The 72,089-nt window shown below is 48.3% G+C and overlaps 1 protein-coding gene across 1 annotated transcript; it reads right to left on the reverse strand.

The window, feature by feature from the left end:
* Positions 1-41,315: 41,315 nt before the first annotated feature.
* LOC144134903 (uncharacterized) lies at positions 41,316-43,127 on the reverse strand. Its single transcript, XM_077667713.1, has one exon. It carries the CDS (start codon positions 43,125-43,127, stop codon positions 41,316-41,318), a length of 1,812 nt encoding a protein of 603 aa, XP_077523839.1.
* Between the last annotated feature and the right edge of the window lie 28,962 nt (positions 43,128-72,089).

Genomic DNA, 72,089 nt, shown 5'->3' on the forward strand with positions numbered 1-72,089 from the left:
GGAAGACGACACAAGGCAGAGGCGCCCTTCAACCTCACGGAATGATAACAACGTGGCTCGGATCAGAGAAATTGTACAGCAAGACCGCACCATTACAGTCCGCATGCTTCCGATGCTGTCGACATTAGTAAGACAACATGACAACATATTTCGTGTGAGAACTTGGGGAAACGAAAGCTGAATGCCAGACTTGTGCAGCACTCCCTCACAGAGTACCAGAAGGACACGCGGGCATCAGTGAGCGCTGATTTGCTCTCCGAGGCAGAGAAGGGTGCTGCATTCGTCGACAGCATCATTGCTGAAGGCAAAATATGGTGTTTTCAGTACGATGCTGATAGTTTATTTTCGATGCCAGAGGTGTCATAAACCATGAGTTCGTCCCACAAGGGCAGACGTTGAATCACGAAAGCAGCATTGCTGTACCTCCCCATCCACAGTACTCGCCTGACCTCTCCCCATCCGATTTTTTCTCCTGGTTTCTCGTGTGAAGACAGCCCTAAAAGGTCGCTGGATGGGGAGCGTGGAGGCCATTCAAGACGCCACTACAAGTGAGCGGACAGTCTTCCCAAAAGAAGCGTTTTCCAACTGTTTCCAAGACCTCAAGAAGCGTGGAAGCTTTGGATAGACAGCAAGAGAAACTATTTCAAATGAGTAGTGCACAAATTATTTCAATGTTAACCTCATTTTTTTTCAATGGACTCAGTCTCGGAAGTTTACGGACAAAGGTTTTAAATCGCCCGGTCCAGTATACTCGAGCCGCCGAAGCGAAGAGAGATACCTTGTGGTTTTTCTCTCAAAGAACCGTGTCCGACGTTAATGTATGGTCGAACAGGCCAACATATCAAGGTAGACGCACTCTGCATATCTCGACAACAGACAAGCTGCATTCAATTGCGCTCTCATTCAGTTCTGTGTCTGTTGTCATGGTCCTTCCGTTGATTCTCATGCCTGAACCTTATCGTCATAGCAATGACACCTAGTGAGCAGTTTCCCCAAGTTTTGGCCGGCGTTTGCATTTGCTACGAAATTAAACATTTAACGGCCCGAAAAAAAACAGTCCTTTATTGCACTCAATACAGTCATTAATAAAACAAAATGTTTTCTGGTCCCACAGCTGAGGAGCTTTGACTTACTCAAGATGGAGCAAAGTAAATTGCATTACCCGGGCGCAACAGTTTTCATGCTCAACTAAACCGGTCGCTGCCAAGTCGTGTGGCAGTGCAACGTATCGCGCACCCTTTGTGGACTGACAACAAGAATCGTGTAATATCAAGCTACGGCATCATATGCGTCATTCAACAGGCGACTGTTACTTAAATGCATTCAATCAGTGGAAAATTCCGGATCGTGCTGCCACCAAGCGCGTCCGCAGAATTTTTTGGAGGGAGAGAGAAGGATAGACGCCCGTTGCTTATAGTAACCAGGAGAGAAGAGAAACGGTAGGCATCCCCCAAAAAGGCCCTATTTGCGGTACAAAGTTTACAGATGAAATAAAGTTCAGAAGCGGCAAAATAATGCGGTGCTTATAGAAGACACTTTGGGTATTATTGTTGAACAATACAATGAACTTTACAAAAAAATGTGGAAAATTACTATAGATTCGTAAGCAAGGGTGGGTAGTCTTGTTGAGTGCGGGTTCATGACTCACGCGAGTTGATGACAAGCGCACAACACAATATAATCGTCATCAGCAGCAGCCTGGCTACGCGCACTGCAGGACAAAGTTCTTTCCTATATCTATGAAATTAACTCTGCCTTGTGCCAACTGTAACGCAATCCTAGCCCTGAAAACTTCTTAGTCTCGTTCGGCCGCCTAAGTCTCTGCCGCCAGCAGTTATTTTTACTTCGCATTAGAAGCGCGGCCCAAGCCCATTTTTATGCGAAGCATAATAGGGACACTACTTAGCTCAACCATAGTCCAGCCTGGCGCGGCCGCGACCACCAAAGCTAACTCTCGCTCCTCCCGCTAGGGGCGCTGCAGCCGAGCACGTGGTCTGACGTCACGATAGCTGAGGAGAGGCGGGGCTCAACTCGCGCGGTCGCCGCGTGGCCGCGACCACCAAGGCTAACTCCCGCTCCTCCCGCTAGGGGCGCTGCAGCCGAGCACGTTGTCTGACGTCACGCCAGCTGAGGAGAGACGGGGCTCAACTCGCGCGGTCGCCGCGCGGCAGCGACCACCAAGGCTAACTCCCGCTCCTCCCGATAGGGGCGCTGCAGCCGAACACGTGGTCTGACGTCACGCCAGCTGTGGAGAAACGGGGCTCAACTCGCGCGGTCGCCGCGCGGCCGCGACCACCAAGGCTAACTCCCGCTCATCCCGCTAGGGGTCGATTGTCGTCGCGGCATTGTATAAAAGAGCCCCGCTCCTCACGCCGAGGCAGTCATACAGCATTACCAAGCCTAAACCAAGTGTATCCAAGCGTTACCAAGTGTCACCAGGCTATACCCTTTCAAAAATCTATTATGCTTCGCATCCTAGGCTTAACCTTAGCTAAGCCAGGCCATTTTTTTCTCTTGAGTTCAACTAATGTGTTATTGACCCACGTTTCTTCCCTGACCCCCTCTGCCCTCTTCTTATCCCTAAGGGTTACACGTATTATTTTCTCTTCCATAGATCGCTGCGTTAGACACAATTTCAGCTGAACCCCCTTTTGTTAGCCTGAGTTGTTTTGCTCCGTAGGTGAGTACCGGTGAGATACAGCTGTTATGTACTTTAATTCTTGAGGGATACTGGTAAACTGCCACTCATGATCTGAGAGAACCTGACAATTGTTCCTCATCTCATTCTTCTAATTATTTCAGAAACATGTAACTGCAAACTGTAAGACTTCCTTGAATAGCATCTGCAGACGCCTTCCATTTTTCTGGGCAAACTGCGTGATGACAAGGGTGATAGTCATCCCTCTGTTTCACTGCATGCTCTCGGTGCGCACTCCTCATACAAAGGCCGTTCAGCCTGTCATTTCTCATTGTGAAGTGTAGCGAAGTTTTAAAGGGGCTCTGAAAGGGGCTCTAATAGAGTTGCAGTATGGCTGGGATGTTAAAGCATGCCTCTTCACGAATACTGTCCGGCAAGAAATTTTCTAACGCGCTTTGTAGAAACTCAGTTATCAATAGTCAAAGTTTGAATTTCAGCGTCTTCGCGTCTTTCCCTCTCTTCTGGTTCCTTTTTGCACGCTTGGAGGTCGGCGCTCCTCAGCCGGCCCCACCTCCTGGAGCGGAGCCTCCTCATTCGCCGGAGCTACGCACATTATTGTGCGCGGCCACGGTAGCTACCTTACGCGTGAAAGATTCCAACCAGGAGGAGTGTGCGAGTATGAAAAAGTCACGGAAGGGCTCGGCAACTTTTGCGCATGATTGTGGGACCTCTGCTCCGCATAGAAGTGTATTATTTGTCTCAGGTGTTCATGACAATACAATGCAAGCATTGAGCGAGTTGTTGTGCTTCCCTCGAAAGGTGTTTCAGAGCCCTTTTAAGGCGAATGCCTTTAATGGCGGATGTTCGCGTCCGTCCGTCCGTTACGCTCTTCGAATCGATAAGAAAAAAATCTTCGTGCACGGTGCGATTTGAACCACCATTTTTCCGGTCCGCAGCTGAGCGAGCCAACCACTACGCTACTTCCTGCCAACGCATATGTAGTTCTCCTTGTATAGGACGCTGGGGAGTGTTTGCAGAAAAGCGTCGAATCAGGCGGATGCCTCCCAAACGCCCTCCAGTGTCTCCAGCATTTATGATTCACAAACTACTGTGTACTTAATTAACATCTTAAGTTCACATCAGCCACACAAGAAGCAACACCGCGCTAAAGGCTTTCGCCTCACCGCACTTAAGGTCAACAAAGTACCCCCTTGAATTTTTCACGGTTCTTATTGCGCCGAAGGTGCGTTCAGTGGCGCAGATGATAACTGGTAAGACCAGACGTACTCAATGGCTATTGCGTTTGCCGGGAATAACGTCGTGGCCGGAAGGAGAAGTTTCGAGCAGTCCCCTGTTTTGTTCCGCCATATCTCGAACGAGGAGATGTCCTCTTCCTGAATGTTTTAGATGCAGTAAAAGCTTTGGGGTTCTTCAGCGAGGACAATAAACTCAACACGGCTCAAATACTTCATTCTTCTAGGATGCAGCCTGAGAAGTCTGTTGCTCTTTGGGTTGCTTTCACAAAAGCGGCCGGCCAAAGAAGCATTGAGATAGTCTAAGTTGGGAACGTATATTGTTACACGTTTTTATTTCTCCGGCGACTGAATCCCGTAGTTGCTGGGGTTGCCTGATGAGAGACTTGCCTAGTTACATATATAAACCGTTTTATGTGATTGGCAGCGTCACTACCTTGAGGACCGCAGTTAACATTCGCAGAATAAAGCGATGTAGAAACGGCAAAGGGCGCCTTTCGCTTTCGATGAGCACGCAAGCCAAAGGGAGAAGACTGCAGGCCACTGGTTGCGAATACTCCTCTTGTCAGGTGTTACAGCTTAGTTAATATGCAGGATCCGGGGCACATGGGTTAGACAAAAGGCGTAACTACAATCAGTACGAGATGTCCGCGTTCTCTGCTTTGTCTAGAAACTGTCCCAAGTTACAAACTTCAAACAGGCGAGTGGGACTGCAATTTAATCATGAGCAAGGAGAAGGCTTACTACGCCGTGGCTTACTACGTCGCGGGAGCTCACTGCTGCTGAAGTCACATCCGAATAGTCGGAGACGTCAGCTACTATCCTGGTGCTGAAAGTCACATAACTCTGGTCAAATGCGGTCATATGTCGCACTCGTATATTCGGCCCGGCAGCTGTATAACACTCCGTCAAACACCCCCTGACGCTTGAAGAAGCGTCGAATGTCCATAAATCGGGACCTCGCGAAGCAAAGCTGGCTAGGGAATGCTTGGTGTTTGTTAGCGAAGGGACGAGGTGGTCGCATCAGTGACAATGGTCACAGTGTAAAAAATACAAAATTCATTCAATTTGGGTCAATTAGCTTAGAACCTTTTGTCCTTCCTCTTTATAGCTTCCTCCGACCATTTCTCCCTTTCTGTGATCTCTCTAGTGGCCGTGTTACCAATTTAAGGTTTGCCTCTTTGCTTAAAGTATTCGTTACTTGTTTCATTCTTCTTGTTGGCATATTCCTCCGCCATAGTGCACGTATTGCTCCAGGCTGTACACACGCGCCACAGCTGTGTTGATGACAGTGCGGTTGTCAGGGTTTTTATAATGTTTACATTTTTAGGAAGTGCTTGACATTCATTCTAATACACAGAAAACGAAGGGGGGGGGGGTAAAATGTTATGTAATTGTCTCTTCCAGTGATAAAAAAGGCGTATGTAATGAGTTTTCCCAATTAGATAGGTAAGAATATTTAAAATTAGAACTCCGTTTCTTTTAAGGCGGATGAAAACAACGTGATTTGCTATTTTAGTTCCAGCAAATGACCTTCTTATTTGGATACCGCTGGGTCCCTTTGGATTTCACAGCAGTGCAAGCTTGTCCCTCAAGCAGTGGGGCTTGAGGGACAGTGCAGTGGAAACTATGAAATGAGAGAGAGGAATGAGGGGGTCTACAAGGAGATGGGGCGCCACTGCAAGGTGTTAAACTATCCATACTAACCATAGCGGTAAAGAATTTCGGTGAAACTTATTCGGCACTTTATAACAAAAGTGATTTTTTTCACAAAAGAAAATGCAGAAACGTCTTTGAATTCAGAAGAGAACGTCGAATATTTGCAAGAATCGTTTGTTGCCTTCAACGGTCAGCACATCCACTCTTACACTGATGTAACATGAGTAAGAAGCTTAGCCATAAGGTTCAATGTGTACAGTGCGCTCGCAGTCTTGAGTTCCTCGGACGGAAAAGCTTGACTTCAGTGCATTGATCAATCTCTGTAGCTTTTTCTAGTGCACTGAAAATAAAATGAGTTGGCGCAAAGCTTTGCACTGTGTTCTGGTCTTTGCAGAGTCCCGCCGGCACGCAGCTTTATTTCCTTATTTGGGATGCAAGACGCAACCCGATTTATCTCTAACGATCCGAGCCAGGTAGAAGCAATTCTACGTTGTTGCAGACCTTTTTGGTAACGCCATATCTCGAAGATTCATAGTCAGCTTTTGAATGCGGACAACAGAGGCAGGAATATTGTTCGAAGAGCGAAGATCACGCTTTTTGCTATCGACACTGCCGAGTCATTCAGTTCTTAATGGGCGGGAGTCTGCGAAATAATCAGTGGCTTTGTCACAAATTTTAAGGAGCCTAAATTAAGTTTTAAAGGAAAGAGGTGTGAAAAAGGCAACGTGGATTACCGAAAAATAAAGACGAAGAAGCATTCGGTGAAGTGGAGAGAGATGACTGGTGGAGAAGAGAAGAAGAAGACGACGACAAGGCTTACGAGTACTAATGCGAAGGCTATGAAAGGGCGAGTGAGAGCGAGGCACGGGGGGGAACAGAAGACAAGCGGAGGCTCCGGTGGGTCAGGGGCACATCGGCTGGAAGGGAGCGACCCCGGCTACTGCTCCAGTGAGCTCGCGTTCTACGACTTCGCATCGTGGACTTCCTGCCGTGCCTGAGCCTGTTCCGTAGAGTCAACGGAGGACGCTACCACCTGCGACGGCCAGGGGTGTCTCCAGCGCTGTTGCCACCCATCCGCCAACAACACCGCCATCACCTCCACGGGCGCTTGGACGGGGAGCTTGTACTACGCAGCCAGCGACGCCGTCAGCGACACCAGCCCAAGCGAGAAACTGACTGCACCCGTCTCATCTGTCGCGGGCCTTTCCTCCTTTCGATGTTCTTCAACGTTGAGCATCCTGCACTCGGGATCGGGGTCTTCGACACTTCTTGCACCCGTAATGTTCCCGAAGATGAGATCGTAGGTGGGTTGGTCCACGGTTTTTGCCACTACCTTCCCAGTATAATATGGCCTGGACGCTAGAATCCGGGTTTCAGGAAGGTACATCAGTCTGCAATCTTCAAGAGTGACGACCGACGCTTCCCCTCTAAGATCCTCGTCCTTCACCAGGCTTCTGCGAACCAAAAATGTGTTGGCTCCGCTGTCTCTAAGCACCAATATAGGACGGTCCCCTATTTGCCCAACCACCACCGGCATTGCTGCTTTCGATTGGGGTGTTCCACTCACCCCCTCATTTTCCAGTGGTGTTAGATCTCCTTTCAGCTGTGGAACATTGGGTGGCGTGACAAGCATTACCCTAGAGTCGACAACGCATGCAGCTCGGTCCTGCGTTCCGTATCGGCACTTACCCAGAGTATGACCCCTCTTCTTACAACCTTGACAAACAACCTTTGTTTTTTGGGCAGCGCTACTAGTCCGACAGTCACCTGCGCGTTGTCGCACCTTGCCGCACAGAAAACACCTTACTGGCGCCTTAGATGCCCCGCCATATGTTCTCGGTTTTGCCGCATCTGTTTCTAGGATCTTTTGGGTTTCCCCCTTTGCCTTACTCAAATTTCTTAGCCCTCGAGCCTCGAGGAATTGTCCTGCAGTGGCGGCGAACTCTTCCAATGAACACAACTTTCATTCCTTCAGGAATAGCGCCAGCTTTGAGTTGCAACATGCTAAAAATTGTTCTGTGACCGGCTTGTCACGCACCCCTTCAAAACTCTTTTCTGTGTTTGACATATCAAGACACCTATCAAAATAGTTGTCAGCCTGCATGAAACTGCTGAGCGGTTTCCGAATCCTCAGGCTTCGCGGTGCCAAATCTTTCACGAAAACCCTCTGCCGCAAGTCGCAATCTTTGGAGGAGTGCCTTTTTGACTTTCTCGTTTTCAATGGAATCAGAAGCAGGCATCCCTCCAAACACATTCAGCGCCTCTCCGACTAAACACATGCTCACTGCCGTGGCCCATTCACTGCGATCCCAGCATTGCCCCAAACTTACCCGCTCGAGTCGTTGCAGATATGAATCCAGATCGTCTCTTTTGTCATCGAAAGGAGCCATCTGCTTTCTTGGGCAAACTCTGGCCGGTCTAGGAGTTCCTGTACCCGCTAAGGAACGCTGATCATTGTCAGTGATCTCCTCATATCCTCCCGCGACATGCGCCTGTTTCCACAATATAAACTCCTTCTCCAGTTCTACACTTCTTTACTCCTGTTCTTCTGCCTCGCGAGCTCTTTTCTCTTCTCACTCCTCCTCCTCGTGAGATCGTTTCTCTTCTCGCTGTTCTGCCTCGCGAGCTCTTTTCGCCTCGCGTTCTTCTGCTTCACGAGCGTCTGCGCGTGCTTGCGCCCTTTCCTCTCTCTGCCTCTTTGCCGCTTCTTTCTCCTCGTGAGAGAGACGCATCGCCTCTTCCTTGCTTAAGCCTAGCTTGAGCGCCAGCTCTAGCGTTTTTGCGAAGTCCATATTTTGTGCCGTCGAGAGATCGGAATGATCCGAGACTAAGCAAAAAAAAACTAAATGAATCTTGGCACAGGACTCGCCACTTATCTATGTCACGGTCCTCACCGGAGAACACTCGGACCCAAAGAATGGACTAGGCGACAGGTGTACGCACACAGACACACATTTAATACACCCTACTTGACACACACACCAGAACACAAAACTAACAAAACTAATACAAGACACAAACGCTATAAATAAACACGACCCGGGCACACTGCTACCAGCGTCTACTGCTAGCATTCTACTATTAGCGGTCGGCGTTCGTGCTCACGGTTGGCTCGGTGCGGCTGCGGCGTTGTATGGATCCAGTAGTTGGCATCGAGGCGGCGTTCGGCGTGCTTGGACTGGCGTCGCTGACGGCGTTCGACGCGCTTGGGCTGGATTCGCTTTCGGCGTCGCTGACTGCGTAGTACAAGCTCCCCGTCCAAGCGCCCGCGGAGGTGATGCCGGCGTTGTTGGCGTCGGGGGCACCACCCGGATGGCTGACAACAGCGCTGGAGACGGCCGTGGCCGTAGCAGGTGGTAGCTTCCTCCGTTGATTCCACGGAACGGGCTGAGGCACGGCAGGAAGTCCACGATGCGAAGCCGTAGAACGCGAGCTCACCAGAGCAGTAGCTCAGCTATACGCCAGGATATGCGTAGCGAGAGCTACATGCGAACACATAGCCCTTGAGCTTTATTCTATGGCTGACGGGCTTCGTCACGTCAAGCAACGATTTCGAGGTCGTCCGAAGCAGCTTCTCGTAGCCCACGAAGATGCTGCGCGCACTACACGCGAACACCATCAGCTTCTTCACGCATGGAGCACTCACTAACTGTGCGCATACCCTTAGGGCTTTTATAACAGTCGGGTAATTACTCATTGCCATCCACCCGAGCGGAGCCAAAAGGCTACAAAGGAAAGCTGCGTAGCTCTCTAAGGCTTTTTTTACGTCAAGCTCAATGGCGAGACTCAAATGTAACACTGGCGCAACGGTGCAGCTGGTTGCCATGGTAACGGCGCATGCGTGGTTGTGAGGTGTGACGCCACGCCTCATTATCGCGCATGCGCCGTTAGGATGACAACCAGCGGCGCCATTGCGCCAGTGTTGCATTCGCGCCCGGGTAGATGGATGGATGGATCACAACTTTTATTTAAACCGGAAATGAAGACCAATAACTACTCCAGGCCTGCGTGCCGGGAACGGGGGCCAGAGCTTCCGCGACTAAACGATAACAGAGAGATTTTGTCTCCTCACGGCCTCAGCCGCCGGGCAGATAGCTTGTTTCTGCCAAGCGGTATCTTCGCTCTGCAGCAGGGCTCCCCAGCTTTCTCTGCCATGAATATTTTTTCGACTCCGGGAAGTCGGTGCATTCCCATATTATATGGTTGTGCGTGCCCCCTCTCATCGCACGTTTAACAAACATCGTATCCTAGTTCCCCTGGTAGGACGTGAAAGGCCCATACTGGGTTAACAAAATTTCCGGCTTGCAGACGCCTTATTGCGGTCGCTTCTTTATTACTTAGTTTAATATCCGGTGGTGGCACCAGTTTTCTGTTTATTCGATAGTTCTCAACGAATTCGGAACAGATTAGCGCACGCTCGTCCAGGTTCCGAGAGTACGGCGGTTCCGGAAGTAGAGAGCTCGGGCTAACTCGTGTGCCACTTCGTTGCCGAGAACAGGCGCGTGCGCTGGGCTCCATATTAAGCTGACTTTGTGGGTCAGCTTTCTGCCGATCAGGATCCTCAGCGCTTCCGGCGAGATTCTGTCTTCCATGAAATTCCAGATCGCAGTTTTACTATCGCTGACTACGAATTTTGCTTTCGTTCCAACTCAAGCGAGCGCTATGGCAACTTCATCGGTCTTCTGTATATTGCGGCTGCGAATAGTGGGTAGTATAATAGAGATAGACGGGCTAGTTAGTGATTATTCGTAGAATGCATCTTGAACCGCGCAAAAAAGACAAGGGACGAGGAAGAAACCAACAGGACAGAGCACGGAAGTTCAACTGGTTTATTATAACAGTTCCTCACAGTTATACAATCATCGTAATTCCATTGTGACATGACAAATGATCATCACGTAACACTGGTGCGCAGGCGTGTACGGGACGTCATGCAATCTAGAAACGAATACTCTTTATTAGACAGGTAACCGAGGTTTTGCTGGCACATGAGCCGGATTCCTTCTTGATGCAGTAGGCCTCCTACACTTCTCTGCTTACATTAGACCCGAACTTGTTCCCGTACACGCCTGCGCAAAAGTGGTACGTGATGATCGTTTATCATGTTAGAATGTGATTACGATGATTGTATAAAAGTAACACGCTGTTGTAATAAACCATATGAGCTTCCGCGCTCTGTCCTGTTGGTTTCTTCCTCGTCCCTTGTTTTTTTTGCGCGGTTTCAAGATGCGTTCTACGAATAGTGGCTGCCGACACGGGGATGCCTAATCCGTTGACTACTGAGACAACCGCCGCTCCTGACTTCCCACTAGCGGCGTAAACGTAGGCGACCTCTTCGGACTTCAGGAATTTGAACCGTTTTGTAAGCGCCTCGGCACTCTTATTCCTCCTTTTGGTGTTATACTCCGGATGCATGTTCCTCACGAGAAAGCGGGTGCACACTAGCTGGAAAGAATACAAAGAAGCAATGGCACCTGGATGTAGCGCTTGACGCATGTCTCCTCACTTTACCGCGCATGGGCTGTCAATCTGAATGTGGTTAACCACACTGAGATCAACCGGTGACGACATCACTGGGATTTCAACTGCACTTGCGATATCTGTTGCTCAAACCACCGTCGTCGCTTCGCCGCACTGGCTAAGTGGTTATGGCGCTCGTCTACTGAGACAATGTACCCGGGTTCGAGAGAGAGAGAAAAACTTTATCGAGGTCTCTTAAGAGATTGGTGGTTCGGTCTTCGTCTTCATCTCTGTCGACGCTTGACCTCATTCAGCAAGGTTGGGCACCTGCACCAGGGCTCCACTGAGCTTAGCTCCTTCGCTTGCGTGCTGCTGCACTAGTGCCCGTCGGGCAGTGAACTCGCAGCTGGTGAGCCGGCTCTCCCATTGCTCCGCACTCGGGGTTTTGTGTTGGTGGAATGCGTAGTTGCGTTTGCACTCCCAGGTGATATAGTATAGCGTGGGGGTTGCCCCGCACCACGGGCATGTGTGCTGAATTATGTAGGATACATTTTCTGTAGGATGTGTAAGTTAAAGCATGTTCCAGTTTGCAGCCTCCGCTAACTAGCTGCTGAAGGAAAACATTTTTGATAGTCCCGATATCTACCATCGATACTGAAGCACCAGAGCTGGGGCAGCAGAAAGGTGCTTCAGTATTGATGGCAGATGCCGGGGCTAGCAAAAATCTTTTGTTTCCTTATATTATTATTTTAATAAAAAATCACTTACTACTACTACCTTTGCAATACTGCGTCCGTCGAAATAATAAAAAAGAAAATTGGTTTTTAGGAAAGGCAATGACGAAGTAACGGTCTCCCATATCTTGGTGGATGCCAGAACCGCGCAGGGAGCAAAGGGATAAAAGAGGGAGTAAAATAAGGAAGTAGTATTAGTAGTAGTGGTTTTATTAAAAATAATAGTAAAAAGGAAGGAAAAGATTTTTGCTAGCCCCGGCATCTGCCATCGTTACTGAAGCACCTGAGCTGGGGCAGCGGAAATAAACGACAGCAGGCAGAATGGAGAAATGAAATGAAAGAGGTTAGGGGACAGGAATAGAGGATAGGGGGAGAAGTAATATGTACAAACTATTTACACAATAAGAAATGTGTCCAGGTTGTGCGCGTGATTAGTTCATTATAGAAGAATTAAATCACACACGCGCACAGCACTGTTGGTTACAACTGGAGTGGGGCGTCCAGTTATTAATCGTTCAAGGTAGAACTCGCGGAGCGTTCGGTCACTGCGTGTAACTACCTGACGGAGAACAGACGGGACGTCAGGCCCGTGTGTTCGAGGAATGCACAGAGGCTCACCAAAGTTCGCTCACGAGTGCGCGCACTGGCCTGATGCTACAATAGCGTCTTGATGGAGTCTAGTAGTATGCCCTGCGCCCTATAGGCCGCGAGCATATCGCGACGAGCATCGGCGAACGCGGAACAGCGAAGGAGCAGGTGTTCTAGTGTTTCGACTGCACCGCATTCGTCACACAACCACTCGTCGCGATTCCGTGACGCACCCGTCGTTCCCCGGGCCGCACGCAGCCAATGCGCGAGCGGAGGATCATTGCACGTTGTGACCGTGTAAGATAAGGAAGGAAGAAAGATGCGAAATGAAAATTGTTTTTTTTTTTGTGTGGAAAGGACATGACGCAGTATCTGTCTCACATCTCGGCTGACACCTGAGCTGCAGCGTAAGGCAAGGAATAAAGGAGGAAGTGAGAGAAGGAAGGAAGAACGAGGTGCCTAGTGGAAGGCTAGTGGATGTCCCCAGTCGTTCATGCGGTATCGAGGCAGGCCCATGCTGCCCGCCACTATGCCTATAATAAGACTGCAGCACGCAACGACAATTTGCATACGCGGATCACTCCGTACTACAACCCCGCTCATACACAAAGTCCTTACCAAGACCCAACAGACATTACTACCTTCGATATTCGCTCGATTGTGCGTGCTGTAAAGGAATTCCCTCATCTTTTCTAGATAATGTAGACTGACTCTCAAGCCGCCCTCTGTGCTCTTCAAAAGCGAACCAGACCCTGAATATTGACTCTAAGGTAAATATGGTGTTATGGGGTATCAAACATCGCATAAATTATCATTAAGGTGGACCCTTCAGAATTCAAGGAATTAGCTGTATGATCAGCTCGCCCCCAATGTGTAACGGCGCCCTTCTGACGGGGAAGCCATATCGCAATCCTACCTATAATTCAGGCTGGAGGTTGCCGTTATTCCTGCTTCAATAACCTTCTGCCTATTTCCCTGGCTGATACTCTTCGTAAAATTGCGACCAGCACGCTCATTACACCACCAAAGCTGAGTTTGTACCGTTCATGCTCTGATTCATCATGCCCACACTGATCTGAATTCTATGCGTATCTGGCACACTGCATCTAACTGCCCTGCCGATACTCAATTTTTATGTTTGAAGTGTTAACCCTGAAGATTATCTAAACGTGGTTGCTGATGAAGTTCCGACGTACATTAAATCTTCTGCTACTTGTTTGAAATGTGCCTTCAAATAACCTGAAACCTCTTGTTTATAATTCTTTGCTGAACGTTGTTTTTTATATAAAGGGGCCAACTGTGTCGCACGTGGATTTTAAGGCCGAGTAGACTGACAGTATAATATCTGTCACTCGAAGCAGACCTCGTTACGAGGGAATTGCGTCTTCCCGCCTCAGGTCGTCACTGGCTATCTCTTTTCGCATTAGGTGGAAACCCCAGTTACTGCTCAAGTTATCGACTTACTCTGCGCAACAAACAAGGTAAATCGCGAATTTAAAGCAGAATTATAATATAATTTCTCCGTATCTCAAGTAACGCTTCATCAGACGTAGAAAAAGGCTGATTCCTTGGCTACCACTATACTGCCTTATAAGCACAATATTTTGCTTATGTGATACATTTTAATACTTATAGTTTGTTTCCGGGCTTTTAGGCAATTTTGTATAATTCGCCCATTAACCAAACAAAAAAATTGGTGCCTTGTCAGCAGGCAGTCTCCCCCGAAGGAAAGCACGGCGGAGGAAAGAGGGTGAAGTCGCAGCACCTCAGCGCTTCCTCGCATAGCAATCTATAGGTCACAGGATCACGGAAGAGGGTAGAAGGATGAAGGAACTCTAGGGTGACCGTTGAGAAACACGGTAGAGGGAGGCGTCGCAAGCGGCTTCCGTTCAGCAGGAAATATCCGACGTCATTGGCGGCTCTGCGAGCGAAAAATTCCCGGAAAAACTTCTATCGGACACCTAGGTGACATGACATTATGACGTCATCACAACCTTCTCACCGGCATTCGAACGAACCGACCACCTTGGGGGCAACCAATCCGAAGTACCCGAGTGCGAACCCGACCGCGGCGGCCGCGTTTCAACGCAGACGAAACGCGAAGGCGCCCTTGCGCTGCGTGATGTCAATGCGCGATAATGGTCCCCATGTGGTCGAAATTATTCCGGAGCCCTCCACTACGGCACCCATTTTGTCCTTTCTTCTCTCGGTCCTCCTTTATCTCTTCCTTTACGGCGTGGTTCAGGTGTCCGCCGAGGTGTGAGACAAATACTGCGCCAGTTCCTTTCGCCAAAAAGCAATTTTCCTTTCTTCATTACCTTGGCAGGCGGTAGTTAATGAATGTTAGCTCGGCAAGAGCAACCGGGACCCGAAAAACCCCACCAGTAGGATTCCTTGCCATTATAGTGCAGTGGCGCAGTTCTTAAACACTGGACCGCTTAACCACTGTGCCCTGGTGCAGTGGCGCCCACCATTAGGCCAAAAAGTATGACGATTGTCAGACATTTATAAATGCAAAACCGAGTGTCGCAAATTCTGTATATTTAGGCACCAACCTATTCACTCCATCGCGCCTTACCCTCAAGACGCAGCTTGAGTCTCCCTATGAGATGAGGCCATTTTAAAGAATATACAACACGTCGTTGGAATGAAAACATGCAGATATATCAGCCTAAGTAGTTTATACTAGCACGATATTCCTAAAAAAAATAAATTAATGAATGTACTTTCCCGCTGTTGCGGCCTGGTGGGTAAGGCGCTCGTCCACTAAGCTGGAGTACCCTTATTCGAACCTTACCGCGGCGGCCGCGTTTAGGTTTAGGTAAAACGGAGAAAACGAAGTGTGCTGTGCGATGTCTGTGCACGTTAAAGATCCCCAGATTTTCGAGACGCACTACGGCACCTCTTTCTTTGTTCTTTCACACACTTTCCCCATCGAAAAATCTCATATGGATGCATATGTGTCTGATATGAATTTTATATGTCTAGGATGTGGTCATACGAGATGAAAGGTGTCTAGTATGTGGTCATACGAGTTGATATGTGTCCAATATGTGTTTCGTATGGGCTGATATGTGTCTTTCGTATCCCTCGTATAGGCTTATCTGTGTCCGTATCCCTCGTATGGGCTGATATGTGTCCTTCGTATGCCTCGCATGGGCTGATATATGTCCTTCGTATCCCTCGTATGGGTGATATGTGTCCTTCGTATGCCTCGCATGTGCATATGTGTCCCTCGTATGCCTCTATGTGCTGATACGTGTCTATCTTATCAGTTGTTTGAGCCGAAATATGGATCTCGTATCTCCCGAATGGGCCGATGTGTCTTCGTATCACTCATTTGAGCCAATATGCAGCTCTCGTATCACTCATATGGGTGAACTGCGTCTCTCAGTCAGCTGATATTGTCACCGACTCGAAGACGACAAAGTTGGCAGTGGAGCGGCACGGAGCGCTCGCGCTAGGCCCACCGCCATTAAATCGCTGCCCCGACGGCTCTGCTCTGCTGGGAACGATCGGCTAAGTTTCGGGTGGCTGATTGTGGCATTTTCTCTCTGCGTCTTTGCGCGGTAAGGCAGTAAGCCCGGTCTATGTCCACCCAGTCTCCCGGCCAGGGGAGTTCCCTCTGGTCGGCTTCTCTGTCAACTGATCTCCTACCGTTGGAAGCTTTTTTGCGCAGTGGTGTCGGCAGTATCCCTGTCGTGCTGGTGCCTAAGGATGGTGGTGCTATCAGGATGAACAACCCTGGTGCTGTTCGGGCTGCTCTCCAGTCGACGACTTCTCATTATGAGTCCATCTCAGAGGTTCGCCAGTTTGGACGCGGTGGGATTCTGTGCAGATCGCCAGACCTTGCCTGTGTAAGAGATTTACTAAACTCCTCATCCTTTGCCTCCCTTCGGGTAAGTTCTTTCATCCCTTCTCATCTGGCATGCACGAAAGGTATTGTACGAGGTGTAGACTCTTCCCTATCTCCGGCAGAGACTCTTGAGCTTCTGTCGGCTGCAGGTGTTGTTGCTGTGCACCGCTGTAGTCGGGATGTAAACAACGTGCGGATGCCCACTGAATCAGTGATTGCTACCTTTGCCGGCACTTCCTGCCCCTCTGAAATCAAGGCATGGCCTCTAATTTTTCGGGTCGACCCATTATCATCAAGGCCTCTGCAGTGTAACAACTGCTGGCGTTATGGACATAGCGCTGGCGGTTGCAAATCCAACTTGAGGTGTTGCATCTGTGGGGATGGTCATACAACAAGCACCTGCACTGAGAAGAATGAGAAATGTTGCCTTTGCGGTGGTGCGCACTCTGCAAACTACTCAAATTGTCCCTCTCGAGCTCAGGAAATTCAAATTCTGGAAATAATTGACAGGAAGCGCTGTTCGCGCCGTGACGCTATTTCAGAGGTCAAAGAACGTGCACGCGGTTATGCCGGTGTGACCGCTCGGCAAGGTGTCATGCTAGACTCAACGCTGTCCCAGGCAATTGCGGCTGCTGTGGAGGCTTCGATGTCTAAAATGGTAGAAAAGATTGTCGCAAGTGTGTCGGAGTGCTTTACAAATGTTTTAGCGGCTCAGATTACACATGCCGTGCAGGCTAGTTTGGCACCTCTTTCGACAACAATTCCCTCTTCTCTTATCCGGTCTCAAATTCCAGTAGCATCACAACCCCAGGAACAAACTTCTGTCACTTCCGCTGTACCTACCTCGGGTACTTCGAGGGATGTTGATATAATGTATGATTCCGAGATGGTGGAGCCTGATGCGCGGCTTCTTAAGCGCAGTGGGTCCCCCATGTCTCATTCGTTGTCTTCTCAGGGCACCCAGCCAAAATCAAAGAAGAAGCAGCTTGGCACTAAACCCAAGGATACCATTTTGGAGCAGGCAGTTGCTGCTGCTAGACTTCCGCAACCATAGCGTCTTTGCGAGTTCTGCAGTGGAACTGTCGCTCTATTCTTTCCGCTTCCACAGATTTACACTGTATTTCTACTCAGCTTAATCCGGATGTCATTATTCTGCAAGAAACGTGGCTTTCAGCCGACAAACATTTTCATATCAAAAATTACCGGTCATTTCGCCTAGACCGCCAGTCAAGAGGCGGGGGTTTACTAACTTTAGTCTCTTCAACATTTTGCCACAGGGCTGTGGTATCTTTTCAACAAATGTCTCCTGACTGTGAGATTTTGGCAATAGACTTTGTCCTTCCTGGGTGCTCTCTATTTTCAATAGCAAATTGTTATTTCCCCAATGGAGTTCAGGATGTTAGACCTCTGGATTTTTTACTAGTAAACTGTAAAAACCCAGTTCTCGTGGCTGGGGACTTCAATTCTCACCATGTGTCTTGGGGTTTTAGGACTAATTCGTGCGGCAAGCGCCTTTGGGACTGGGTTTCTGATCACAACCTGATGTGCTTAAATTCAGGATCGGCCAGTTATCTTCGCTCACACACTCAATCTGTTTTAGATCTCACGTTCATTAGTCCTGGAATCGGCGTAACGAATTGGTCGACAGTTGATAGCGGCACTTCAAGTGATCATATACCTATTCATTTTGATATCATATGTCGTGTTACTCTGGCGTCTTCTCAGTTGCGGTCACATGTAAATTATGACAGATTTCAGACGGCGTTGCGCTCTGCCCTTGCTCCAGTGTCTAACATCGCCGAGGTCCACCAGTCAGCAAGCATATGTCTGGCTATTGAGGAAAGCCGTAAAAAGTCGGAGTTCCTGGTGAGGCCAATAAAAGGGAATTCTTCTAACTGGTGGAATGCGGACTGTACAAGAGATTACAGGCGGAGGAAGGCAGCATGGAAAAAGCTTCTTCATAACCAATGTCCGAATAACTGGAGTGATTATAAATTTATTGCAGCCACCTTTAAACGCACAGTTTCTCGCGCAAAGGAAAAATATGACTCAGAACACTTCGATTATCTTTCAAAGGCGGGAAACCGACGTGCACTATTCGGTTTTCTACGGTCTAGGAAACAGCTCATGTCCTCTCATAATGTTCAGTCATTAGTTATGTCACCTGTAGAAGCTATCCAGGCGGTTGAATTAATAGCCACAGGCCTGCAAAAGCGGTTCTCGTCTTTACTACCTATGCGACCATTGTTGTTTGCACCAGTCGTACCAAATGATAATGCCTCACAAGTAAATCTATCAGAGCTTTCACAAGTTGTCCAGAGATTGCCAGCTGCTGCTCCTGGCCCTGATGGTGTTACCACAAAGATGCTCAAGATTCTATTTGAAGAGTCTCCCAACTCCTTATTGCACCTAATAAACTACTCTCTCAAACACGCTTGGATACCTTCTGAGTGGAAGCTGTCCAAGGTGATTCCTTTACTTAAAAATCAGGGTGGAGGCTATGAATTGGATAATATTAGGCCAATTTCTTTAACATCAAACGTGGTAAAGTTGATAGAAAGGTTGTTACTAATTCGGGTGTCAGCCATTGTGGACCGCAAAAGTATACTCAGCCCGTGCCAACTCGGTTTCCGGCCACGGTGTTCGATATGGAATGTACATGCTGATCTTGAGAGCAGAATTCTCCTTGCTCGTCGTCAACGCCTGGTCGCGGCTTTGGTTACGTTAGATGTCGCCAAAGCTTACGACAATGTAGAACACTCCATCCTGATACATAGGCTACAGTCTCTTCAATTTCCAGATTATATAGTGGCATGGATATCTGCATTTCTTCATAACAGGGAATTCTTTTGCATCCATAATGGTGTTCATTCAGAGAGGTATAGACAAACGCGAGGTGTACCGCAAGGAGCTGTTCTTTCTCCTGTGCTCTTTAATATTCTGTTAAGCTCAATTCCTCTCCACCGACATGAACGCACTTACGTCTATGCGGACGACATTGCGTTTTTTGCTGCTGCGCCGGATATACATTCTCTGTATGGTCTGTTGCAGTCATATTTGAATACACTTGCGCACTGGTTGAGCGGATTACACCTGAAGTTAAATGTTGGCAAGTGCGCTACTCTTGTTTTCCCTCTATTCACTCCTGTAGTGGTCTCTCTCACTTGCCAGTTAAAAATAATACCGCAGGTTCAATCCCTAAAATACCTAGGGGTCATTTATGACAACAAACTCACCTGGCGACCTCACATTGACCATGTCGCGGCGAAAGGGGCTCGTGCCGTGGGCATGTTACGGAGATTATGTCATCACCGGTACGGCATGCGCAGAGATGCGCTATTAATGATCTACATAATGTATGTCAGGCCAATTTTAGAATTTGGATCAGTGTTGTTTTCAGGCTCGGCTACATATAAACTTCGCCCTCTCGTCCTTTTAGAGAGGGAAGCACTTCGCATGTGCCTCGGCCTTCCAAAATGTGTGGCTATCAATGTGCTGTACCTTGAAGCCCGCATTCCGTCTCTCTTATCACGCCTTCAATTTTTAACTGTGCAAACTTACCTCAGGATCTATGAATCCCATTTCCACCGTTCCCAAAGCATTTTCTGTTCTCAGCCGACCTCCTTTTTTGGTGCCCCCTGGTCTCGTTTCAATTCCCCTCAGGTAGTGTTTGTGCAAAGATTACTTCAGCCTTTAGATGTAAACATTTATGATATCCTCCCTGCGCTTCGGAATGGGCCCACTATCCACATTGTTTTCGACGACATATTCCCAAAAAATGCAAAACTTTTGCCACCGAGTATTCTAAATGGCTTTCTAGAAGATCATCTGAGGACCCTACCAACCGATATAGCAATAGCCACTGATGCATCGCAATGCAATGAAAAAGCAGGTGTGGGAATATTTTGCTCCCATTTATACTGGTCCTTTTCTCTGCGCCTTCCAGATTTCACCCCTATTTTTCAAGCAGAGTTTCTAGCAGTTGTACTTGCTCTACGCAAGCTAGACCCCTCTATTACAGCAGTTGCAGTAATTACTGATTCTTTATCTTTGTGTTCGTCACTCGCTGCACAGGTTGACGGTCCCATTTTATCAACTTTCTTATCCCTACTTCCTCCGCATTTGAGCCTTGTTCATTTAATATGGGTTCCCGGCCACAGCAGTGTGACAGTAAATGAGATTGCTGATAATCTCGCAAAGGCTTCCCTCAGCGGCCCCGTGTTGCCAATCATCCCGGCTACAGCCTACATTACAGCATCTAGATTTCGGCGACGTGCGTATTTAAGCACGCAGAACACATCACTTTTAACATCGGCGGATTATGAGCACCTTAAATATTATTGGAACAGGAAAATTTGTTGCTCTCGGCAGCTTGAAGTATCACTGACGAGGCTACGCTGCCGCATCCCCCCCTAAATTTCTATTTACACAAGTCGGGTTTGGCGCTCTCTCCCCTTTGTGCATTTTGCCGTGAGCCAGAATCCATTGAACATTTTTGGCTGTATTGTCGCCGATTCAACTCACTGAGAAAAAGGTTGCTGGAGGAGCCCTTGCAGCATCTTGGCCTTAGTTTGAGCATCCCGCTCTTGCTATCATTTGGCGCCACCACATTTGGGTTCAGCCACAGATCTGTTTGCACCGCTGTTCAAAATTTCCTGATAGAATCTAACCGACTGCCTTGCTAAGTGTTTCAACCTTTTCTTTTCTATCAATTATTACATTTTGACTAAATCATTATTATTTAATCACTCTCTTTATTATTATTCTTAAAATTTTAAAATCAAAACACTCATCCCTTTTCTGTTCTTGACGAAAAATTCACCGGTGTTATGCTCCCACGTGCTTTTCCTTTTTGTTAACTGAGTTCAGTTGAATAGCCACCCGATTCTTGGCCGATCCCCCAGTGTGGGTATGTGCCATTTTTTGATAGGCTAACAACAACAACAAATCGTTCCATCTCCATCTGTTATGTAGTACTGTCTTCACCTGCTTGCCGTCACGTAACATTTGGCGTGAGGTGCGGAGTTCATCCCCATCCTGGTCCTGGAGCTTCGGCGTCCTGCGTGTGCCGTGGTCGTCGGTTGTGTGTTCCTGCCCGCACCGCCCGGTTGTGCCCCAGCCCGCCAGATCAGAACCGACCATGTCGTTCACCCCAGCCCCGTCCCCTGCCCCGACCAGAAGACACGACAGCTTGACGACGCCGCCGCTACTCGAACCTATGACCCCACCGACCCTAGAAGCCACCAACATATTCGAACACAGCCCCTGCCCATGCCGTTCGGTGTGTTCATGGGCCTCGGCCGTCGGCTCACGTGATCTAGCTAGCTACGGCCGGAAGCTTCCTGGACCAGCGCTCATCTGATCATCATCTGTTCATCTCTTTCATCGTGACGGCAAACCCTGCATCTTCTTCTCTTCTGTGTTCATCCGTCCTGTCGCGCTCATCGTCACGCCTTGCGTTTCGTCTTCACTGCCGGTCTTTCAGTTCGCGCGATCGGTACGATCGATCGGCAGCCCCGGGTAGTGTCACGGTCTCGAAGACGACAAAGTAGGCAGTGGCGGGCACGGAGCTCTCGCGCTAGGCCCACCGCCAATAAATCATTCCATCGCCATCTGTTATGTAGTACTCTTCACCAGCTCGCCGTCACGTAGCAATATGTGTGTCTTTTATAAGGCTCTTATGAAATTAAATGGATAACATTTTATCTTGGCTTTCACGCGGTGCACTTGAGCTCATAATTAAAGAACACAGGTGATCAAATTAGATCCCTCTAACATGGTGGGATGTCAAATCCCAAGTATAGTACCATTTTACGCTGTATCAGCTTAGCACATGAATGGACAAGCATATGGCCTTCCAATGCTGTCCTGTTTCACAGCTACATCTTAACTGAAACGCACAGATTCGAAAAAATTTTTAGAACACCTTCAGGAAAAGTAAAATTAAGCTAATGACACCATCTAAAACATAATAGATAATGAGGCCACAAAACATTGGTTCATGGGTAAATGACTCCAGTAGCTTCCAATAATAAGGAAGTGACTATACAGATGCAAAAATTCCCATACATATATCCCAAGCTTAGAGGCGTGTTGAATAATTTGCCTCCTTGTGTATAACATGCTAATTACTGAAAGTGAAAGATATTATTATAAACAAAGCTTCAGATGTCTCTTTTCAGAGCTGTAATTCATTTTTTGATATCGTTCCCCACTTACACTGATGCCCTTGAGTCATCGATGCACTATTGTTGTTTACATGCCCTCAGAGAAGAATGAGGCTGATGGCCCCAACTGGACACTAAAGATCTTCAAATATTTCTTCAGCTACGGAATAGCCAGTAGCTACAAGGCACTAGGTCAGAACTATCGGTGGGTGATGCAGAACATCCCGAAACTGCAGCTTATTCAGCACGGCGGTATTTCCACCTAACTTGTTGTCATGCCAAGCATTGTCACGTTAAATGATGAATTTTTAGGACAAACTTCAAGAAAAAGTGCACGGTCCTTCAGCATACTCAAGTTCAAGAATGCCCGCAATAACCGTCTGCTTAATGTGACAATCATCACAAATAAATTCATCCACATGTGCCACGAGCTCAGATGCGAGATGCAGACAGTGGGCATCCACTGCACTCCTCGTCTTTCACACTCAACACAGCTGGATCTTGCATGTACGTACAGTTTGTGCCCACCTTCTGACTGGAAACATAACATACCCATTACCATAAATTGGACTCATTCAATGGTGGATAATGATAGGGAGAACACCTTCTGCCATCCAAAATTTGGTTTCGAGAAACTGTTATAACCGTACACTGATGTATACTAACATTTTCTTTGTGACTACTTCAATACCAGTGGTGCCATGTGCAAAATGAAAATATCATGAAAAGTGGGAGCATCAAACTTTCTTTTCGTTGTAACGTCTTTCTCTTTCATGAGGTAATAAATGTGTTACAGACCAGGAGGTAAAAAATATACTGATCACCCCTCGTATAAACAGAATCCACTAATACCATCTGTTTAATGAAACAACCCTACATAATACACAAAAACACTACATATATACTATATCATGGAACAAGAGAAAGAGTTTTGTACACAGACCACACGAACAACACAGCAGCAAGTGACATACAACATTAGTTACATTTCTCCATATTTACAATACTCAAATACAACTGAAGAATGAAGAGGCAGGTGCCTCTCAAAGGACGAGGCATTGTAATGAGCATGGAGGAGGAGGACGCAACCAGCAGTGCATGCGAGTTTTGATGATGACGAGATGTGAGCCCGTTAACAGGCCAATGTGATCCATTAAACGTCTGCGTATACAAGCCGAGCACATTGAGCACTGCCATAATGAGATTAGCAAAAATGTGAATGGCAATGTCTCTAATGAGCTATTGTAGACGCCATGGTGGAGGGCTCCAGATTAACTTCAACTGCATATGCGCTGACAAAGCACAGCAAAGAGGCGCGTTTTCCACTTCACCTATATCAACATGTGGCTGCTCTCGCCTGGATTTGACTCAGCTTCCTCGGGCATAAACCACAATGGAGTGAATAAATGTCCATCCAAACAAGTGTGACGTGACAACTAAAGAACTGAATATGGACAGGTAATGACAAAAAAGTGGGCCATATATGCCCTTTTCACTGTGTGAAGATGTCACCCATCTGAAAACAAACATAAAAATAAAAAGACATCAAGTGTCACCCGCTTGAAAAATAAGCAGCCTAAACATTAGTACACTTTCATTCACAGAAATGGAGCTACCTCTCACAAGGAAATGGGTGTGGTAGGCATGCAGCAACCCAATTATATAGTGTGCGCCATCCTGATTGTCTCAGGTTGTCGGACATTCCATGCAAACAACTTGCGAAGTGAATTATAGAGAAGCTTTTGCCACTTCATTCTTGAGACGTATTCAACTATAGTTTACACAACACACAAAAGAAAATACCGCTTATCAAAGGGACACTCGGAAATGTCCACACAATTTCTGTTCTTAGTTTCAAACCATTCTGTTATTCTTTTTAACCATTCTATTACTACGGCCGAATGCCCGTGTGTTTTTTTCTTGCAGGAATGAAGGGTTTATTTGAGATATGTCAATAAAAGAATTCCAAAAAGTTTCTATAGTTCGACGAAAGCTATATATTCGGAAAAAAACAATCCGGTATACACTGCAAACTGCCTTCAAAGATCTTTCCTGACCGAATGCTTTGTCGGATCGAACATCTCTCAGAACACATCGGATGTTTTAAACTTGTTTACCAATAGACATCGGCTTTGTGACCAATACCAGATATACAATATGCAAGATATACCCACTACAGGGGGCCGATCACGCATCTATAGGGCCGCCTACCCGTGTGTGCTTTTTTTCTTGCAGAAATGAAGGGTTTTTTTTAGCTATGTCAATAAAAGAATTCCAAAAAGTTCCTATAGTTCGACGAAAGCTATATATTCGGAAAAAAACAGTCCGATATACACTGCAAACTGCCTTCAAAGATCTTTCCTGACCGAATGCTTCATTGGATCGAACATCTCTCAGAACACCTCGGATGTTTTAAACTTGTTTACCTATAGACATCGGCTTTGCGACCAATATCAGGTATACAATATGAGAGATATACCTGCTCCAGCGGGCCGATCACGTATCTATAGGGCCGCCTACCCGAGTTCAGGTGGGCTATACTCAAGAACCACGGAACAGGGGGGTGGCAATGGGGAAGGGCGCCTCCCCCCATTTTTCAGGGGGGAAGTTCCCCCCGCCCCCAATCTCCATTTGCTTCTACTTGGATCAGATTTCTGAAAACTGAAACACATATTAGTTCTAGGACTCTTTTAATTCAAAGCACAGTGGGGCTACATGAGCTGCTTGGCTTAGTAGCCAGTTGTAAAGCATTTCGTATATGAATAACCTAAACCGGTCATGTCCCCACATACTTCGATCGACTATATATCGACCTGACCGTGTACATGATCATGATTAGCAGAATTTAAACAAACTATGCACAGGCTTTTTTAAAGAAATTGATCACTCCTCGTGCGTTCAGCTTCCCACCTATGAGCTCTTCATTTCTATTAATTTTATATTGCCATAAATTTTTGCACCATTTTTTCGTTCGCACTCACAACCTCCGGCACGTGGCTTTATCATTTTGATTTGGAATGCGAGGTGCGACCAGACTTATGCCGTTGATCATGGCCACGTGCAAATGATTCCACATTTTTCCAGATTCTTGCTGCTTTTGGTCCTTTATCTTGAAGGTTCCTTGCCAGCTTTAAATTCAGCATGACCAAGAACTGCATGGAATTCAGGTCGATGACCGCCGAGCACGCAAAATTAAGCCTATTGCAGCCGCCGAGTAATTCAGTTCTTAGTGGGCGTGAGTCGTTGTTGTTGTTAGCCTATCAAAAGATGGCACATACCCACACTGGGGGATCGGCCAAGAATCGGGTGGATATTCACCTGAACGCAGTTAACAAAAAGGAAAAGCACGTGGGACCGCAACACCGGTGAATTTTTCATCATGAACAGAAAAGGGATGAGTGTTTTGAGTCAGCCCCTAAAACAGTTAAATTTGGAATCCTTTTCGTTGTCTTCCTGACAGCTTGAGTGTCGTCACCGCAACGGGATAATTTGCATCAAGCTTTGAGCATTGAAAAAAAAATATATAAAAATTTATGTAAATGAGCAATAAATAAATAAATAAATAAAATAAGCTCGAAGTCTGCCCTCCCACTAAAAAAAAAAGAGTTCAGGAGTCCCTGGCTATATACTAATTGTCTCGAGCATAGCCCAAACCTTCACCCGCTGCAATTGCGACCCGCACGCGACAGCAGTGTGCCAGAGAACACTACGAAACTATAATTAAATAGCTCCTCGATCACCTCGATCGAAGCACCTCGATCGAGGGCGCGGTTGTGCTACTCAGTTCCGTGTTCTAGCGCACACTAGCAGTTTATTTTTTAGAGCCTCTTCCTTCTCTTACCTTGCACACTTCTGATTTCTTAACATAAAATCTTTCAGTGCATAAATTTACCTATTCAGCAATCTATATTTCCCCCTCTGCTGGTCCTAAGTCGCTGATTTCAGGACAGTGGCAATATAGTACTTTTAATATCTACCACGCACCGTGCGAGAAAATAATTTTTTGCAGCAATTACAGACTTTTCAAGCACTTGCTGCATTTAGGGGAGTTCTAAAACTGTTTTTTTTTATCGTAGATAACACAGATTTGCTGTTTACAGCGCAGAGAACAGGGAAGGGCCCAGTGTTATTTATGATCAAGAGCCGCGCAACAGGAGCTTTTATATTTCGAAACCGAAACTGAAAATGTTCTAGCGTCGTCTGACGGCTAGGCCAAGACTTTATAGGTGCTTCCTGTTTGTTGTAAGCCACAAAACGTTCTGCTTAAAGCACTAAGTAAAAAGCGCAAAGGACAGTCAGGCACCGCGCGCCACAATAGCTTCCAGCTTTGAAACCGAAACCGAAGGCGATTTGTCACGTAGTGACTACTTTGTTTAATGCAGTGGCGATCAAAAATCGCAGAGCACTTCAAACATTTAGGTTACAGCGGTACCATAAAGCTCATACATGATAGAGCCCTTAGAGTTACACTAAGCCACCCTATTCACACTCCATGGGCAGTCACAGGTGCAAGACCGATTTGAGGGGCTAGTTGGTTCTGCTTATGTTGGACCAACGCTCTGTGGCACAGCTTGACACGGAACTCATAACTATTTCCCCTTCAAAGTAGTATTTGTAACTTTTCAACTATAAGTATTTCATGGTGTGTAGAGCCCCACGTCGTCTGCTACTACATGCGGTCAATCAGCAGTCAACTGGATGGCCGGATGCGCTGCACGAGGAGGCTGCGACATGGAGCGGTATAGAGATCACGGTCGGAGACGCAAGTTCTGCCGCAGGAAACAAACAGACGAAATTGAACGAATAAAACATATTTATTATTCTGGCTTGTAAAGAAGAGGTCATCATCATCATCATCGTATGCAGCGCCCTGTGCGGTGCGCGTCGCCAAGCCAATCCAAATCTGCGGTCGTTTGCGTCCAACGTTTGCGTCGTCACTCGTGTCGGTGTGTGTGGTTGTTACAGTTATTAGATTGTGTGTTTTGCAGCAACATGTGACACTTCCACTATGGGTTCGTCAGCTGCGGCGAGCTATGCGTACGTGAAATACTTCGACCGACGGCGCCAAAGCTATCGTACACGTCTCTATGTCGTCCTTGTTTCCTTTGCGCTACACCTATCCATGATGCCTCACCGACTGGCGGTAGCGACCTGGCGAAAAAAAGGACGTCTACTGGCTAGGCGAAAAGATGAGAAAGCATTCTATTCCGCCCAAGTAATGGAGCTTGGAGGTGAGTTTTGCAGTTACTTCGCTACGTGGTCAGATTTCAGAAGTGCCAAACGTGTGATGCGTGTACAGTCAAGCCTAACGCTTTTAGCAAAGCTTGGTGGCGTTTTACATAAAGTCGATGCACATGCTTTTTTACTGTTGCGAGCACTTGCAGGACGCTTACGACAGCACTTCCTCTGTGATTGCGATCCGAGCACGCAGCAGCCCAGCGCATGCTTCCCAAAGAAGGGAAAAACTGCGTGGTCGCGTTGTAGCAGGTCTCGACGTAAGCGTCACTCTGAGCGAAATAATATTTCGTGATTTTTTCATGAATTCAAGTAATTGCATGAGGCAGGGAGAAATCGGCTGTGTTCAGATCTACTAATTTTTCGCATCATATGATTTTTGGAAAGCAATGAACGCGACACACTAACTGATCCGTTTCTGTAGCTTGCCCTGTGTTTGCTGTCGCTTTCATTATTTTATCTCTCATTTCTTGTGTTCCAGTAACAAAGGCGGAGCTTGTCCAGAGGATGTCGAAGAGAAAAATCACTGAAATGGACCTTGAAAAGTCTGAGCCAGCAACAACAGTTGCACAGATACATGTATGCACTGAGCGAAGTTTTACTGCGGATGCCTCTGCTACTGCCACTCGCAAGCTTACCAGTTGCAATATGTACATTACATAGCAGCTTACTTCAGAGCCAGACAGGCGTCTCTGTCTGTGTGTGTCTAAAATATTTGTGGTTGCGGGAAGCAGCCAGGCTCCCTTCAGCAACAGAGAGCTTTGTAGCGGATCTTATAAATTGTAGCATAGAGATATTGCTTAAATGCTACCATTGTAAAAGATTGCGTAGGATACTAGAGAACCGCATGTGGAATGGAAGCATCGTTCTGTTTTTTGTTCTCTCACATATTGTGTGCTTCATGTCAGGGCAAAGTTTCATTTTTTGTATTGCCTCCTCGCATTGTTGTTTAAAATATTTATTGTTTGGGGGAGCAGCCAGGCTGCCTTCAGCAACAAAGAGCTTTGCAGCGAGCCAACCGATACGGCGTTGCGGGACAGCGCACTTGTCTCATTGGAGCACGTTGTCTTAGCTTGGGATTTCAACTCGGTGGCCCGTTTTCTCAGTGCCATGATACTGGTTAAATATATGTATTGCTGGAAATTTATAAGCCCTGCTATTCTTCGGTTATGCGGCTTACCAAAGCGAATCGGGCCACATGAGACACGGATAGGACCTCTGATAATTATTATCAACGAGGGGTGATAATTATTATTCACGTGTCTATCGAAAACTCCGTGCCGCGCTGTGGGCTACAACTGCGGTGGGCTTTCTCCGGTCGGGGCGGCTCTTGTCAAGACACGATTAATTACTGGAAGGCTCCGTTCCCCTCTTCCTGTCATCTGTCAATCGCTGGTCGCTTCTTGCAGGGAACCAGTCAAAGGGGGAAGGTCATTTGCATCGAGCCGAACGTGGGAAGAAGAGGCTCCTTCCCAGCTAGTCATCCTTTCTTTTTGTGCAGTCGTCGGCCTCCTGATGACGCTGTCGAAATTGCCGCGGCTGTTGCTGCGCCACCGTGGTCATCCCTGTCGATGGGATCTGCACCTTAATCCTCTTCGGCTGGTGTGCATTCTGTTCATAACAGGCCCAACGCGGGCGCCACCGAAAGCTCCCCATTTGACTTTCAAACAAAAGGGGTGCTGTCTACTCTTGTAAACGGAAGGGCAGCCACACAGAACAAGCAAGGATGGAGGACTAAAGCTACTATACCAAGTTGAAGGGAGAAAAACCTCTGAGAGGGAATGGAGGGATAGGAGCATGGAAAAGCAGCTAGTTTGCCATATATGTAACTCCAATATAATGTCTTTTATTAAAGAATTGTTTGTGGTTGTGCGTTCCGGGGACGGTGCCTCACAACAACCTAGGCAGAGGATATTTCAGCCAGAGGGTAGTCGGGGCCCTTTAAGTGGTGGCTGCCGGCTGGCGTGCATGTGTGCTCTGCCAAATTTGTTGTGCAAAATTTTTATTCTCTATGGAGGTCATTTTCATTTGACAACAGAAGATGAAGCACAACCTTGCGTGTGCAGATTCGGTCGTTCCCATAACGCTTGGGTCTCGGGTCTTCTTCCACAAGTGCTTAAAATACTTGAGAAATACGGTATGCATACTTCACCTTGCATTTGACAAAAAAAAGTTTCCCAGTGTGGATCATCATGCCTGCACACACAGTGCGGGGCCGACATGCAAGGCCAGATTGCAATACCTTTCTTTCGAGTGCTAGCTTTGCAGTAAAAGCGATAGCATACAGACACGACGTGTAGCTAAATTTGTACAGTACACGCACTTGAGAAAAATGTTCAACCAGCTGATATGCACGCCTGTCAAAATTATACGTGCATTACTTGCTGGCAGCAATATTAACAGCTGGAGGGCGGCAGACTACACTTGAGCGGAACATATCCTGATTGTTTTCTGCTTACAGCCCACAGTAGTTAGTTCACAGACAGAAATTGCAACTACCACATGAGAGTCAGTATAGGCAGGGTCGATCATTGGCGCCCAAGTAATTAGTGCGTAGTCAACAAATATGCAATAATCTGACACTACAGCATGTTGTTTGAGCAGTGCATGTGCAGTTTTTTCCTCCTCCTCCTCATCATTATCAGCCTCACTACACCCACAGGGCAAAAGCCTCTCTCATGTCTTTCCAATTAACGCTGTCCAATTAACCCTCCTGTGTGGTGTCAAATGGAAGTCTTTAGAGTGCGACTGCCCGTCACATATGCTTTTGTGGATATCTCCAAGCTTACATGCAGACTTCACGACAGCACACAACGCACTGAAGGACATATACTTGCGTTGTTGCCGCCGATGTATGCATCTGAGTGCAAGAGTCCGCAGCTGCCCTGAATAACTAACGTCCTTTCTTTCGCTCCCAAGGATCAGATTTCTACCGTACGCATGCGAGCAATGAGACGCAACAGCACGCAAAGCAGCAGAGGGCACTTGCCTTCCGTGATCCATGGACGGCCATGGCGCCATGATTGCCAGCAGGCTGGTTCTGGCGGCGACCAGTTCATGTTAGCATGATGCACCTTCCTGTCAGGAGTGAATTTTCTAGCAGCGAACAGGCTCTCCGAGCGCGGCAAGTTGAAAAAGCCCAATGATAATTTAAAGATGTATAGACACCTAATTTTGGTGGCATGTTTTCTTCTCTACAATGATTCAGAAGACACTACTATGAATGAATAATCATGTAGTGTTTGCCTGGGACCTATAAATAATTTATAATCGAATATTTCTGTCATGCTGTCTCGGTTTCAACAGCCGAGTGAAGACTGTGACATCAGAGAGGTTATATGTAACGTGAAGCATGGAAAAAATGCGATATATTTGCTGTCTGATCGTTTTAATTCACTACAGTGTTGAAGCCAGCCTTTCTCAATAGTCGAAATAAGAAATGTAGCAACACCGATTATATTGCAGTTTTTTATGCCTCGCATGACCTATAAGCTCACTTTGACGTCATAGTCCCCATTCAGCTCTTGAAACTGAAACAGCGCGAGAAAGAAATTCGATAATAAATCATTTAGTAGTCTTGAGAGAATATTTATCATCATCAGCCTGATTACACCCACTACAGGGTGAAGGCCTCTCCCATGTCTTCAATTAACCATGTCTTGCCAGCTGCGCCCACATTATGCCTGCAAACTTCTTAATTTCATACGCCCACCTAACTTTCTGCCGCACCCTGCTATGCTTTCCTTCTGTGGGAATCACTTAAGGGCCAACAGCTATCTTACCTTCGCATTACATTCCCCGCTCAAGGCAACTTCTTCCTCTTGATTTTGGCTAGGATCTCATTAACCCGCGTGTGTTCCCTCAACCACTCTTCCTGCTTCCGGTCTCTTAAAAGAGTATAGACACCTAATTTTCGTGGCATGTTTTCTTTTCTTCAATGATACAGAAGACGCTACTATGCATGAATCACCATGTGATGTTTGCCTACGACCGCTAAATAATTTATAATTGTTTTTTCCTGTCTTGCTGTTTCAGTTTTGGAACAGCCGAACGATGGCTCTGACGTCAAAGAGCGCTTTTCCTTCACGTGAGCCATAGAAAATTGTCCATAGAATCGCTGCTTCATTGTTCTAATTTACTGCAGTGTTGAAATAAGCCTTCCTCAATTGCTGGAATGACAACAAATGTGCAAGCAGTGATTATATTGCTATTTTTCATGTCTCGTGACGTGTAAGCACACATTGACGTCACTGTCCTTGTTTAAGTGTTGAAGCCGAAGCTGGACGAAAAAGAAATGCTATTATAAATTATTAAGCGGTCTTAAGCGATTACTAGCTGCTACTCCATGTATAATAATGCCTTATGCATCATTACAAACAAGAAAACACGCACCCTAACGGTAGGTGTTATACTGCTTTAACGTTACGCGTATCATTTTTCTTTCCGTGGCTCACTGCGTTGTCCGCAACTTAAGCTGAACCCTTTTTGTTAGCCTCCACGTTTCTGCCCCATTGGTGGGTACTCGTAAGATACAGCTGTTGTACACGTTTCTCTTGAGGGATATTGGTAAACTGCCATTCATGACCTGAGAGACCCTGCCATATGCGCTTCATCGCAATCTCATCCTTCTAGTTATTCCCTCATGATCCGAACCAGTTGTTACTATTGATACCTGCCTTAAATAGACGTATTTCTTTACCACTTCATTTACCTCGCTACCAATTGTGAACTGCTGTTCTCTTGCTAGACTGTTGAGAATAGGAGAATACCACAAGGTGATCCATGTAATATTGCCTGATGCCTCATTAGAAAGCAAAAACACTGACCCAAAAGATGGGTGTTTATACTCCTTTAAAGTTAGTTGGTGCATTACAGAATGTGACTCACCAGTGTTACCAGTCAAACCATTTAACATCATATTTTGATCTGTTGATTGAAATCAAGTTTTTTTCGTGTTCTTGTTAATGGCATTTCATTATTTCTTTGCTCCTTATTTGGAAAAATTTTTTCTCGGGACTCGGACCAGGTTCAAGAAGTGTAATGTGATAGTAAACTGAATATGTTTGAAAATCCCCTGAAGTTGCCCGTTAATTTACCTTTTACATTAGTCTTTTGTAGCAAATGTGAACACTTTTCATACTTTGCAGTTTTCCACTAGCCTGGATCCAGCTGCACCACAGAACCCGGATATCTCGCTGAGGTTAGCAGCCAGGTATGAAGGTGTCGCATATTTAGAATGTAAGACAAGTGGGCTTTGATGCCCCATCGGCCAGTGCTGATTAAGGAGCAAAACGCAGACGGAAGAAGAGGATGACAAAGTTCAGTTTGGTGCTCAGGAACGCTTGGCTACCGGGGTGCGTCGTGCAAACAAAGATCGTGGCCGTCCACACTTCTTGTTTGATTTGCATCTTTACACTTGTGGAGGGGCTGGGTGCGCCGTGCTAACAAGAAGTGTCGACGGCCACAATCTTTGCTTTGCTAGTACAGCGCACCTCGATAGCCAAGCGTTCCTGTGCGCCAAACTGAACTTTGTCAGCCTCGTCTTCCGCCTGTGCTTTGCTCCTTCTTCAGCACGGGGCGCTGGGGCATTAAAGCCCAATTGTCGATCTTACAAGAATGATTTTGTAAGCTTGAAATGCTTTTAGCTCTCATCCTTGATAAATGCAGGCAAACAACCTAGAAGCTGGAAACATGGGGATGAGCATCACTGCACACCTCTCGGAAATGGGAAATTTTCTGTCCGAATGGTATGAAGCAGAAACAAAATTGCCTGCAGAGCAGCCCTAGGCACAATTTTAACCTGTGGCAGCTCAGAACAGCTTTTCTTAGCGATGGCTTTGTGGACGAAATGCAATTTTTGTTTGTGTTCTGGTTGTTGACGTTTCATTATTTTGCAGAATTATTTCTTGCAACTGAGACAAGGTTCAAGAAGTGTAATGTGATAGTAAACTCAAAGTGCTTTAAAATCCCCTGGAGATGCCAATTAAAGGAACACTGAGGAGAAATTGATGTTGGCTTGTATCGATAGAATATAAGTTCCTGATTACAAAAACGCCACTCTTACTGAAAAACAAAGCTCTTGTAAAGTAGAAAATAACAAGAACCAAAATGCAGGTATCGCCGCCACAGGGCAATCTCGCAAGTACAAGGGTGATGACGTCATTGGACAAGAGTCACCACCTTGGAGGAATTTTCCTTCCTACATGAAGCTGCGAATCTCTGAGGTTGACAAAGGAAGGTTGCGCGGTTCAATATTGAAGTAAGTTTTGTTTTAAAACCGATAGTGCACTTTTATCACACAAGGAAGACAGACAAAAGACAAGGTGAATGTTGGAAGCAAATAAAGCCGATGCTTGGCGGTGCCACAGGCGGCCAGGAGAGTTTCGACTTGTTATGGCGCTTCGCCTCTATGAGCTTTGTGTGCCTCATGGTTTTGTTTTTGAAGCGTCTCGATTTACAAGCGCTGAACAGCAGAGGAACTCCAAGTGCCGCTTCAAGTGCTAGTCAACCTTTGAAGGAGCCTGTTAAGGCTGGTCGGATGATTGCCGCGGTCGATGAAAAACCATAATGGCACGATGGTCGGTGATTGTACAAGGCGGTGCGCAGTACAAAAAGCACTTGTGTCTTCGCACGCTCGCGCAGCGAAACTTTCCTGGCTGTGCCAGTCAACTTCAAACAGCTTAACGAAAATTTTTTGTTAGAGACGGGAGACAGGGTACAAGGCAGTTAAGAACAATATGCTGATGGCCTAGCTCTGCTAGGACAGCATATACGTAGCGAAAGCGCGGAGACTTCTGCATCGGAAGAGCGCATTCACTAGATGCGCCTTTGTTCATGGTTAAATCTTGAGCCGTCGTGGCGGAGTGGTAGAGTCCGCCTCAAACTACAAAGTCCCTTGTTCGATTCCGAGCCTCGGCACAGGTTTTTTTTTTATTCAGTGAGTGGGCGGGGGTTTCAGTGGCGCGCATAGATGCCGCAACCGAATACGTTGGTTAGTGGATAAACGCAGGCTCTTTTAAAGTGGCAGTTAGGAGAACTCTATCAACTTATTTTGGTTAGCAAAATTTGATATTTCGGCATTTCAAGGATTTGTTGCCGCCTGTCCGGGAGTGAAAGATGCATTTATTTCAAAGAAATTTGGATTCAAAGTTGAAAAAGGTTTTCTCCCCACTCCGATTCAAACTCGAGAACTTTATGACATCACGGTGCACTCTTATGACGTTAAAGGACGCAGTGACGTGAAACGTGACGTAAGCGCAGTTGTTGTGATTTCTCGCTTCTAGCGGTGTGGTCTAACAGCCGAAATGAAAGCTACTGCTTCCGCACGTTGAAGTCATCTATCGGGGGTCGCTACCGTCACCTCGTTTACGTTTGCACCGGTGTCTTGCCTGCGTTATGATCGATCCCGTTCCCGAACCTGACGACGAAGTGCCCCTAACAATGGACAAAGTTTTAGGCCCCTTAGCCAGCTTCAGGCGACAGAGACTTGCAATGAACTTTCTTTTTACATATTTAAAAGACACTGGACATCTCGATAAGCTCTAAATTCACTTGCAGGTTACCTTCATGCATTCTTCTTGCAGTGAACTTCGTCAGCCCATTCATCGGACTATGCACTCCATCATTCCATCGGTTACATCAATACTCGCCACTGCATCCTTAGTACCCATTTCATGGCTGTATTTTATCTTCGTTTTTTTTCCACCTCTTCCACGCTGCTCTCCTTCAGTCTTTATCTCCCAATTTCCCCTCCCTACGCAGAGTAGCATGCCAGCGATATTGAAACGCTGGCTAAATTCTCTGTTTCTTCATTAAAGAGTCTCTCTCTCTCTCTCGGAGTCTGCGTTTGCGTCCTGTTTCACGTCACTGCGTCCTGTAACATCATAATAGTGCGCCGTGATCTCATAAGAGTTCCTGAGTTTGAATCGGAGTGGCGGGAGAAACTTTTTCAACTTCGAATCCAAATTTCTTCGAAATAAATGCATCTTTTGCTCTCGGACAAGCGGCAACAAAGCCATGAAATGCTGAACTATAAGATTTTGCTTACAAATGAAATTTGGTTGAGTTCTCCTCACTGTCCCTTTACTGTCCCATGTAGTCTTTGTCAAAAGTGTTAAGGCTACAGCATTAAGCTGCAGTGAAATCAATGTTCCTAGAATAATTCATGTAGCGGATCATTCAAAACTGTAGTCAAGCAGGAAGCTTCTGTATCGCAAGAAGAAACCTAGCATTTCAAGGTCACTTGGTCTTTAATATTGCTGTAATGGCTCTGTTATACGGCTGAAGCGAAAAGACTTCACCGACACTGTACATTACTCTTGTTTCAAATGCGAACACTTTGCACACTTTCCAGGCTTCCACTAGCATGGGCCCTGCTGCACCACGGAATCCAGGTGTTCTTGCTGAGGTCAATGGCCAGGTACGATGGCTTCTCATATTTAGAACTAGTTTGTACGCTTGAAATGCTTTTAGCTCTCGTTCTTGGTAACTGCAGGCAAACAATCTAGAAACTGTGGAAACGTATAGGGCTGAGGATCAGTGCACACCTTTCGGACACGTGAAATTTTCCATCCAAATGGCATGGAGCGGAAAAAAATTGCCTGCACAGGAGCCCCAGGCACAATTTGAACCTGTGACAGCTCAGGGCAGCTTTGCTTAATGAACTCTTAGATCACTAGATTATGACCACAACCTTTCACCTTTCAAGTTCTAATTTGCACAGCGTCTTGTGCTAAGATTTAATTGCTGTGTTTTAAATATTCATAATCTTTCATCTGTTAGTTCTGTGCTTCCGAATATTTGGCAGCATTACTGTTGCCAGGGTGCAGTGGAGCTTGAAGTAGAGATAAAAAGGCTCATCTATGTTGTCAAAGGCAGCTTGATATGATTGCACACAAACGTGACCTGGTGGCCCATCGCGCTGCTCACTCCAAAGAAGAGAGCGATGTGTCATGTTTTATCATTAGTAGCGTTTGCAAGGAAAACTGCCATTTTTCCTGAGGAATAGGATTTTAGCAGTTTTAATGTGGAAAATATTAACTCTCTCCAAAATCTGTTATAGGGCTTTATACAAAGCATATGTGCAGCTGTTTTACTGAAGGTCCACCTCGGGAGCGGAAATTGTCAGCGCAGAGCGGTGGCGCTGGCTTTTTTCCCGAGGTCGAGACTTCTTGTTTTGCAAGGACGCCACAAAACTTTTGTGGGGTTCCCCACATAAGTGACGCTCCTTCCTGGTGATGCTCCTTCCCCGAAGAGCCTTAGGGGAAAGAGCGTTCAGGGAAGGAGCATCACCGGTTCAGTATGCCGGCAATTCCTTAAGGCTGGTGCCATGCAGAAGCCTCGGATGAGCTCAGAAAAACTAGCAGCTGTGGGCAGTAAGCCTCTTTCATTTAGGTACATTTCCTGACTGACAAAGGCATTTGTTTATTTAGGTGTGCATGACTTAAATACATTTATTTTACAGCACCTGCATGTCTTCAATTTTGTCATGATTAATACTATTTCAGATGCATTTGATGCATACATTAAAGCTGCACGAGCTGCCGAGGATGAGAAAATGTGCAGAGCAGTTGAATTGCTACCTGGCGGACATGCTGAGGGACATCAAGTAATCATCACCTGCACCTGCCCCTGTAGTCAATGACTGTAGTCAGATAAAAATGATAAAATAAAGGCAGCAAGAAAAATTATTGACTGCAGCCAGGTATTTAGTGCTGGAATGCAACATTTGCTGCAGTGAAGGGTTGCAAGTTCATTCAGGTAGCCTACATATTCAGAGCCATTAACTGTACACCAGAGTACGTGTTGCAAGGCCACTGTATCCCCATGTCGAGGCCCTCGTATCTGTACGAAGGTTACGTGGCCCTCGTATATACAAGGGCCGGGAGTGACACATATGCAATAACGTATATATGAGGCACGTATCACACGTATATATGTTTCGCCATACGTGGAGAGGAACATATATGCTGTACGAGCACGTATACATGCGAACATATATGTGGACACATATCCAATAATTGTGTATATTTGAGACACATTTAACACATATATACGAGATTTTTCAATAGGGTTTTTATCCGTTCCTGTACGGCACGGTTCGGGTGTCTACCGAGGTATGTGAGACAGTTATTGCCTGATTTCCTTCCCTCAAGAGAGAGAGAGAAACAACTTTATTGTAACACCAGTCAATGAACGCCAGGAGAGAAGTCCATCTCCCCTGTCGGCCCTAGCCGTCGGCCGGGATCCCTTGGGATACAGCAGCAGCAAGGGCTTGACCGTTGATGTCTTGCTGGACGTTGGCTTCTGGGCTGTGGAGCAAAGCCTCCCAGGATTCTATAGTGCGTGAGCTATCATATTTAGCCGGGCACGTCCACACCATGTGGACCAAATTTGCTGGCTGATCGCAAAATTTGCACTTTGACCTGAATACTGTAGGATGCCACTTGCTGTAGAGTACTGGGTTGGGAAAAACCCCTGTCTGTAATTTCCTCCAAAGAACCTCCTCTTTTTTCTTGAGCGTTTTGTCCGCTCCCGGATAAATCTGACGATTTAGTCTGTAGTATTGTGTGATTTCCTGGTATGCGCGCATATCGTCTGTGCTGTTTGTACTTCCAGAGATTTGGGAGGTCCCAGGGGTCGACCGGTAAGTGAGACCTCGGGCGACCGAATGAGCCTCCTCGTTCCCTTTAAGTCCTTGGTGAGCTGGTGCCCAAACGAGCAGAATCAGTTCTCTGGGTCCTCCTTCCCTGCTTAATATACGGATGGCAGTGTCCGTCACCCTCCCCGATTCGTAATTTCTCACAGCGTTTTTTGAATCGCTAATGACCACCTTGACCCCTCCTTGGCTGGCGGCTAAGGCTATCGCCACTTCCTCAGCTTCTACTGTCTTGACACCACTGACTGTGCAGCACGCGACCGGGGTTCCGTCTTCCTTAACCGCCACAGCCGCGTGTGCGGCTTTGCTCTCATATATTGCAGCGTCCGTATAGAGGACGTCCTGTCGACCTGTATACCTAGCATGTAATGCTTCTGACCTGTCTTTGAGCCTGCCTTCGTGAAAGGCGGGGTGCATGTTTCTGGGCAGCGGAGGGATTTTAATCTTGTCCCTGATTTGTCGTGGTATGTCTCGTGAGCGGGCATGTTCATGCTTGGGCTCGTAGCCCAATCTCTCTAAAATTTTCCTCCCCGTTTCAGAACCGAGTAGCCTTTGATGCTGAACGGTAAGGGCAGCCTCAATGAGCTCCGCGAGAGTGCTGGAGGCCCCTAGCTTCATAAGTCTCTCGGTGGATGTGTTCGGGGGTAGGCCGAGTGCGACCTTGACACTTTTCCTGATAATGATATCGAGCTTGTTCCGTTCCGCTCCGTTGAGTTTCAGGTAGGGTGCCACGTACACTATCCTACTGATTACGAAGGTTTGCACGAGTCTCAAGAGATTCGCCTCCTTCATCCCAGCCTGCCTGTTCGCTATTCTTCTGATAAGACGACACGTCTGATTTGCACTAGCTTCTAACCTAGCAAGCGTTTCATGATTCTTTCGATTCGCCTGAATCCTTAGCCCGAGGACGCGGATACTGTCAACCGCGGGGATCTCTCCGCCATTGACATACAGGTGGATGTCTGCCTCGTGCTTTTGGTGAGGCCGCCGTTTTCCAGGGGGCATCAGGAACAGTGCTTCCGACTTTTCGGCCGAGCATTTAAGTCCCTTGGGTTTCAGGTACTCTTCAATGATGTCAATTGCTTTTTGCAGAGAGCTTTCAATTTGTCCGTCACTCCCCTTATTTATCCATAATGTTATGTCATCCGCGTATATTGTGTGGTTTAAATTCTCAATGTCCGCCAACAGTTCGGGGAGTCTCAACATCGCAATGTTGAAGAGGGTCGGTGATAACACCGAGCCTTGCGGCGTTCCTGTGTTACCAAGTATAATGTCCTCGATGGAGTCTTCCCCTATCTTGAGAGTGGCTTTCCTGTTCGTAAGAAAGTCCTTGATGTAACTATACACTCTCTTACCTACATTTAGTGAGTTCAGATTCTCTAAGATCGACACGTGCCTCACGTTGTCAAGTGCCTTTGCCACATCCAACCCCACAATCACTTTCGTGTCTCGGGTTTGCTTGTCTATAATTTGGTCCTGAGTTGCAGCATCACGTCGCATGCCGACAGCTTTGGTCGGAAGCCGATCATGGTGTCTGGGTATAGCCCATTGTCCTCTATGTACCTACTGAGCCGCGTCTGAACATGTTCCATAAGTTTACCCACGCAGGAGGTGAGCGATATCAGCCTGAGGTTCTCGAGGCCCAGTTTCTTCCCCGACTTGGGAATGAAAATGAGATTTGCGAGTTTCCACTCCTGTGGTATCGTCCCTTTCTCCCAGCACTCCTGCATGTACGTTGCGATGTTGGCGATGGACCTGTCGTCTAAATTACGAAGCATTCTGTTGCTCACTCTATCCGGCCCCGCTGCTGACTTAGTCCGCAGGCGATTAATCTCCGCTCTGACTTCTGCCAGGGAGAGCGGGGCGTCTAATTCCGAATTCTCTCTCCCTTCATAGTCCGGGAGGGGTTCGGGTCCGGCGGGATTTATGTACCTGTTGCGAACTTCTAATAGTTCCTTCTTAGTGCCTTCAAACTGATGCGCCAGTCTTTCCAGCTGTTGTATGGACGCTGAATTTGTGCTAACCAGATCTAAGAGGTGGCGAAGAAGTCGCCACGTTCGTGCGGTACTCATATTCGTCTCCATCTGATCGCAGACGTTCCCCCAATTCTGCTTCGTGAGTGCGATTGCGTGCTCTTCAATTTCTCTGTCTAAAGCCGCTATCTGTTTCCTGATATTCCGATCCCATCTCCTTTGTCGAAGTCGATCCTCCAACCCTTTCTTTTTCCTCCAGAGATTTATTAATCTCCTGTCTACGGCTTCGTTGACCCCCTCGATTTCCACCGCTTCGGTGGCCTCTTTAGCAGACCGTACCACCCCATCGCTGCATTCCGCAATGTCAGAGACGGGAGCCGGGTTGTCCCTGAGTGCCCTGAAAGCGTCCCAATTTACGGCCTCTACCTTCCGTTTCCCGGGAATTGTCGGGCCTCCTTCTACCACCACTTCTATGATCTTGTGATCGCTTCCCAGATCCTCGTTTGTATTGCACCACGTGGCTCTAGTGCCGCTCCCCGTCAAGGTCAGGTCAGGTGTTGTGCCACTCGCGACACTATTTCCCTTCCTTGTGGGTTGCAGCGGGTCGGTTATCAAATCCAGATTTTGAGTCTGTATGTCGTCCCACAATTTCCTGCCCTTGATTGAAGCCTGTTTGTATCCCCATGCGGAATGGTGAGCATTAAAGTCCCCCACGATCAACAGCGGGTTGTTCTTTATCTTACGTCGCGTCGTTGCGAAGAGATCCCTGAATTCACATTTCCTTTGTTTGGGAGAACTGTAGACATTTAATACGAACAAGCTACTTTCTTTCTTCGCGGTATCAGTTCTACGAGAGCATGGTCTATTTGTGTACTTCCGATGTTATGCTGCACCGCCGTGATGTTTCGTTTGACTAGGGTGGCCACCTGCGTGTTTTCACCCTCGCCTACGTATGATTTGTACCCCGACAATTTTGCTTTTCTGCCGCATTCTTGTAGTGCTATTAGCTCCGGTCGGTCCCCGTTCCTCAGGAATTCCTGCAAGACAGCACGCTTGCGCGTGAAACCTCTACAATTCGATTGCCAAACGGTGGTTTTACTGGATCTGTGAGCCATGATTGCCAATCAGCTGATTCATCTGGTTTCCTTGTACTTGTTGGGTGAGGTGTTCGTACGCCCGGTCCCTTTTCGCAAATTCTTCCTTAATTTGTTCAGTGAGGTTATTATCCCTCTGTTGTATTTGCTCTGCGACACTGTTATCTCGTTGATGCAGCTGCTCTGAGAGGGTTTGGAACATCCCTAACATGCGTTCTTCAAAAGCCTTGCGCCATTCATTGTCCTGTCTAGATTTGGCCTCAAATTTTGCCTCCAATTGTTCTATTTTCATGTCTATCCCTTTCTCTGTGTCCATATCTATTATGGGCTTCTCTACTTCCTTTGGCCTCTTCTTAGCCGGCGGCTGAGCCACTCCCTGCTCCTCTGATGCTCTTACAACTGGATTTTGTGGCATCTGCGATTGTTTCGCAGGTGCTGCATTAGGCTTAAGCGCTATTCTAAGCTCCTCAATTTGCTTGCTCATCGCTGCGAGCTGTGCCTTAAGCAATCGATTTTCTTCCTTAATCTGGAAGATTTCTTCATCGCGTTTATCCTGGGAGGCTTCGCTCACCCAACCCACCTTTCGGCTCGGAGACTTGGGCCTCGCTGGGTTGTTGACGACAGCGCCTCCGGAGGGGCCCGCAGTCCCGGGTTGGGCCTTCTTTTGCATCTCCGCTTCCCGCAGATTCGGTAGACGCGGGAAGGACTCTGATCTCTCTCTCGACTCGCTCTGGTTTCCTGACTGACTCCTGGATCTCCCTTGATGCTTTTCGAACCGGCTCCTTCCTACTTCGGTCTCCTTCGCCTTCCGCGCGTCCTCTTCCATGACTTCCATAGCCGGCTTGGCCTCCCATTGCCTATGTTTTATCGTATAAGGGGTCCTGAAAGCTTCCTTGCATTTCCGGTCTGCTGTCAAGTGACCTATGCCGCACAATTTACACTTGGGCTCGCATACGTGATCCTCGGGTGGGGCTATGATTCCGCATACCAGACACTTAACTTGAGGGCTGACACATACGTCCGATCTGTGTCCTAGCTCGCCACAGCGGTAGCACACCTCGTACCGCTTCTTGTAGAGCACGCACTTTAGGGGTACGTCGTAACAGTACACCCACCTCGGCACTGTCTCGTGTTTGAAGATGACGATCGCCGAACTGGATTTGCCCATCTTCCTAACGTCAAGTATCGGCGGGTTCCTCGGGTTGCCGAAGGCCTCTGTCAGTTCCTCTATGGTCAGTTTCGGGTCGATGCCGTGCACCACACCCCGCCCGCAGTCCTCGTGCGGCGCCAGGTACGCTGTGACTTCGTACTCGTCGTCGCCGATATGGATAGACTTAATCTTGGTCACCTTCCAGACAGTGTCCATGTCTGGATTGCTGAAAATCAGGGTGCCTTGTTTGTCGTTATGAATCAGCACGTCCTTGTCCTGCCCTTTGACCCATGGAATTTGCGCTGCCATACGCACCGCCGCACTCAACCTCGTAGTCGGAACTTTCGCGAGCGCCAGCCCATTCTTCGGCCGAATAATTATCTTGTAGTCATTAGCTGGCAAACGCGGAAGGTACGACGCAATTGAGCGCTCCGCGTTCTTTTGCCCCAGCTTTTTATATGCGGCGTTCGCCTCCGCCGCTATCTTTTTGCCCTCTCCGGATTCGGCTCCGCGTTCCAATCTGGCGTCTCCATCTTTGCCTCCTCGTCGTTCGCCTCTCGTGAGGTCCTGCAGTTCTTTAACATGTTTTCCCACTTTAGTGATCCAATCCGAGGTTCTCAATTCTTCGGGTGTAATCTCCGTACCCTCTACGGTCACCTCCATGGTCATGCAACGGCGTTTCGAAGCGAGCGCCGGGGGCTTCGGCTGTCGCCGAGCCGCCGCGTTCGTTTACCGCTAGCGGTCGGCTTAGCTAGGCGGGAAACATGGTCGACACAAAAAGGCCATAAAATGATCAAACGTCCACTCACGCTCATGAAAATGTCACCCAGATGACCCTTGTGACTTTCCACAGGTGATGGCAAACAATTATTCCATGAATCGGCACAATTTCCACCAGAAAAACCAACTTTCCACGGAACCGACGTGAGTCACGTCCGCACTCCCTGGCCCCCTGGTGGCCTCCCCCTCCTTCCCTCAAAACAATGTTATTTATGCGCCATAGCAAAGCACACTACGGTGAACATGTCCAGCGCTTAAAACCTGAAGTGGTCTAGCCGTTTTCTGCGAAGTGCATCTTTACGAACGCACTTTAATGTGCGTACAGCGTGGGAAAGATTGCCCGTGTAGTCTTTCTTCACTAACAGCAAAGAAAAAGAGTTGAAGGCATTGAATCACACCCCTATTTTCGCGCATATATTTTATACAACTATTTAAATAACGAAATACAGGATGCTAAAAGCGAGGCTTTCTCTTCGAAAGAATAGGAAGCAGAGGAGTTAGCACTGCACTGGGGTTAATGACTAAATATGACCTTGTTGAAAGAAATGTAGTAAAATGAAAGGTTGCCTGCTCAGGTAGCTTTAAGACTTCTTTCCTCCAATGCTGTCGTCTTCCTCGCCTAGTACGGTGACTTGAGGAAGTTGTCAGGACGTGGTAAATAATGGGTGAATATGCTTTCGCAACGACGGACTGGAGAGGTTATTTTAACAACTGCCAGGTCCATTCGTATAATCCCTATTAGCGATCTGGCCCATAACGTTGAATATAACATACGGCTATTTGCAAATCATAATCCAGTCCACTGGTTGGCAGCTAACCTGTCCAAATTTAGAGATTTGCAGAGTCATCTCACGAAAATAGAAATGCGGTTTAGTATCAGGCTTAGGACTCTACACGCTCATACAACTTTTTTACTGTCTCTCCCCAGCCGTCGTATTACCAACTTCAGCCTACCGCTTTTACGATTCTCCTCTAGCCTACACATTTTTGTCCTTATGCGTCCATATCTCCTGTATAAAATATCGGTGCAATACTAACTAAATTCTCAACTGTGGTAATTGCACCCTCGGCTGCTTATGCCGAAATTTTTCTTTGCGTCGCCCCTGACAAACATATAGGATAATCAACATTTGCCAACTAATGTGCGATGACAGTTGGCGTTAAAGAACCCCAGGAGGTCGAACTTTACGGTTCCTTCCACTACGACGTCCCTCATAGCACGAGACGCTTTAAGACGTTAATTTCCATAAACCATAAACTAAGCTAGCGTGATAAATTTGCTCGAATTCACTCATAATCGCGCAGCTAGATTTAGCCTTTCTAATTAACCTAATCGCACTAGTATTGCGAAATCCAAATTTCAGCTTGATCTGCACACCTCAGCTTCCCGTCGTAAACTAGAGCGCGTCTGCCTCTATAACAGGATTTTTCATAGCTTGCCGTCAGACATCCTTCGTCCAGGATATTGTTTATCCCACCACAGTCAGTCTAAGACGTTTACGGCCTGCGTGCCTCTGTCACTACACTTCAGAACTCATTTTTCTGCTCACAGCCCTGTACTGTAATTATATTCCCTGCAACGTCGCGTTTTTAGCTGATCGTCACGAATTGATGAAAGTTGATGCAGGAATAAAGACATGTGCCACCTCAGAGCATAGATATTCTCATTTGTCATACACTGTGAAGGCAGAACGACCTAGAAACGTCTTATTGCACCCCCTTTATTATCGACATGTGAAAATCTACGATACGGCGTGACTGGCAGGTCGTTTTTTAAAGTTCGCTCCCAGACGTCTCAGGAAAATGCAGCGTACCCGGAGTAAAAAAAACATTGCGGGGGGTTTAGCTGCGGTTAATCATGGTGTCAACGCGATAGCGATCCACGGGTTAAACGGGTGCAGTTTAGTTTGGCCAGCCCCTTGTTTGAGGAGCAGAGCCTTGCCAGCCCGTCCTAGCTTCTTCGAATCGCTGCTCACCCGCATTGCACCATGCTAGAAGTTCGGGATCCTTCGACGTGCTGTCGTGCTGAGTACGTGCGCAGACATTCCGCTTCTTCAGTCATCGTGCATATGATTAGGGAGTGCTTCGTACCACCACTTTATATGCAGCCGAGCAACGGCGCGCTACACGTGCTCTACTGCGTATTCGCGGCTGTGACATCACGCACGACTGAAGAGTTGGCGGAGGCTCCGGCGCAGTGGAGAGGATAGGATAGGATACACTTTATTGCTCGAACAAGGTCTTTCGTTCAGGCAGAGGTCCTCATCTTCAAGCAGATGTCTCTCCCTCCTTCTTGCAGAGGTCGGTGCCCCTATTCCAGGGAACCACTGAGTTTGGCCGCTCGCTGGGCATGGATGACCCCTCCTCTTTGAAGGATTGGGTTGCTGCTGGAGACCACACTTTCCCACCACTCCGCACTCGGATTTTGTGAGCCATGGAAAGCTTTGTTTCTGTCAAAATTCCAAGTAATATTGTATAGGGTGGGTGTTGCACCACACCATGAGATCGAACCCGCGGATTGTATCGCGTATTGTATCGTATGGGATCGAACCTGTGTCCCTGTATTAGTTCGGGAGCATATTGCTAAGGATATGTAAACTGGGGAATGTTTCGGTTTGGAGCTTCCGCCAGTAAACTGCTTTTTGTTGATTTAATTTGCAGGAAACCCCTGTCCATACTTGCTGGTGGTATCATACAAAAAGTGAAAAAAGCATCATGCGATATGATTCCAGCCAGTCTAAGCTTGTCAAAAGGAGTGTTGCCCAATCGTGTATGATGCAGAGCCTGAAGAAGTCCTGCGAGCACAAAATGACTGAGAGCATCAGCATGCAAATAAGTCGGCTGACCGATAGTGGGTTCCCTGACAACATGATCGCGTCAGTGGGCGAAAAAGTGCTGAAATTCCTGACGAGGAAAAAAAAAGAAGTCGGATGAACAGAGTAAAAAAGAAGGAATGGTTGTTATACCGTATATACATAAGGTATCGCACGGATTGAAGAAGGTGGCGAACAAACACCAAGTGAAAGTTGTCTTCAGCGCACCAAAAAAGCTGATAAGCCTGTGCAACAAGGTGAACGCAAAAGGAAAGAGTGACAAGTGCAAGGAATGTGACATTGCCCACAGGGAAAGGTTCGTACCATGCCAGAAGAACATCATATATAGAATACCAATATCATGCGCAAAACAATACATTGGACAATCGGGAAGATGTCTCAACACGCGACTTTTGGAGCATCACAATGACAGCGACAAAATTAACCACCCGGGAAATCTAGCGCAACGTTGCAGCAGGTGCAAGAAGAAGTGCGCACCAATTTTCCACAGGACCACAATTGGAGGAAAACAGAAAGAAAGGATTGAAAGAGAGATAGTAGAAGCATTTTTAATCGAGAAGGCGGAAAATGGAACTTGTGTAAGCACTCCTTCTATTGCACTTACAAAAACTGAGATTGACCTGATAAGTGCAGATGCAGTGTCGTAGTGATGGTCATGTGTTTGATGATGGGATGGTTGCTCCCTTCAAAACCTGACGCTGCGTATATAAACGCAACTTCCGTATAGAATAAACAGTTGTTAGTTTGCGCTTGTGCCGTGTGTATGTGTCCTTTTTTGTGTCGCTTGTAGCGCATTTGTTCCCAGTGTAATTGGGGAGTGCCCAAATTATCCCTGGGCGGACAAAAATATTGATAGAGAAGCTTGGGAGACCCTGGTAAGGAGCCCTGGCCATGAGCTCGAGCGCACCACCATCCATATGGCGGAAGAGGCCGCTACCAGTCAAGGACTGGCAGCCAGCATCTAGCCGTGGACGCGCAACTCCCCGACTTCTAACACCGCGTGCCAGGGGCCAGGACAAAAGTATTTTATGTTGGAAATAAAAGTGCTTGAATCAATCAGTCTAGGTCCCTGGCCTCGAACAAGTCTACAACCTCCACATCGCACTAATTTCCCGAATCATGTCGCAATTTATTCATTCGGGATGCAGGCATGCCTGAGCTGCCCGCATTGATACACAGTCACGGTGTAGCATGCACGGACGCTTTCCTTACATGGATTACTCCATGCTACAGCCAAGCTCATACCGTCTCCTTCCTTCGCTGACCCTCTTAGTTCTATCAGGTGTACTCATTTATACCCGCCACACGGTACCTGATTGGAGGTCCTCTCGATTGTGCGTGCTGCAATGAATTCGCTCATCTTTCTTCGACGAAACAGTGCTTTTTGTACGCTGACTTTAAAGCCAAGCCGTCCTCCACGATTTTCTAAAGCGAAACAAACCCTGGATATACACTCTGAGCTAGATATGGTGCTTTGGAAATTGGAACCTCGAAGAGTAACAATAAGATGGACCGCTAAACATTGAGGGATTATTGGAAACGAGCAATAAAATTATATCACCCGCGACGCTAGTAAAAGGGCTCCACCTATCCGCTGGCTCACCCATTTGAGTGACAAGGGTCTTCTGATTCGGCAAGCCATATCGCAATGGTGTCTTGAATTAAGGCAAGAGGGAGCCGTTATTCCTGCCCCACAACCCCGTATGCCTATTTCGCAGGCTTATAGAATTTTTAAAATTGAGACCAACACACTCATTTAACCGCCAAGAGTGTGTTCGTACCGTTTCCCCTTATAAAAATGGTCTATATGCAGTCTATGGACTTCTGATTGACTCTATTGCCTTCCTATAGATATATCTTTGTGTGTATTCATATTCTAGACTGTATATAGACAAATGTCTACTAAAAGTGTATGGCCATAAATCTATAGATTGTCTATAGACTACCTATAGGATTAGTATTGCCTATAAACTATTTTTTGGGGTTTGTCTATAAATAGTCTTTAGACTTTATTTATAGAAGTCTATGGACAGTCTACAGACTGTCTAAATAAATTTTTGTATGGGTCCACTTCGATCTGTTATGCCCAAAGTGTCCTGAATTCTATGCGGGTCTACCACACTGCATCTTCTACTGACCTTTGCTGCTCGATTTTTGCCATTCGAAGTTTTAACCCTGATTATAATCTAAATATGCCTACTAAGGAAGTTTCACCGTACTTTAAATCGAACGTTGCTTGTTTATATCTTGCATTTGAATGATCTGAAAACCCTTGTTTACAGTTCTTAGCTTAAATATTTTTTTATTAAAGGGACCACCTTTCTCGCACGTAGATGCTAAGTCGAAATAAGGCTCTATAACAGAATAATTTTTGTCACACGGAGCACAGCTTGTTAGGAGGCCTATTACGTCTTCCCGCCTCAAATCGTCACTTGATGAGTCTCTTCATATAGAGTGAAAACCCCATTTACTGCTGAAGTGAATGTTCTTACTTACTCTTCGCATTGCATAAACAAGGAAAATGGAGGATTTAGAGTACAGTTGCAATTTACTTTTCTACGATCTACACACGTTTTAAGTTAACGCTTTATCATATATGGCACAAAGTTGGCAGTTTGTCTACCAGTGTAAAATGAGAAAAATGAGTCTATTGGTCTCAATTTTATATGCACAAAATATTCTTCCTCGAGAGTGCTTTGAAACATATCATTTCTTTCCAGGATCTAAGGAAATTTGTTACATTCTTCCAATAACGAAAAAAAAAATTAAGTTTCACTGCCTGTCTGCACGCAAACCCCACTCAGGGAAAGCATGGCGGAGGCTGGGGGTGAACTCGCAGCACTGCATTGGTTCCTCTATTAGCAGTACACGGTCTACAGGGTCACGGAAGAGCGTAGAAGGATGAACGAATTCGAAGGTGGCTGGTGAGTAGCCCGGTAACGGAAAGCGTCCCATAAAGGGTTTTGCGCTGTTGCGTAACAGCTTCCGTTGAGCAGGAAATATCCGGCGTCGTTGCTGACGCTGCAAGCGAAAAATCCCAGAAGCAACCTGGATGGCCACCTGGGGCACATAACTAGGTGATGTCATCACAATCTTCTCACCGGCATTTAAGGAAAGCGAAAACCTTGACAGGTGGCAGTAAATTAATTATCAGTCAGGAAAGGCAACCTACTTAGGGCAAATCCCACTGGTAGCATTCCCTGCCATCGCAGGGCAGTGGCTCATCGCTTAGCCGCTGCATCACTGCGCATGAAGAGGTATGAGGATTGTCAGAGATGTATGGGTGTAAAGTCGAGTGTGACCAATTTCTTATATATAGGAACTAACCCTTTTTTTTCAATTGCGTCGTTGTTTTGAGGCGTAAATTATGTGTTCATCTGAGATGACACCAATCCAGAGAATAAAATTTGGCAGTGGCTCAGCTCGGCTATGCCAGGATATACGTAGCGAAAGCTAAGGCACAGCATTGTTAGCCTTGGTTGATCGTGATTGCAAGTCCAGGTTAGTCTGGTTGTCTAGCTATGTTGGTGTCGCATTAAAGACGACACAACTGCGGTTGCAGCGCTCGTGAGCTCTCCTTTTCAATCCTCTGATCGGCATGTTATCAGACATGCGACTCAGATATCGAAGCGAGCGGAGGCGAGCGCAACGACGAGGAACATGTTGTGACGTCGTACCAAACGGCGGCACCGGTGAGCCGCGTGGCGTGACTTCATGCCAGATGGCACAGCAAGCGCCCGAAGCGCATTAACTGTCTCACATATCTCTGTGGACACCCGAACCGCTCCGTACAGGAAGGGATAATGGAGGGAGAGGAAGAAATAGAAAACTGAAAATTGAAAGTTGCATTTTAGGAAAGTCGCGCGCTGCGCAGTGGCGGAACACCTGTGGCTCGGTGTTACTAGTAGCGCATGCGCAGTTGTGACTAGGGAGCGAGAGAGAGAGAGAAATAAACTCGGCGGGGCGCGCGTTGTGACGTCATGTGCCTCGTCAGAGCGCGGCCAAGGCGAAATCGCAAATTCGCGGCCAGAAAAGCTTTCGCTTTAAAACCCGTGACTGTAATCAAAACATAAAGGAACATCAAACCAAGTAGCTTAGCCCAGCACCACATCAATAAAAAATAGATGAATGATCACACTTGCCCGCCGCGGTGGCTTAGTGGTTAAGGCGCTCGTCAACTGAGCCGGAGTAGCCCGGTTCGAACCCAACCGCGGCGGCCGCGATTCGGTGGAGGTAAAATGCAAAAAGCGCACGTGTGCTTTGCGATGCCAGTGCAGGAATTATTCCAGAGACCAACTACGACACGTCTTGCTTGCTTTATTTCTTCTTTCACACATTACTTTATTCCTTCCCTGACACCGTGGTTCAGGTGTCCACCGACACATGTGAGACAGTTGCTTGGCCATTCCCTTCCATCAAAACGAATTTTCAATGATATTATTTGTGCGGCATAGCTATGCATTCACAGTGTAACACGATAAACATGTCCAGGGCTTGAAATACAAAGTGATATAGCCGTTTCCTGCAATGTGCTTCATTACGAACGCTCTTTGCTGCACGTATAGGCTGGAAAAGATTGCGTCGGTCATCTGTTGAGTAAGGCAAAAGAAACGAATTTGAAGTTATTGAAGTGCCCCTCTCTTTTTACGAACATATTTTATCCAACTATTTTAACAGTGAAATTCTAAAAGCGAGGCTTTCTGTTCGAAGGAACAGTAAGCACATAAATTAGCAGTGCGCAGGTGTTATTGAATAGATGTGACGCTCTCAAGAGAAATAAAGTATGAAAGGGAGCCTGCTGCGCAGCGGTTATTGAATAGGTGTGACCCTCTCAAAAGAAATAAAGTGTGAAAGGGCGCCTCCTCACGTAGTTTTTTGTCAGTGCACGTTAAAGATCCCCAGGTGGTCGAAATTATTCCGGAGCCCTCCACTACGGACCTATTCCTCTCTTCTTTCACTCCCTCCTTTATCCCTTCCCTTACGGCGCGGTTCAGGTGTCCAACGATATATGAGACAGATACTGCGCCATTTCCTTTCCACTAAAAACCAATTATATAATTATATTTCATCCCATGGTGTCACCTTCGTCTCCAAGTACGGTGACTTGAGGAACACCTAGCAGTACGGGGTAAAGGGTGGATGAGAGTTTCCACTCACGAACTCACGAGGGTTGTTTAAGAACTCCTGGATGAAATAAAATAATCCGTATTAGCGATCTGACCCATAACACTGTTTCTAACGTCCTAGTTTTTGCAGATTATTGTGCAGTGCACTGGCTGGAAGCTCACCCGTCTAACTTTATAGATTTGCAAAGTCATCTCACAAAAACACAAATGTGCTGTGACATCTGGCTTAATATTGCAAACGTTAATCACTCTTTTAACCTCTCTCCGACGCCGTCGTATTACCAATTCCTACCTACCATTTTTATAGTTGTCCTCTAGCCGACACACTTTAGTCCCCATGCATCGATATCTCCCGGGAGAAATGTCGGTGCAATAATAACAAAATTCTCACCACTGCTAAATGCAGTGTCTTCTACATATTCCTTAATTTGGCTTTTTTCACTCCTGTCAAACATATCGCGATCCCTAGAATGCGCATATTCTATACTCGATCCTCACCAAGATAACGAGCCGCCGCGGTGGGGCAGTGGCTATGGCGCTCGGCTGCTGACAAGAAAGTCACGGGTTCGATCCCAGCCGTGGTGGTCGAATTTCGATGGAGGAGAAATTGGAGAGGCCCGTGTACTGCGCGATGTCAGGGGGCGTTAGAAAACTACGGCATCGCTCATAGCCTGAGTCCCTTTGAGACGTTAAACCCCATAAACCATAAACTATAATCCAAGCTAACGTAATAAATTTGCTCGAATTTACTCATAACCGCGCAGCTTGATTTAGCCTTTCCAATTACCCTCATTGCACCAGTATTAGAAACCTAAATTCCAGCTTGATCTGCAAACCACAGCTTCCCGTCGCAAGCTAGCACGTGTCAGCCGCTATCACAGGTTCTTTCATAGCTTTCCATAGGACATCTTCATCCCTCCAGTGTATTGTTTTTCTCGCCACAGCCATCCTAAAGATGTTTACCTCAGCGCGCCTCTATCACTACATTTTACAAGCCGTTTTTTCTACTCACAGCCCTGTATTGGAATGACCTTACCTCGCTTCCCTCGACATCGCGTTGTTAGCCGATCGTCACGAATTCAAAACCGCCGTAAAAAAATTACTTCTTACCCTTACAGCCTACCTTGCCGGCCTCGCGTCACGTGATACCCTTACAGCCAACCTTGACGCCGACGCGTCACGTGGTACCCCATGCTGTGGCCTTTGATGAAGTGTAGCGGCACTGGCATCGCCAGCGGTGCTGATGAAGATGAAGTTGGCACGACCTGCCTCGCGCAAACCAGAAGCTCTCGCTCGTGCAACAGAGAACGCTTTCGGGAAACAGCCTAGCCAGCAACGTCAACAGTACTCTCCACTGTATCAGCCGCCGCGGCTACCGGGACGTCAAATAAATTTGGTTCACCCTCCACAGAAGCAATAAAACACGTGCCACTTCAGCGCGCCTTATAGCCATTCTCCTTATTAATACACTGTCAATGCAAGACAATATGAATACGTCCTGTTGCACACCCCCTTCAATATCGATGTGTGAAAACCTGATACCATATGGCGTGACTGGCAGGTCTTTTTCTTAAAGTCCGCTGCCAGACGTCCTAAGAAAATACAGCGTACCTGGAATAAAAAAAAATTCCTGATTATTTAGATCCTGTTAAACCTAGTGGGTACGCGATAGAGATCCACGGATTAAACAGATTTACTTTAGAAGAGCCTTGCCAGACCATCCTGGCTTTTTGGGCTCGCTGCTGACCCACCCTGCACCATGCTGCAACTTTGGGATCCGTCGACGTGGCTTCGCGGACACCGTACTTCTGTCGTACTCAGTAGGTGCGCAGACATTCCGCTTCTTCACTCATCGTTCATTTTACTAGGAAGGTGTTATTGCGACTGATGGACGAATTAAATGTAAAGTGCGTAGGCCTGCCCACTGGCTGAAGCTGAGAAACAATACCATCCACGTGCACACAGTAGGAGAGTTAACAGAGATGGGAGGTGAACAATTAAAAGAAAGGATGCGCGTCACAACAACGGCATCATCCGAAACGACAATGACGGCTAAGAAACAAATACACCCGGCGGCAAGGAGCCCTGACCACAATGATGAGAGCTGCTAGATCGCAGCCTCGTAGGGCCAGGAAGCCATCCACTTCGAATAGGGAGCTTTTTTTCTTCGTCTTAAGTGGATGATAGAAGGATTGAAAGGTGGAAGACACGTGCCTGTCTACTGGAGGGCTAGCCACCACTTCCACTGCCAGCGTGTCACAGAAGGAGGTGTGGCATGGGGAAGATTGATAGGAGAGGGTAGACGCGCAGCCGCAGTGTCAATGCCAGTTGGCATATGCTGCCCTCTCAGGCCTAGAGGCGGTCAGAGAGGCCGGTGGCATCTAGGAAGGAGAGGAGGTGCCAGAAAGCCTTAGCAGGATGGTGGCGGCCAGGGAAAAGGAGGTGTTCCACTGAAGAGCTGAGGAGGCCGAAGGTGCGGAAGCCCGCCTACATGATGGTCCTGGCGGGCACAAAGGCAGGGCACTCACATAGAAGGTGCTGGGTAATCTTCCCTGGGTTGTTGCAGAATGTGCACCCAGGGAGGACAGTGAGGCAGAGGGTAAAGACGAGAGCCGGTGTTGGCCCAGAACACACTGAGTTTTAGGCGCAGGCTGGCTCCTTGCCCTCAAGGCCAACAGCTGGGAGTCGGCGTAATGGTTGACCATTGGCCATCCTGGGATCTGGGTAGTGAAGCAGGAGGTGCCTGTCCACTATGCTCCTGTCCAGGTCCAAGGGGCACAAGTCCTTGGAGCCACAAGTTCTTGAGGTGTGCGCCCCCTTGGCCAGGGTGTCTGCATCCTTGTTGCCCTAAACTCCGATATGGGCTGGCACCCAGGTCAGCTGGATGCGGGTGCCTCTGGAGTCGATTGTGTCCAGCCGGCAAAAAAGCTTGCGGATGATGAGGGGGCCTCTGAAGGGCCTTTGGAGGAGCTTGGAGGCTGCCCTGTAGTCAGTGTAGATTGGTGCCTCCATGACTCGAAGGTGCTCACCGAGGATGTCGGCAGCCAAATGGATAGCGGCAAGCTCGGCGGCTGTAGACAAGGCCACAAATGGGAGCCTGGCCTTTCTGCTCATATGGAAATATGGGGCAGGGCAGGCCGCAGCCGCGGATGGACAGGGTCCTGGCAGAACCGAGCCGTCTATGAAGATCCGGACCATACCATGGGGTTCTGCCTGGAAAACAGCCACGACCTCCTGCTGTAGGCCCACAGCAGGATTGTTCTGCTTGTTCCGGGAACCAGGCAGGGAGAGGTGAACCTCGTAGAGGTGTCCAAGGTGCCGGCCAGGAGAGAAGGGAAGCTATCTGGCTGCCCCCAACGATGTCTTCGAACTCTTGGGCCACCTGGTCCATATTTCAGTCGGGCCTGTTCAGGAGGCGGTCCAGGAGAGGACGCCCGTCAGGCGCACTGTGGAGGCGCTCTAATTGGCGGAGGAAGGTGCGCCTAGACAGAATTTCGATTGGCCAGGAGCCCGCTTCCGCCAGGGTGGGGGCCACAGGAGAGCAGCGGGGAAGCCCCAGGCATAGGCGTATAGTCGCCCGCAGTTTGCGCTCGATGGCCAGATGTTGGGCCACCGTGTGCCGGACATGCAGGAGAGCATACGTAAACTGCACTACAGCCGTGTCTTAGTAGACCTGAAGTCCCAGTTTGGGGATGATGCCGTTCCTTTTGGCTTGGAGGGACAATACGACCTCCTGTACTCTGGAGGACTGGGCCAGGAAATGCACTGCAGGGATCCAAGTGAGTAGGGCGTTGGTGCGGAGCACAAGGTATTTTACCTCCCGGCTCCAAGAGAGGTCATGGCCACTAAGGTGCACGACGGTATAACCTGGGTGGGCCCCCGCCCTGGTGTTGAGGTGCATCGCCTGGGTTTTAGTAGGCGAGATGCCAAGGGCAACACACTCCAGGAAGGTGTCTACAGCACCGATGACCCGCTGGACATTCTTGAAGGTCTGGACCCTCTGTCTGCGTGATCCACGGCACCAGTTGGCAATATCCGCGTAGATTACCACGTGGATGGGTAGCCGGAGGTCCCTAGGAAGGAAGGCGGGAAGGGGGGCTTAGACAGCGTTGAAAAGCAGCGGGCTCAGGATGCCCCCGTAGGGAACGCCTCGCGAGATGTGCCGCGGTGAGCTGGTGATGTTGCCCAAGCGAACACACACCCAGCGATCAGCCAGGATCCCCTGGCATACTGGAACGGCGCACTGAGCATGCTCTACTGCACGTGCGCGGCTGTGACGTCACGCACGGCGGAGTAGCCGGAGCTTCTCAGGCGTAGCGCTGAAGCCGGCGGCGGCGGCGAACCTGTTACGTCACGCGCGGCACACGTGTTGTGCGGCGCTTGGGCATCGTTACAGAGAGGGCGAAATCGGCTTTACGTGGCGTATTGAAACTATCGCTTCAAAATATTGTCTATGCTTTTCGGTTTACAGCATATTAAGCCGCGAACCGACCACGGAACAAAGCCTTTTTCTCTCAACCATGATATAACAGAAAGTCTACCAATGACGCCTCGACGTTGGCTGGCTCACACTCGCGCTGTGAATTACGCTGTGCGAACGCAGTATGCTTTCTGGACGTGGTCTGCGAACCAAGTGTAATCACAACGCACCTGGAGAGAAATTTCCTGCGCGCGCGTGTTTCAGTCTGGGTTAGTGTAAAGGTGTTGGTCGTAGAGGCAGTTGTGTGTGGGCGTTGAGATTTTGCGTTGCGGGCGTCTTTGAAGCGCCAGTGCAAGTAAAATTGAGAATTGGTTGTGGGGAAAAGGAGAGACACTGTAGCTGTCACATATCTCGATGGACATCCGAACCGCGCTTTAAGTGTGGAAATAAAAAAGGGTGTCAAAGAAGAAAGAGGTGCCGCAGTGGGTCTCTGGAAAATTAAATATCACCACCTGGGGATCTTTACCCTGCACTAGCATTGTACAGCCCACGGGCGCCTTTTGTATTTCGCCTCCATAGAAACACGGCCGCCGCGCTCGGGTGAAATCCCGGGTACTCCGCCTCAGTAAACGAGCGCTTTAAATAATGAGCCCCCCAGCGAGTCAAGTGGAAGGTCTCTTCTTCGGTTTGGTAGTGATCATAGCAAAACAAAAGGCGCCGCAACTATATTAGGTATACAATGAAAAACGTATAGCTATTTGTAAAAAATAGGAGAGGACACCTTAGCTCCCCAATAACGATGTGACGCGAAAGCGCGTAGTGGGTCATGCATCCATTTTGAGGAGCTTTACAAATATGAACGCATGTTGACTTGTCTTTCAATTGTTTCAATTCAATATTTGAACAAATACTTGCTCTAAATACTCTTAGTTCAATCAAGCATTCGATTTGCATTCCGAACATTTTTACACATTTGAACACACCTTATCTAACGTTGAACGCGACAGCGTTAAGAGCCCTGTGTCGTGGAAAAGCCGGTGTCTTCGTCGGCGGCGTTGGCCGTGAGCGGAAAGCCCCGAAGGATTTACCGATAAAACCGGGTAGGAAACAGGTTGAGTTGGGGAATCGAGCCAGGGCCTCCGGCGTGCGAGACGAACACGCAAACCCCTCCTTGAAGCCAGCTCGATTGTTTAGAATGAACAAAAGCGTGTCTAGTGAATACGGTGTTGTCTTAGAAGGGTGCTTTAGATGCATGTACTGTGGCGTGTATTAGTAATTATGAGCATAGAAATTACAGAAGTCACAGTTAACGGAGTAGCAAAGTACGTTTCCGCTAAGTTTCCTCTTCGCTTGGCGCGCACGTAGCGCCATCAGGCGGCGCCCACTTAAACCTTTCCCTCCTCCTTCTCCTCGCAATGTACGCCACTGCCCTTCATGGCGATTGGTCCAACAGATAGATCGCGAAGGCAGCGCTCCTCCGCTTGTCTCGTTCTTGCGCAGTGGGGCTGTGCGGGGAAGCGGAAATCACGCGGCGAGCGGCGAAGAACGTTGCGCACATCTAAGGCGTGTACGCCACGAAGCTTCCGGCTTGTTGCCCGTTCGTTCGGCGCGCAAGCTATGCTGGCGTTCGTGGCATCGGGTTTGTCGAGAACAATGTGCCGACGAACTAGGACTGCAACTTGAGACCCGCGCGTTTCTGCGGTATGACGACTCCCAGGGATTCATGAATATAGAGAATGGCCTTCTGCGTATATAGGAATTATTCCTTTTCGCTATCGCGTCATACCCCCAAGGTGGAGCTTGAGTGTACCCTCCAATTTTTCATTTCTTTATTAACCATGCAGTCAGTGAAGTATTCTTGGGGGCAGCTTGAAGGTCACCTTGAGAAACCACTTCTTGTCTTACAGATGATGCTCGGACCAGCAAGGAAGACTGGAAATTGCGACTCATCTTCGGTAATCCAGCAGCATACTGCGGCAATTCTGGCCGTCTTACACCATCATGAGCTGCACCCTATCATGATTTCTACCTGGCTGACAGCAACAATGCATGCGCCCGCGGAAGGCGCGCCTGCGACGATTACATCTCCGAACTTTCACCGCTCACCTTCCTCTCTTTCCTTACGGCAGGATTTAGGTGTTCCTCAGATGTGTGCGACAGCTACTGCGTCATTTCTTTTCCTCAAAACGAGCTTTAGATTTTTTAAGAGGCCAAGTTGGTCTAAATTTTTTAGAAGCCCTGTACTACGGCACCTCTTTGTTTCTTTCTGTTCACTCCTACCTTCCTCCCTTCACTTACGACACAGTTCTTGCGTTCGCCGAGATGTGACAGTTACTGCGCCATTTCCATTCCTCGAAACCAATGTTTCAGTTTTTTTGTTTTTTTGTTCGTGCACTGTGCAACGTGCACGTTTAAGATCCTCAGGTGGTAGAAATTTTTCCCGAGCCATCCTCATCACACCATCTGCATCACATCATATATGCGGACAATTTGACGATGTCGGTGAGCAGGGGCAGCGATGGACAGTTTGAAAGAACACTTCGGAGAGCCATAGATGCAATAGAGCAATATCTCGAGCCGATTGTGTTAAAATACTTGGCAGAAAAATCAGAGGCTCTTTTTCTGTCACCTCAAAAAAAGAAAAGAAACAGTCCCCCTTGCAAGGGCTGTGATAACGCTTTACGAGTGAATGGCAATGCCATTCCGACGGTAGGCAGTATTCGAGTCCTAGGGCTCGATACAACCAAATGCAGAAACACAGAAACCATCATGAGACTTGTAGCAAGTACCCGCCAGACGTGCCGGCTACTCAAGCGCATTTTTAACAAGCATCCGGGTATTAAGGAGGCCAGTCTTTTCAGATTGGTTCATACTTTTGTCATAAGTCGAATGCTATACGTTTCCTCTATCTCAAACTGGCCAAAATTGAAAAGGACAAATATGAAATCCTAATCAGAAAATGAATCAAAACCGCACAGAGTCTTCCTCCGAATACTTCGATGGTAAAACATTTAAGGCTAGGTGTCTCTAACACTCTGAATGAGCTCATAGAAGCCGCCACAGTGTCGCAGCACCATAGGTTTTTAAAAAGTAGAAAACTGTAAAGAAAAATTCGCAGTGGCTTAGCTCGGCTGTGCTAGGACATACGTAGCTAAAGGTACGTTCTTCTGGCTGAGCTTGTTGTGGTCACAGTATGTTTAGCAATGAGAGACATTGGGTATAAACATCTTTTATTCATTTTGCCTGACAGAGACGAAGACTGCACGATGATCTGTGAAGTAGTATGCAGCGATCTCAATTTTGTCGATGCAGTATTTCGATTTGGTAGAGCGACTTTAGCATGCAAGCTCTATAGCAGTTTCCCATTGCGTAGTCTGGACGTGATGGTGTCGCGAATTGGTAGTGCGTCCCCGACTTTCCGAAGTGGAACGTTATCACGTGCAGGATCGAACAAGACAAGAGAGCAAAGAGATCAAACAAAGAAAAACAAAGCCGTATTTTTAATATAAAGGAAACGAACGGACACGAAACGAAAACAAGGAACTTACTCTAAACACGCGTACAACACTGCAGAAATACAGAGCGTCCCAGGTGAATTGGGGATGCCTTGCAGACAGAATGGAACGCGGGTGGTTGTAGTGCGCGCGTCGCTGGCGCTGCGTCGAAGGGTGCCGCGGAAGGGAGCCAGGTGGTGATAGGAGTGGAGAGAAACACAGGGAGACGCCGGTATTCTTCCGTCAAGAGCCCGAAGAACTAGCCAGCAGCAGAAGAATCGTAGCCAGCTCCCGTCGACGGCGGCCCGAAACGACAGGGGCTTAGAGCAGGCTACCCGAGGGTGCTTTTAAGCAGTACGAACCATCAGTCCATTGGCTGCCACCTCCTCGCTTGCAAGGATTGCAGTAGCAGGATTGCGTTTGTGATCCAAGGGAGGTCACGGCAGCATGGACCTAACGCCCGACGGCTGCCACTTCCACACTTGAATGACATGATCTCCGCTCCGTTGCCTTCCTCAGAACCTCGGTTTTCTGACATGTCAGCTCTCCGCTCCTCGTGCTCGCCACGCTCCCTCTCGCCGTCGCCTCGCACACACCGTTCGCACACGCACATGCAACACCCTGGGCTGGCACGCGCAGCGCTCCGCTGTCCGGGCACCCCTGTCGACGCACCGCGTTCGAATATCCACGATGATTTAGTGTGCACCTGACAGAGGGTCCGAAGGTAAATTAAAGTCAAACTTTTCTTTCATACAGTGACTAAGAAATCTTGTTTCCTGTTGAATTCACCCAAAGTAACACACAACTGTGAAACCGTGTCGTAGGCTGGGATACAAGTGGCAGCCACATCAATCGTCTTCTTGAGAGATGTTCCCGGTGCCACGAAGACACCTTGGATGATAATGTTGCTTTCCAGAAGCCGAACACAGCAGGCTTCACCATTACTCACCGCGATCGATGGGAGACGTCTGACCGCGGTGATATCTTGCTTCACGTACACACAGACTCCAGCGTTCTTAATTGGTTCAAGCCAACTACCAGGCGACAACCTCAGGATCGGAAAAGTTAATGTTCGCTTGTCTATACCGCCGTTTAGCAGCGGCTGGATTCTCCTTCTCTGCAAGCATGTCAAACGTTGTGATATAGATGCCCACTACATCTCCGCCTTTTATACGCAATGCTGCAGATGCGACGCGGGGTTCGGGTGATAGAGCGGCGTGCGGCGAGGCGGCGAGGAAGAACGCGGTGCAGCTGTGGGGTCCCTCTAGTTAAAATGGTATCTGCGCATGCGCGCAGCTGCTCTTCCGCGTGGCGACACGCTCGGCTTTGACGGTGGATGGGCGCGCGGCCGCCGCATCCGCGAAGCGCACGTCGCCTTTTGTTCCTCTACGGTCGCCATGGTAACGGCGCCTGCGCACAACTGACCTCTCCTATGTACCGCGAAATGCTCGACTGGTAGGCCAGTGTAGCTCTCGCAACAAAACTATGGAGCGCCTGGGGTTGGAACCCTAGGAGTGTTCAAAGGACAGATAACGTGCTTAGAGCAACCAGGATTTGACAAAAAATTCCACCGCTGCCAAAGAACATGCGTCCGGTATTTTACGAAGGTAGACGCAGTGAAAGGCCTGTGGCCCTAAAGGGCAATTTTCGAGGTAGATCCGATGTGGGCTACACGGACGCTGCTGAATAAGATCGCAAGCCAGCACACACAGCGGTAGTGGTTCGTTTGAGTGGAGACCCGGTCTCGTGCTGCACCCATAAACACGCAAGTTAAACGCACTGTTAAACGCACAAGGGTGATAGTGAGTGACTCTAAGGCATCCTTTAAAAATTGTGATATGGGCAGAATCTCTGCTGCAGCCGCCAAACTTCTGAGAGAAGGGCAAGTACAATCAGAGCTAATCTTATTGATCTGGTCCGCGGCTCATCAGGGTCTGTGGGAGAGCGAGAAGGCGCACGTGACCGCCCTAGGGCTCACTTTCCCGTTGGTGGCCTTTGACGTGCCGCCTCCACGCGAGGAACACCTCCCATTGGGTAACGAACTCATAAAATTATATGAAATAATTTCTTATTATAAGCTCGGTCGTCATGCCTATCCAGCAGCAGATAAAAAACTCAGTAGGATAGAGGAAATATTGTGAAGGAAGTTGCACACCGGGCTGTTTCAAAACCCTCAACTGTACAGTAAATGGCATCCAGAAGTCTTTGATCCTAGATGTACGCACTGCGAGAGCATTGCAGATCTAGTCCACATGGTCTGGATTTGCCCTTTTTATATCGACCTGAATAGAAATGTGCAATCCTGGGAGACCTTATTGCTCGACGACGAAGCAGAAGAACAACGCAAAGTCATCGGTTTCTCCCTTACCGCAGCCGAGTCCCCAAGGATTCGGGCCGACGGTTAGGGGAATGAATGAGAGTTTAGGCTATAGCCTTCTCCCCCGTCATTTTTGATGAGTGAACATTAGTTATTTCTTTCTCCCTAGGGCGAGTGCGTACGCGGACAGATCTGCTCCCGCCTTCGTAAATGTTTTCGGTCGGATTTTGTGTCCCCTATCGCTGGAATGCACGCCATTCGACACGGTTTCTTCTGAGCACTTCCTTCGGTGAGTGTGCCTTGTGCGCAAATTGTGGAACTTGTTTTTCGAGCATGCCGCGGCAACGCTACGCACGGGTACGTTTAGACCTAACACGACGAAGGGGGACATTATGCCCGAAGTAGAAATGGTGGTCGGAGAGCACATCTCCGAAGAAGAAGCCAACAGCCCAGACTGGACGACAGCGTTAGGCAAGGACAAGATAGCTCGGCAAGAAACGCCAGTTTCATAGAGCAAGAAATCCCACGTAGGCTGAAAGGGTGGCTGCAGCACGGCTGCCCCACAAGGCGTGCTGCAACTTCTCGCAGCCTCGTCGAGCCGCCCCAGACTACCGAGGGAGGACATACGAATTATCGTCCGCCCAAGTGGCGGGTTGGATGTCAAGAAGATAAGCCAAATCAAGCTGGCTCAAGCCTTGGCCATGGCGGCTGCACTAGCCCTCACAGAAACTGAGGCCGCCTATTCTGCCCTAATTTCACTCAAAACGTTCTCGTCGTCTTCAGCGCGGAGAAGAACGCCTCGGCTTACGCCGGGATCCAGCAAATCCGCATAAGCAAAGAACTATACAAGGTGGCCGCATACATCGCGGCCCCAGGACACAACTGCAAAGGGGTCATACGAGGGGTCGACGCAGATATCAGCGAGGCACAACTCCAGCGCATGATAGCCAACAATCGTAACCCGACGGCTCTAGAAACCAAACGAATTAAGAACTCCACCACTGTGGTCGTCCTCTTCTATGGCATGAGAGTGCCTATGTCTTGTGCGGCGTCAGTATGCTGCGCTACACGATCTACAAACGCCAAATTGAGGGGTGCTACGCGTGTGGCGGTTTGGGACATCGTGCGAACGTCTGCCCCAATCTCCCGAATAAGGAATACAGGGGCTGCGGTCTAACCTCACCACCGGATGACCACGAGTGTTCGCCGCAGTGCGCATTAAGCGGCGGACCGCATCTCACGGCGGACAAAACGTGTAAGCCGCGCTTTCAAGTCCCATACGTCGTACGCAGACGCTAAAGGCGTCGTAAGCGCGCCAAGAACAAGCACCAGAAGCAACAGCTGGCCAAGGAGAACCGGGCCGGTGACTCCAGCACGGCGGGAGCCCCCAGGAGGGAGCGTTACGTCACGCCAGCTGGTCGACAACGCAGTCTCTCTAGAGGGCGCTCTCGTTCCTGACGGCGCTCTACCTCCCGGGCTCGGATCCAGGAAACGACAACCTGGGCCGATCGTGCCAAGACGAAGCAGACGACGGCGGCTTCAAAGGTAACGCAGGTAGCCTTGCCGGAGCATAAATTAGATCCCAGAGTCGCTCAGCTCATGCAAGAGAATTCTAAACTTAAAGCAGAAATGTAGCAGATGAGAAATGCAGCAGATGACTTTGAGTCGCTCCGTACGTCTTACTCCTGGCAAGCCGAGAAGCAACAGGTGCCTCCATCAGGGGAACCACAGGCACACTCGGGTAAACGTAGGGCCGCGCCCCCAGAGGGGGACGTCGAATCTGTGGAGACCGAGTGCAATAAACGGCTTAGAAAGCATGCAGCAAGCCATTAAGCAGCTCGCTTAAAGCGCGACTGCCCTCCTTAAAAAGATGGCATGGCAGACAGGCCGAGTAAGCTATGGCTAGACAGAATTCACAGGAACCCAGTCGGTGACCTTTAAGTCCAGCGCCATCCCCATCAACAAGACGGACGAATGGCTAATTCAAAGCAATCACCATGGCGGTCAACCCCAATAAATTGGTTGTTTGGCAGTGGAACTGTGCCAGTTTCCAACGGCGCAAAGCTCCGCTGCAGCAATTCGTTTCGGCACAGGTGGTCAAACTGCACATAATTCTGTTGCACGAAACTCTCGATGACGCGCTCACCTTCCCGGGATACTGGGCCGTATCGATACGGGAGGAGGGAAAGCGAGATTTAGCAACCTTGTCGCACGGAAGTGCTCCTTTCAAGTACACAAATTACTACTTGGTAAAACCAGGGCGGAGATCATTACGGTCTAAATTATCCCTAACAGTTGGCTTAAGAGCAGCGTCTTCCTTTTAAACATTTACAGCTCGCCGTCGGATCAACGCCAGGCATTCGCCACGATCATGACAAAGGCGGTGGCCCTGACCAAGGGGGCCCCCTTTGTGATAGCGGGTGACTTCAATGCACGCCACGACGCCTGGGGATACCCACGCCAATCCACCAAGGGCAATCTCCTTCTCCAGGCAGTTTCTGACTTCTCAATGGAGTTGATTACGGATGCTCAATACCCCACGCGAACCGGCACGTCGGTAGTCCGAGACGTCACTCTGGACCTGGCGTTCGTCAAGAACGCCCCCGGAGCAGGATGTCGAAATTTGCAAGAGAACCTGGGTAGCGATAACTTCATTGTGGAGATTACCCTAACAATTAGCACGGCCCCTACCAGGGAATATTGAAGTGACGGACTGGGATGCCTTCCCGGAAATGCAGAATGTGGACCAGACCGACTACGATAATCTCGATAGCCTGTTCACAAGAATACAGCAGGATGTACAAGCTGTGACGAAAATGGTTAAAACCGACCTAAAAGTAGATGGAATAGACGCGCGCCTGGCGCACCTCCTAGAAGCCACAAACTCCATCTTGAGCCTCTGGAGAACGCACAGACTCCACCGTCGACTCTGAAAGAAAACTGCGGAGCTCAATCGTGGAGTAGAAACTGATTCCATCGAACTGTCCAAACAGCAATGGAAAGAAGTATGTCCCTCAGTTGATGGGCAGATGAGAGTGGCGGGCAAATGGAACCTGCTCAAACATTTACTCGACGATTCGCAAAGCAAAAGCAATCAATGTCTAGCCATTGATCGCATAAAAGGTGGCGGGCGTATCTGAACACGTGCTCCTGCAAGAGTTTGCCGAAAAATATCTCCTGCTGCGCCCCTCCGTTGACGGGGATAATCTTCGTAACCGGGGGGTGGGGGGGGGATGGTGGGGGAGCTCGACGCCCCCTTCACGGAATCCGAAATCTGGGAGGTGCTGCAGACGCTCAACGGTTGCTCTGCTCCGTGCCCGGATGGCATCTCCAATAAGCTCCTCTGCAACTTGGACGCACACTCAGTTGCGCTGCTCAACGAGGAAGTCATTAAAATCTGGGAAACGGGCCTCGTCCTCGACTCCTGGAAGACAGCCTCAGTGATGCTCATCCCAAAGCCAGGCAATCCTCTTGCACCGGAGAGCATGCGGCCCATCTCGCTCACGTCCTGCGTGGGCAAGGTGGCCGGATGCCATTCACCACCGTATATCTAGGCACATAGAAACCAATGAGCTATTCCCTCACAGCATGGTTGGCTTTCGGCGGCATTCTACACACAGGACGTCATGCTACTTAAAAAGAGGCAGATAATCGATAACGATACTAGGGATACTAGGCGAATCCTCGCCCTACACTTGGCCAAGGCGTTTGATAACATCTCGCACCGGTTCGCGCTAGCGCCAAATCGGACCTGGGCCTTGGGCCACGATTCCATACGTACGTTAGCTCCTTTCTCAGGGATCGCAAGGACACTGTCAAAATAGGCCAAGTCAGATCCAAGGAATTTATACCCCTGTCACACGGGCGTTTCGAGGGCCCTCGAACCGATAGTCTGTCGACTCAAAGGCGATCGAGCGCTGCCACACGGGCAGTTTCAATGGCGATCGAGTCAATAGCCTATCGAGTCAACGGAGTAGCGCAGAACTCCATCGAGATTTCGAGGGCCTTCGAGAGCTGCCCAAGGTTGCTAGCGTTGCTTCGAGCGGCGCCAAGCGCACTTTCGTACACGACACATTCACGGTGCAAAAACATAAACAAACATTATTCGCATAAAATTTAATGCAAGCAGTCTGTAAAATTATTTTAAAATTATATTAGACTTGTTTTAAGCGCACTAAGCGCAATAATTTTGCGTTGCTTGCGTACTTAACGTTGACAACATGGCGGCACCCTGCCCGCCCGCTTCACAGCGATAACAGATTCGTCGCTAATCCCTCAAAGCAATATCGTGTTCTAAGCTGTTGTATTCGCCTTCGATTTGCCCATCCTTACCCTCGCATAAGGTTTCAAGAGACAAATAGCTCTTGTTTTTCAGATATCATGGCGATTTCTCAGGTCTTAACCCTGACGAAGCAGCGCTCCGACGCAGTTGGATTGGCTGGGTTTTGGCTCGTCTTGTATTAGAGTGGCTACAGCAGTGTCTACATATGTTCGTCGCGTACGTGCAATTAAAAGGGTTTTGAACGACTTTCGCGTATGCGTGTATTTCAGCATTTAGTATACATTTATCAAATATTTTTGTTATTTTTGCAAAATCCAAAGTAGCGATTCTGGCGCCACACATCCGTGGCGTAAGACACGAGAACCATTTCAATGGCCATTGAGATTTGCCGTGTAGCAGCGGCGAGTTCGATGGCGATTGAAAATCTCGAAGACCCTCGACTCGAGGGTGATTGAAACTGGCCGTGTGACAGGGGTATTACATTGGGAGCGACAGCCAACCCGCAAGGGGCGGTCCTCTCTCCCCTACTGTTTAAGATCGCCATGAAGGGTCTCTCGGACAGACTGGCCACAGTAAGAGGGACGGGTCACGCCCCCTACGCGGGTGATATTACCGTGTGGTGCATGGGAGGGTCTGACGTTGCAGATGAGAGTGCGCTCCAATAGACGCTCGACGTCACAGTACACTTCCTGCTAGACACGGGCCTGAGTCTGTCATCAACCAAGTCCGAACTACTACTGCATAGGCCCACCCGACGGACGGTTCGGTATTCCACACCCTGAAATCAAATTCCCATAGCTCTCTTTACGAGGGACGGACAACAAATTTACAGAGTGGATACCATCAAGGTCCTCGCACTCTTGCAAGAATCTCGCTGGGGCAGCTCACAGACTATAGCCCGCATTACCTCCATGACGGAGAATATGCTTCGGCTTATCCTCCGGGTCTCGAATCGCAGGGGGGGGGGTTAAGAGAGAGCAATCTTTTCAGACTCTACCATGCGTTTCTTATAAGCCACGTTAACCATGCAGCCTCCGCGTTGCGCTGGTATAAACGGGATGAGGCCAAAATTGACGCCCTCATGCGCAAAAGCATCAAGCGCGTGCTGGGTTTACCCCTCACTACCAGTACCGAGTGTCTCATGCAACTAGGCATGCACAACACCCTGTCACAGGTGATCGAGGCCCAACATCTTCGCGAGCCGGGAGACGCATCCTCGAATCCGTTGGATGTGGCCACCAGGAAATCGTGAAGCGCAATGCGACCCTATCACCCATGGTCCGAGATACATTCAATGTAGATCCCATGCCACGTAACGTCCACCCTGAATACAATGTAGGGCGCCGGATAGCCCGGGCTCGTTCCCTTTTTAAAAATGGTGACGGCCACACAGAATCTTGCATGTTTCGTTGCTGCCGCCCAGTACGGGCGCTCTGATCACTATGCCGTAGTTTCAGTTGACTGCAATGGCACTCTCATTAACTCAGCATCCGTGCGGAAGGTTTCTGCAACAGTAGCCGAGCAGGCTGCTATAGCTCTAGCACTGAAGGACCCTCTAGGTCCCAATATCTTTAGACTCCAGGTCTGCAGCCCGAGCGTTTGCCTCCGACTCGATTTCAAAGGAGGCGGTGGCCATCCTTGGCAGCGAGGCGGCTGCTGAGGGGGCCCATATTGGAATCAATGTGCACTCTGGAGTTGTTAACGCCCACCAATGATTTGGGCCATGTGTGCGCGCGGTCTTACACGCCGCGGCGGTTCCGGTGGACTCACGGGCGGCGACTTAGGACTATACAGGGATTAGCTTCTCACGTTCCATGAAATCTTGGCACATTAACAACGTGCACGGCGGGCGTATCCGCTACCACATCCTACGCTTACTAGACCATAATCGGCGGCCTTTCACATGCTCCAAACAGGGTCGTTCCCCTCCAGGGTCCGATTCTGTCACTTCGCGCTTAATGTAGAACCCGACTGTCCAGACTGTGGGAAGGCGCACTGCTCTTTATCTCATATGCTCTGGCAATGCCCTGCGTTACGCAGCTCATCGCTTACCACTCTATCCGACTGGGAGGCAGCCCTTAAGAGCGGCGATCTTTCAGAGCAACTACGGGCTGTCCAGAGGGCCTTTGACATGGCGGAAGACCACAATCTTCCGACTCCGACGTGGTTGCGGCCCGCGACGGCTATGAGGACTCCCTGAAAAGGGAGGTACCCTAACGCGGTTCCATAGGACCGCCAATAAAGTTCTTTGTCTGTCTGTCTCTCTCTCTCTCTCCGGAGCTTGAGTTGGTTCTTGTAGTGCAGCTCCGGAGAGGGAGAGACAGACAGACAAAGAACTTTGTTGGTGGTCCTGAGGAACCGCGTTAGGGTACCTCCCTTTTCAGGGAGTCCCCGTAGCAGTCGCGGGCCGCACCGACGTCGGGGTTGGAAGATTGGGGTCCTCCACCCTTACGCAGGCCCTCTGAACAGCCCGTAGTTGCTCTGAGTAGTCGCCGCTCTTGGGGCTGATCCCACTTCTCAGATTGACACTCTCCTCCACAAACATAAGCAGCCACATTCTCTCCTGTCTAAAGATTCAACAAACAGGTCCACTCCCAACAACACCCTCGCCATCCCAACACACATCAGGGGCAGACTCAAAGTTCACCCTTTGCCCAAAAATGTACACCCAATTCACAACCAGGCCAGACGCGAAGCTCGTGCCAAGGCTTTACACAAAGCTCATGCAAACGACAAAGACGCGGTCTACGCTGACGCGGCAGAGTACACCCACAATTCGGCCTATGCCATCACTGTAGCATCGCATGACCTCAAACACATAGCCTCGTGCTCGATTAAGGCAACAACTTCACTGGAAGCCGAAGACTGAGCCATAGCGTTTGTCATTTCCTCCTCCGCTGCCACACTCATTCTGAGTGAGTCTAAAACAGCAATCACGAATTTTTCAGGAGACAGATTCATTCTAACACCCAAAAAATTCTCACTTCTTGCTCCACAAAACCCCGACCAGTTCAAATTGTTTGGGTGCCTGCCCACGCAGGCAACCCCGGCAACGAAGTGGCCCACTCTCTTGCTCGAGCGTACGTCAACCGAGAAGGGCACACCGTAGACCGGGGTAGCGCTAGGGACCGGCTCTTCACCTATCATTAAATAACTCGTCATTACAGGGAGAAAAGGCTCGTCTATCCCCCACCACACATCTTCCTATCGAGAGAACAACAAACTACCTGGAGACAGCTCCAGGCTCGCACATTCCCTTCACCGGCTTTGTTAGCCCTTATCTACCCAGGCCAATACAAACCCAAATGCTCTCTTTGTGGGGCTCCGAGAACCAACATTGACCACATTTTGTATCTCTGTCGAGAATTCCATACACCATCTCGCTGGAACCTCACGGACAAAGAGGGCTGGGAGATCGCGGTTTCCAGCTCCGCACCAGCCGAACAAAGGCGGTTGGTAGAATGGGTTGGAGGGGTCGCCGCACGTCATGGACTGTTGGCCACCACCCGAAATCAAGAGCCAGACAAACCCTAGGCAGTGACTAATCCATAAGACTCATCAATAAAGTTTTCACCTACCTACCTCTCTCCGGAGCCATTCACTGCAGCAACTCTTACTTCCTGTCATCTTTCACTCTCTGAACGTAAAAGCGCAAAAAACAAGGACGGGAAAAAGACACACAACACGAGCGCTCGTGTTGTGTGTCTTATTCTCGTCCTTGTTTTTTGCGCTTTTACGTTCACCGCTCGTGTTGTGTGCCTTACTCTCGTCCTTGTTTTTTGCGCTTTTACCTTCAGCATGATCAGTTGGAAGTGAGCGCTCGTGTTGTGTGTCTTATTCTCGTCATTGTTTTTTGCGCTTTTACCTTCAGCATGATCAGTTGGAAGTGAGCGCTCGTGTTGTGTGTCTTATTCTCGTCCTTGTTTTTTGCGCTTTTACGTTCAGCGCTCGTGTTGTGTGTCTTATTCTCGTCCTTGTTTTTTGCGCTTTTACGTTCAGCGCTCGTGTTGTGTGTCTTATTCTCGTCCTTGTTTTTTGCGCTTTTACGTTCAGCGCTCGTGTTGTGTGTCTTATTCTCGTCCTTGTTTTTTGCGCTTTTACCTTCAGCATGATCAGTTGGAAGTGAGCGCTCGTGTTGTGTGTCTTATTCTCGTCCTTGTTTTTTGCGCTTTTACCTTCAGCATGATCAGTTGGAAGGGAGCGCTCGTGTTGTGTGTCTTATTCTCGTCCTTGTTTTTCGCGCTTTTACGTACAGCGCTCGTGTTGTGTGTCTTATTCTCGTCCTTGTTTTTTGCGCTTTTACGTTCAGCGCTCGTGTTGTGTGTCTTATTCTCGTCCTTGTTTTTTGCGCTTTTACCTTCAGCATGATCAGTTGGAAGTGAGCGCTCGTGTTGTGTGTCTTATTCTCGTCCTTGTTTTTTGCGCTTTTACGTTCAGCGCTCGTGTTGTGTGTCTTATTCTCGTACTTGTTTTTTGCGCTTTTACCTTCAGCATGATCAGTTGGAAGTGAGCGCTCGTGTTGTGTGTCTTATTCTCGTCCTTGTTTTTGCGCTTTTACCTTCAGCATGGTAAACCAACTCGCCCAAACTCAGGCTAGCATGGTAAACCAACTCGCCCAAACTCAGGCTTTCACTATCACCTTCTTCCTTTCCTTCATAATAATAATAAGGAAAGAGAGGGATGTGAGAGTGAAAGATGAACAATAATAATATTAATTGGTTTTTTGGGAAAGGAAATGGCCCAGTATCTGTCTCATATATCGTTGGACACTTGAACCGCGCCGTATAGGAAGGGATAAGGGAGGGAGTGAAAGAAGACAGGAAGAAATAGGTGCCGTAGTGGAGGGCTCCGGAATAATTTCAATCACCTGGGGATCTTTAACGTGCACTGACATCGCACAGCACACGGGCGCCTTAGCGTTTTTTCTGCATACAAATGAAAGGAAGAGGTTCTCGTTCTTGTGTCCGCGATGATGTGAGACAGTTACTGCGCGATTTCCTTTCCTCAAAAACAACTTTCCACTTGTCCTGTCTGAGGCTACTACTAAGAATTACTACAATAAAGGCATAATTTTGTTTGGCTTCATTGTAAGAAACGTTTTATTTAGTTAACTATTATGTCTATCCACTGTAGCGAAAGGATTTTTTATTCTTCATAATGCTTTTCCGCGAAAATTTTGAGCACATTTTTTTTAAATACCGCAGCTCAGGTGCGCAAGTTTGAGCGCTTATCGCAAAAGCATTTTTCTGAATTGAGAAGGATGATCGGTTACAACGGCAGTCAGCACCCGTTTTCCTGTTTTGAATTGACTCGTTGTATTCGTCAATTGATATTTCTCTTTTTATCGCAGATTTTGACAGCTATAGAGAATTTTTGAGGCTCACATTTACAGCTGCCTGTCAGGTGCACGTCTCAATCTAGCTAAAAGCCAGGAAGGAAGGAAAACGTTTATTGAGCTCTAGAGAGTAGGTGAGCAATTTGGCGGAGTCAGGTGTGTCGTCCGTCTTCTTAGCAATGGTCGCCTGCCCCTAGTATAGGGCTCCGCTTGATGCCGCTGCCAGCTGTGCTCGCCGGATTAGCCCAAGTTGAACGTCCTGACGGTCGCTGGAAAGCATTCCTTCCTATTGCTCCGCACTCGGGTTTGGTATTTTTGGTGCCACCTCTATTTTTTGGCAGGCCCACGTTATGTGATAGAGCGAGGGTGTTTCATGGCACCATGGGCATTTGTCTGTGTATTGTGTGGGTTGTATCTTGTTGAGTGTATTTAGATTCGGGGATGAGCCCGTCTGTAGCAGCCTCCAGGTGACGGCGTCTTCCCTGGAGAGAGATTTATGGGGGGGGGGGGGGGTACCGTTTCCTGCAGCCCTTCTAGTGGTTTAAGATTGAGGAGTAATCTCTAGGGACAGGTTCGGCTTCCTCGAGGCCGCTTGTGGAGGGAGCTGGGTAGAAAGTGCACCCTCGAGCTACCCTGTCGACCGCTTGGTTGCCTTCCACTCCAGCGTGTCCCGGCGTCCATGCCGTCGTATGTTTTATTGGTTCTTCTGTGCTTTGTTTGGGTCGGTCCCCAGAGCGGAGTATGCGGAGCGCTTTGTGACCTATTCTGCCGAACATGAAGTTTCGGCATGCCGTTTGAGAGTCGGTTTACTATTGTTAAGGATCGCTTAGTCCGGCAGCCTCTGCTGGCGCCAGAGCGACGGCCACTTCTTCAGCCTCGACTACCGTGCAGTCCCGTAGCGACGCGCTGATGATTTCCCGCATGTCCGAGTTTATGACAGCCGCTACCGCGTTGGGGTTGTTTTGTCCCGTCCTTCTGGGGTATGTGGCTCCGTCCACATACACCGTTGTTGTCTGGCGGGCTAGTGATTTTTGGAT

This window comes from Amblyomma americanum, chromosome 5, assembly GCF_052857255.1.
Source record: "Amblyomma americanum isolate KBUSLIRL-KWMA chromosome 5, ASM5285725v1, whole genome shotgun sequence".
Taxonomy (NCBI): domain Eukaryota; kingdom Metazoa; phylum Arthropoda; class Arachnida; order Ixodida; family Ixodidae; genus Amblyomma; species Amblyomma americanum.

Excerpts from the sequence above, each read along its gene's own strand:
- LOC144134903 (XM_077667713.1), bottom strand. The coding sequence starts at position 43,127 with ATGGAGGTGACCGTAGAGGGTACGGAGATTACACCCGAAGAATTGAGA.